The sequence below is a fragment of the Orcinus orca genome, chromosome 4, assembly GCF_937001465.1.
Source record: "Orcinus orca chromosome 4, mOrcOrc1.1, whole genome shotgun sequence".
Lineage (NCBI taxonomy): Eukaryota > Metazoa > Chordata > Mammalia > Artiodactyla > Delphinidae > Orcinus > Orcinus orca.
Genome location: NC_064562.1, coordinates 91,500,520 through 91,566,535, shown reverse-complemented (window position 1 = coordinate 91,566,535; position 66,016 = coordinate 91,500,520). Strand labels below are relative to the sequence as shown.

General features: G+C 43.3%; 2 protein-coding genes across 3 annotated transcripts; one reads left to right on the top strand and one right to left on the bottom strand.

Annotated features, from left to right (window-relative positions):
• Nucleotides 1-11,291: 11,291 nt before the first annotated feature.
• Nucleotides 11,292-12,315, bottom strand: LOC117200079 (translation initiation factor IF-2-like). The gene is made up of 2 exons (XM_033421723.1): nt 12,124-12,315; nt 11,292-11,969 (listed from the first exon to the last, which is right to left on the bottom strand). The coding sequence occupies exons 1-2, from the start codon at nt 12,313-12,315 to the stop codon at nt 11,292-11,294; spliced, it is 870 nt and encodes a 289-aa protein (XP_033277614.1).
• Nucleotides 12,249-48,752, top strand: KLF3 (KLF transcription factor 3). 2 transcript variants are annotated; one of them, XM_033421646.2, is made up of 7 exons: nt 12,249-12,388; nt 22,069-22,130; nt 27,962-28,057; nt 36,222-36,711; nt 37,399-37,549; nt 42,457-42,617; nt 44,766-48,752. In XM_033421646.2, exons 3-7 carry the CDS (start codon nt 28,001-28,003, stop codon nt 44,945-44,947), a joined length of 1,041 nt encoding a protein of 346 aa, XP_033277537.1. In that variant the 5' UTR covers nt 12,249-12,388; nt 22,069-22,130; nt 27,962-28,000; the 3' UTR covers nt 44,948-48,752. The 2 variants fall into 2 exon arrangements, with proteins under 2 accessions (XP_033277537.1, XP_004266279.1); XM_004266231.4 differs by lacking the exon at nt 22,069-22,130.
• Nucleotides 48,753-66,016: the final 17,264 nt, after the last annotated feature.

Here is a 66,016-nt window from a genome sequence, read left to right as displayed (position 1 = left end):
CTCTGTGGGCTTGGCAAACAAGCTAGAGTGTGTTTATGCAATCATAGGCAAAAGAAATACTGCATAGAATTAATTACTCTTTTTTTTTTACTATCAGTCCTTTTTCTGATTTTCCTGATATGAAACATGACCCAGTGTAAGGAAAAGTCTTTCCTCTTGATTTAATGCAAAAACTTTAGGAAAAATAAGTGTGATATTCCTCAGTTTGTTTTCTGACCATTTGATCTCATCTTCATATGACCTTTAAAAAAATCCTGTTGTTATGTTTCTTTTCATTTAATTGGATCCAAACAATAATGATAAACAAGATAACTGGAGAAAGGAGGGTCCTAACCTCACAGGTAAGTGTGGATATCACCGTCTTTGACTATTTTAATGTGCTCCTCATTGAATCCCCAGTCTAACTTTCTCTCCATTTTTATGTGATGTAAGAGGACATGTTGAATGGAATTTTTATTGATAATAGTTTGAATAAAATATTTAATTATAATATTCCCCTTGGGAAATTAGACTCTAATAACACTATTTTGAGTAAAGTTTATATTTTCAGGAGTATAACTCAGAAATACTAAAGCAAGTGATACGGAATAAGGTATAAAATATCAAAATACAAATCAATACTACATAAATCAGACTGTGGACATCCTTTTATAGATAAATAAATTCAAATGGAAAAGATCATTTACATGGTCAAGGAAATTAGTTGTTGGAATAATATAGAATTGTCCATTAAGTATAAAGAGTTGAGACAGGAACTATAAAAAGATAAAGCCCTTACCCCAATCAGCTTACAAATAACTACTGGAGTGCAAGCTAACTAGAAGTATAAACTGCACGGGGAGCTGAGGAGGGAGGTAATTCTACTGATAAAAGTAATTTTTCTTTAATTTTTGAAAGATGCCTTTTTTAGATTCAAAAAGAAAATTTGAATTATACACATTTTATTTTAAAAAAAAGATACAGGAAAGGTTTTCTTTAAAATAAGATAAACAAACTTTGCCTTCCTTCTTTAGTTTCTAAAGACTATAGAATAGAAAGATTGCTATCTAGAATTGAAATAACATAATCAACAGTGTTATTAGGGAGGGCATCAGGCATAGCAATCACTGTGTCTGAATTAGACAATACATCTTTGTCGCGTCATCTGTACCAAATGGTCTAGATTAAATTAACTCTTTTTTTTTTTAAGAATCTAAATGTACTTTTGCTTCAAGTACAGAAGAAAGTCAAAGGGAATACATTAAGAAGTATGACAAATTTTGTCATACAAATAGCACTACTCATTTGATAGCACCACCTAATCAAAACCGCAAAGTATCAAGGACTGGACTTTGGAAAGGTTCTTTCAAATGCAGCAGAATGGGGAACACCTCGAGATATTTGGTGAGGGAAAGCAAACAGATTCTACCAACAGTATCTCTCCTGAAACATGGTAAATAAATCCTCATCAAGACATTTCCTGGGAATTTCTGGTGGCACAGTGGTTAAGAATCTGCCTGCCTAGTCGGAGGACAAGGGTTCGATCCCTGGTCCAGGAAGAGCCCACATGCCGCGGAGCAACTAAGCCCGTGTGCCACAACTACTGAGCCCACACTACACAACTACTGAAGCCCGCACGCTCTAGGGCCCGCATGCCGCAACTACTGAGCCCATGTGCTGCGACTACTGAAGCCCGCATGCCTGGAGCCTGGGCAACAAGAGAAGCCACCGCAATGATAAGCCCGCACACCAAATGAAGAGTAGCCCCTGCTCACTGCAACTAGAGAAAGCCCACGCGGAGCAAGGAAGACCCAAAGCAGCCAAAATTACATATATATAAAAAAAAGACCTTTCCTGTATCCTCCTGAATCTTGGGAACTTCTCTAAAATGCCCTCATCTTCTCAGGACTAAGTGAAATACAGTGAATTTTATTTGAAAATTGTGCCAAGTAAACACACATATGGGAAAGGAGAAAAACTTGTGTGAATCTGGAGGAAATCTTCATTTTTCTGACAGCCACAAAATACTAAGAGAAATGAGTTTAGGATTCCACCATTGTTAATTTCAGCTTCTTTTGAATCTTTATATTTCTTATCTCCAGCACAGAAAAGGAAATTGGTTACATAAATTACTGTGTAGCAAAAATTGTATTCAATGAGTTTTGAAAGTGTTTCCCTCTTTTTTTTAGAAAGTGAATTTTCTATGAAGATACTGTGACTACTAGGCAGAATTGTATATTCAGTGGTACTGATGACTTCTTTTATGATGGTATTCCAAAAAATTTTTTAAATATTTCTCATAAACCTGCTAAACTTAAGAGGTGCTAGAATCCATAATGTTCATTAACTAATAGATCCATTTGCAACGATAATGAACAAAATTGAAATGTAAGTCTAAACAGCTCATGTAAAACTGCTGACTGGCTAAAATATTCTTTAAAATCTAATAAACTAAAGATTATACTGATAGCATAAACACAGTATACATTGTAGATCTTTCTTGTCCATATCATAACTGAGTAACTTTAAATAGGCAAAGATCACCCAAAAAGTACTGTACATAGTTCAAAGTTCCCCCATATTTCCTTTTTATCCCCTCCTGAAAATACAGTGTCTTCAAGAAAAGGGGTGGAGGGAGACAAACACTGGAATACACACTGAGACATAATTTAGAGGTGTTCATGATAGAAGAAAGCACAAGTCAGTGAATTAAAAATTGAATATATGCCGTGCCTTCTTTGGTATGAGAACACATAAAAATAGAAATTTAAAAGTAACTAACCAAGGGAAGAAAAACATGGCTAAAAGGGCCGGTAGTTGAGTTGGGGTGGGGATGGGCTGGGGGACAGAGTCAGGGAGACAAACAGGATGCCAGGAGGTGAGAAATAAGGGTGGGGAGTAGTGGGCAATCTGAAGAGGAACTAACAAGGTCTGTTGCTTATAGTTACCCAGAAAACTTTAAGAATAATAACAGACAAACAAATGTAGCTTAAAGAAACCTGAGAGAAGCTAGCCCCTGCTGGCTGGGACGACAAGCCCCCCTGTATTAATGGTGCTTGGGGAGGCGAAGGTAATCTCCCACATATTCACATTCAGCACAACTGCTGACACTCCTGTTTCCCGTTGAATCAACAGATCCTGGCGAAAGACCACGGGGAGAGGGTGGGTGGACCTTGTGCTCGGGGAAGTATATTTCTGTCTCTTGAGAAATAGGAACTTTGGCTCTATTCAGTCCAGTGTGCTGGGTTTTCTGGTTTTTCGGTTTTGTTTTGTTTTTTAACTTTTTCTCTTTGGAGTCGCTTTTAAAGCAAATACACGCTATTTTGAGGAAGAATCTCAGTTCCAAGAACGTGCACAGATTCAAGCAGCAGTTAAAAAGCCAAACAGTCAATAAAGGAAGATGGTCACCCTGTCCCGCGACCTCACCTCCTAGAGCCCCTCCCTTTCCACCCACAGCCCCCCATACGCCCCCCCACCTCAAAACTCACAGGCGCAGAACCACACCTCTGACTCCGGGTGCCTTCAAGGGGCCACCTTGTAAAACTGTGCTTCAGGCCCTACATTTAATTACACACAGCGTGCACATTACTTTCTTAGCTATTTAAAGAAGCACACTTCTTATAACAAAAGTAATATAGGCCCACTAAAGAAAAAAAGGCACATAAGAGCACTGAATGGCAAAAAAAAAAAAAAAATCACCTTCACTCTTATCACTTTGCTATTACATTATTATGATTTCAATATTGTCTGCTGTTAGCAAATCTTTTCCTATTACAAGGGCAATGAAGAATTCTCTACTGTTCATGTGATCCCACCATATGCTTATTATTTTTCTAGACGTATCAGCAAACTTGTAAGGCACTTGTGAGTGTGGACAGGCTTGCCAGATTGGGAAGCTAAGGAATGAAAGTTGAAGCCTTCTTCCCCAGTAAGTACCAGGGAAACTGGTGCAACTGGGCTTTTACACAGAGGGAAACGCTTCACATGTCACAGTTCAGGATTTGGAGGTAAGCATGCAACACACTTGGAATCAGCTGAAAAAGGAAGGCAGCGAGGCCACTTCCCTAGAGTATAATTCGCACAACATCCCTCTGCTGGCTTAGTTACTGAAGAGGGAAGATGTGTGAGTGTGTGAGTGTGTGTGTGTGTGTGTGTGTGTGTGTGTGTGTGTGTGTGTTTAGAGTGAAAGAGATGGTGTGCGCACACGCACATATATATGTATTTCTCCCCATGGCACATGCGCCATAGTCGCTGCCTCCTGCACTGCACTGGTGGAACTTTCCATTAGAGGTATTTATATTTAATGTCATTTTATATGCTATCATGCATCTCACTTGTTCAGAAACCTTCCACGGTTTCCCAAAGTCTGCTGGAAAAAATTGCATCTCTTTGGCATTGCATTTTCCCCCCAGCACAGCCTCAGCTGACCTTTCCTAGCTTGCCTTACACCATGTGGTTCGTCCACCCCACCCACCACCCCTCCACCACCAAATCCTGGGTCCCTGGGCGCCTCTCCAGACTCCAAAATGCAGTGTGGAGCCCCCTCTCCCTCCAGCAGTGAAGTTCTGTCACTGTTTATCACCTCCTCCATGAAGATTTTGGGGATTTTCCTGACCAACGTGATTTCTTTTGCAAACCTATAAGCTCCTTGAAGACAAGGCCCAAACTGCACAAGAATACTCGTAGTTTTTGAATGAACCAGTTTACCTTTTTATCCTTTTAACACCCATATAAGGGTTCTTTTCTAAATTTGGCTCATTATATTCTGCATTGTGTAATAATTAATTAAGCAAATATATATATTCTTTCAAATCTCTTGAACACAGGGATCATATACATATTTCTTGCACTCCTACACCCACCCCAGACCTATAGCAAATATTCAACCAGTACTTACCAAACTAATCCAAATCCAGGATCTAAATGCCAATACATTTTCCATAATATAGAGGAGAGGTTTGGAAACATAACGAGTAAGGCTCATTCCAAAACAAGCTGAAAGATGGGAAGTACTTTATCTTACTTTGTGGGTCTCCCATTCTCTTAGAAATAAGTTACAACTTAGAAATAAGTTACATTCTCCATTTTTATGTGTGTAGGTCATTGATTTGGGAATTACAATTCATTTCCCTTTGAAATAAATGTTATAAATAATGTTTAAGATCCCTGATAAGTCCCCCAAAGCCAATCTGAACACTCAGTGAAGGAGAAATAGTATATTTGCAATAAAAAGTAGAAAATAAAACTATTGATATATTTTACTAGTGCAATAACCAATAAAAACAACCAAATACAAGTGATTATTTTTAACTTGAATAATCATGATTCAAGGAAAGCAGATTTCACTATACAAAAAGGAGGATATATCTAATCATTCTCTCCTGGTTGCTATCATTCACCAGTCTCTTGGGAAATCAAGATGTGGCCTGAGGACCTAGGTCTTACTCTTGATTCCCCAATCTGGACAAAATTATGAGTAATTTCAGCATCCACATGGAACCACATTTAATACCCCATTCGTTCTGTTCCTTCGTCTCCTCATTTTCAGGGATATTCTCCACCCATCTCTTCTCCCACTCCCACAGGCACACCCTGAACCATGCTACCCCTGGGGATAGCATGCATCTCCTTTAAATGTTAAACTCATATATCCCCACTCTCTGGGAACTCACCTTCTAACCTTCCAGGTCATTCATTACATTATTCCCAACACACCCATTCTCCGAACTACTTGAAATGTCCAGGTCACTGATCCTTTGCCCAGATCTCTACAGTGTCCATCTGTTTTAGCTCTCCAGCTCAGATTCCAATATCCAACATTTCAACTATTTTTGTACTACTGTCCTTCAATTGCATTGTTCTCTCAAACATAATCCAGGACAATTTCAATTGTCCACCTGCATTAGAAATAATGAGAGCTCCTGGGTTGGGTGTGCAGGACACATACCATTTTGATCTTTATTAAAAATCATGGTCACCTAACTCAACCTCAGTATTTCCTGGCAATCCTAAATTGGATGGTTGGTTGGATGGATGGATGGATAATATTAGTGAAAACTTGTAGAGATGCTAAAGAGAATCTCTGCACCCTTTGTAATGCTTTTGAGATGGGTGACCCTTAGTCTAGCATTTCTAATTTTACTTCAAAACATGTGGCTTTGCAATTCTGAGAAAGAGTAAAGTTGGAGGCATCACAATTCCTGATTTCAAAACTATGTTACAAAGCTATAATAATCAAAACAGTATGCTACCAGCATAGAAACAGACACATAGAACAATGGAACAGAATTGAGAGCCCAGAAATAAATCCACATGTAGATAGACAGTGATATTTGATAAAGGAGTCAAGAATACTCAGTGGGAAAATGACAGTCTCTTTAATAAAAATGGTATTAGGAAAACTGGATATTCACATGCAAAAGAATAGACTGGACCCCTATCTTACAATACACACAAAAGTTAACTCTGAATGGATTAAAGACTTAAATGTAAGACATAAAAACATAAAACTACTAGAAGAAAACATAAGGAAAAATCCCCTTGACGTTGGTCTTGGCAACAATTTTTTGGCTATGACACCAAAAGCACAAAGAACAAAAGAAAAAATTAACAAGTGGGATTACATCAAACTAAAAGGCTTCCGCACAGCAAAGGAAACCATCAACAAAATGAAAAGCAACCTATGGAAGGGGAGAAAATATTTGCAAATCATCTATTTGATGAGGGATTAATATCCAAATTGAATAAGGAACTCATATAACTCGACAGTAAAAAACAAAAACAAACAAAAAATAGTTTTAAAAATGGGCAAAGTACTCAAATAAACATTTTTTCCAAAGAGGACATACAAATGGCCAACAAGTGCATGAAAAGGTGCTTGACATCACTAATCATCAGGGAACTGCAAATCAAAATCACAGTGAGATACCACCTCACACCTGTTAGAATGGCTATCCTCAAAAACACAAGAATAACAAGTGTTGGTGAGGATTAGAGAAAAGGGAACACTTGTGTACTCTTCTTGAGAATATAAATTGATACAGCCACTATGGAAATCAGTGTGGAGGTTCCTCAGAAAACTAAAGATAGAACGACCGTATTATACAGCAATCTCATTTCTGGGTACATATCCAAAGGAAATGAAATCACTATCTCAAAGAGGTATTTGTACTCCCATGTTCATTGCTGCATTATTTATAATAGGCAAGGTATGGAAACAACCCAAGTGTCCATCAACAGATGAATGGGTAAAGAAAATGTGATACACACACACTCACACACACGCACACACTGGACTATCACTCAGCCATTAAAAAAGGAAATCCTGCCTTTTGCAACAACATGGATGGACTTCAAGGGCATTATCCTAAGTGAAATGTCAGACAGAGAAAGACAAATACTGTATGGTCTCACTTACATGTGAAATCTGAAAAAGCCAAATTCATAGAAACAGTAGAATGGTGGTGGCCTAAAACTGGGAGGTGAGGGAAATGGGGAGAAGCTGGTCAAAGGATACAAACTTCCAGCTAGAAGATGAATAAGGTCTGGGAATCTAATGTACAGCATCATGTATATAATAAACAAATTGTATTCTATACTTGAAAGAAGTTGTTAAGAGTAGATCTTAAATTTTATTACCACCAGAAAAAAAAAAAGTAATTACGTGAGGGGATGGAGGTGTTAACTAACTTTATTGTGGTTATCATTTTGCAGTATATATGTGTATCTAATCATCATATTGTACACCTTAAAATTACATATGTTATAGATCAATAACATCTCAATAAAGCTGGAAGAAAAAGAAAGGAGGAAAAAAACATACATTTTCCTTTAGGGTAGATGTGTCTGTGTTGATCATAATTTCACAAGCACGTGAAAATTTTCTGCCTTCATAACTCAGTCCATCATCACACAAGGAGGAGAAACTTTCCTGGGGAAAGAATGGAAAAACTCTGAAAGAGAGTGGAGGAGGGAGAAAGAATCTCAAGAATATGTGTCTGTGTATCAGAAGGAGATTGCCTGAAACGGAATTAACTGTGATATAAGCCCTGAAAGAGAAAGTGGAGGTTTATAGTGGCTTGTATCCACTAGGCTCTGAATCAATCTCAACATAGTGTTATTGTTTAGTTGTCATCTGTTAATCAACAAATATTTTTGGAACAACTTATATTTGCCAGACACTGTTCCAGGAGTTTGGGAAACAGCATTGAAGAAGACAAGAGGGTGCAGAGAAAAGGAAACCCTCCTACACTATTGGTGGGAATGTAAATTGGTGGAGCCACTATGGAGAACAGTATGGAGGTTCCTTCGAAAACTAAAAATGGAACTATCATATGAGCCAGCAATCCCACTCCTGGGCATATACCCGGAAAAAGCCATAATTCAAAAAGGAGTGAAGAAGACAGTGTCCTTGCTCTCATGGAGCCCAGGTTATAATGGGGAGAAAAGGTTAAAAAAAAAAAAAAAAAGCAAGGAGAACTAGACATTGAATGAGGAAGGGAGGGATATTTTAGATTGTGTGGTCATTCCTAAAGATATAATATTCGATCTGAAAACTAATGTTGAAAAAAAGAACTATCTGTATGGAAATCTGAAATCTTGCTTTCCCCTCATGACTACAAGATGGCTGCCATAGCTTCAAGCATCACACCCTCACATAACTTCCAAAGCAGGTCTGGGGGTTTATCCTTACAAGAGTTTCCATTCATCAGAAGAAACATTTTCCATAAGCCCCAGCACACTTCCCTACAGGTCCCACTGGCCAGAACCAGGTCACATAGATATGGTTCTCTCCACTCACCAGCAAAAACGATTGCAATGATTGGTTGGGAGGAATGATGCTGGCTCCAGGGAGGGGTACCCTTACCTGAGCACATGCTGCCCCAAACCTAAACCAGACTAGCCTGCTATCCTCAAAGAGCAGCAGTGAAGCAGCTACTGGAAGGACCAAGCTTGAGATATTTCATTTACCCAGGAGATATGGATTTATCCAGTACCAAAGCTTGTGCCAGGCACTGTACTAGTATTAGGAATAAAAAGAAGACCTAGACACCACTTTGTACCATCTCCTTAAAAACAGTGAGGGGAACTCCTTCTTCCCTCTCCCTCACTATTTCAAAGGTACAGTTCATGGCCACTTGCCACCCTGAAGCCCCCTCTTATCTTTTTGGTCTGAATGACTTCTTCTCAATTCATAGTTCACACTTACTCATTTTACAAACATTCATTGAACATCTGAGCCATAAGGATACAATTTTGCTAAAAAGACAAGGTCCGTGCCTTCACAGAGTTTCTATTTCAGTGACATAGAGAGGTAAAGAGTCAATTACAAGAAAGAATAAAAAGAGGTGAAGCCTGGGTGCTATCAGGGTACCAAGAAGGAGCACCTCCACTCATCCAAAGGTGGGGTGAGGGATGGTAGTAAGAAAAGATAAATTTCATTGAAGATGTCATTTAAAGGATGAATAGAATTTAGGGAAATGAGAGTGGAGGTCAGGAGTTGGGGAGAAAGCCAAGGAGGCTAGTCCATCTAGAAAAATGAGCGTGTGCAAAGGGCCAGAGGTGGAGACAGAGAGTTGGAGGAAAGCAAAGGAAAGAAGCTCATTGTTGCTGGAGAAAAGAGTGGGAGGGCAGCCCAGGTAGAGATGAGTTTATGACAGGTGAAGGTCAGGTCAACATTGGGGCTAAACTCTTGGACTTTATCCAGAGAGAAGCCATTGAAGGGTTTGACACGTTTAGGTTTGCATTTTAGAAAAAGGCATTCTTAATCCTTTGCTCCAATCCCTTACCCACACTTCAGCCACGCTGCAAACAGGATGACCAACAAGACACTGTGGCAATAGGCTGGGCCAGGGTGGTGGCCAAGGAGTGGGTGTTGATTGAGGAGGTCAGGGATTCAGTGAACCACAGGACTGTGACCACCGAGGGAGGGGGGAGGAGTTAAGGATGACTTCAGGCAGTTCTGGTTGGGGCACCTGGAGGGATGGTGGTGTCCTTCACTGGATGGATTCATTTTTGGACAAGTTATGTTGAGCTGTCTCCCACAGGGCACTGAACACAGTTGTGTTCATTAATTAATCTTTTTTATGACTTCTCTCCTCCCTCCCGCATCTTTCATATCAAAGCCCCTCCCTATCAGATAGACCTACTTCAATCTTCTCTTCAGGTTTTCATTACTCTGTGTCCCCTGAGTGAAGCCTGTAGTTTTTGAGACGCCACTATGAGCGAGGCACAGAAATGCAAAACAATTTCACCAGTCATCACTAATATGTTGTTGTTTTTTCTCAGCTAAGTCGTCTAATCAGACATTTAACGGTGTCAGTGATCAATGGGTTGCAATTAGTAATTGACCCGAATCCAACTTTTCCCCTTGTATTTGTCTTTATTCACTAAAACAAACAAACAAACAAACAACCTCATCCCTTTACATTTTAAAGATTAATCTTATGGGACAGTATGATGGCACATAAACCGGTGTCCATTCTGGGTGTTTTCCACGTGGTCTTTTATGTATACGCATTTTTTTTTTACAACAAGCAATTTCACTATTTGAGGTTTCCCGGTACTAATTTTATAATACTGTGTAGTTACATGCCGGGGCTCCGAATATACTCTATCTCTACGTTTTAAGTAGTACCATGCCTGGATGAAGCATCAAAGAGAGAATAGTGAACTTAAAGGGACTTTAAAACATCTTGAAGCAATAACAAGCCATAGACTGCAGCTGGGGCATTTTAAAACAGTGCACAAGACTAAAACAATTGAACCAATTTGTCCTTTGTTCTCTTTATTGCATTCTTTATTACATTAGTACTGCTGAAAAAGAAACTCGAAAAGCATTAAACTTGGGTACCAAGCTCTCCAAAGTCCTTCCAGGGGCCTGGCTGGGACAGAAAGCGAGTTTCCGCCTCCCGGCTCCTGTGAACTCCCCCGAGGACGCTCGCGCTCGGTCCCAGGGAGGCGACACGAAAGGAAAGGTCGCCGCTCCGAGCCCTCAGCTCGCCCCGAGTTCTCCCTCTGGGCGGGAGGATCTGGACCGAACTTTGCCAAGTTTTCCGACAGGCCTGGCTGAGCAAATGCCACTGCGCCCGTCGCCGTTACGCTCCAGCGGCAGGCCCGGCCGTGGGAAGTTTGTTCGAGGGTCTCCCGGCCTTCAAAGAAAAGTCCCGGGAGGTGGGGGCACCACCCTCCCGGGCCGCACCCCCGTGGAGCGGGCGACAAGGGGGCCCCGGCGCCCCCGGGCACAAAGAAAGCGCGCCAGAGGATGGCTAACGACCTTGGAAACTCCGGACCATTTTAGGGTTTAAGTCACCCTAACTGCCCTCCCTTTCCTCGCCGCTCTTTCTCTCCCGAATCCGCCCCCGTCCACCCGCTGCTTCACCAGCGGTGCCTTTTTCTGCTTTTTCTTTAAGAGAGTTGTCTGCGCTGGGCCCAGGAGGGGCCGCGCTGGGCGCGGGGCCCAGCCCTTCCCGCCACGCCCCGGGGCCGCCCTTCCCGCCGGAGCCGGCTGATTGATGGCCCCGACCGTCCCGGGTCCCCCGCCTCGGCTCGCCCGCGAGCCCGGCTGTGTGTTTTGGAAGCGGCGCAGCGGGCTGCAGCGCTGTGACGCCCGGAGCGGCCAGCGCCGCCCTTCCTTCCCCCCGGGCTCGGGCGGCGGCGCGGCGGCGGGTCCGGGCCGGGCGGGGCCGCGGGCTCCCGGGCGGAGGGCTACAGGGAGGGGACTTCGGGGCGGGGGCTCCAGGGCGGGGGCGCGGGGCCGGGCGGAGGGCGGAGGCCGCGCACGCCCAGCCCCACGGCCGCACCGCGCCTCGCGGGACAGGTTGGGCAGGCGGGGCGGCGCCCGGCTCCGGGGAATAATGAGTGTCTGTCAGGCCGTCCCCGGGTGACTGGGCGGGGCGGGGCGGAGGCGGCGCGGGAGGCGAGGGTGGCGGGGGAAGGGCGCAGGGCGGGGTGCGTGTTTGCGCTAGTGACTCGGCCGACCCCTCCGGCGGCTGCCTCCACCCAAGTGGGTGGGGACCCGCCCAGCCCGGGCGGCCGCGGCGGCTCCCTCTCCCCTCCCTGACCCTCCCACCCCGGGTCCCAGCCTCTACTTACCCCGCCAGCCCTGGGAGGCTCGCAGAGCGAGCGGCGCCGGCGTCATGTGACTGCCCGGAGTTGGTGCCAGGAGCCAGAGGGGAGCCAGGAGCGGAGCCGCGCGGAGCCGGGGCCCGAGCTGGAGCGCAGCGCGAGCGCCCGCCGAACCGAGCCGAGCCGCGCCCGCCGCACGCGCGCCAGTCCCCGTCCCCTGCGGCCGCCACCGCCAACGCCGCCGGGACTGGAGCGCTGACACCACTGCATCCGCGGGTTTCCAGGCAGCCCGGATCCGGGCCTTTATTTCTCGCCTGCAGCGCTCAGCACCGCGCCTCGAAAAGTAAGTCCCCTCTCCCTCACCTTTCCTTCTCGCCCCGACTCCCGCTGCCCCCCTTTTCGGCTCGTCCGGTTTCCTTTTTTTTCCCCCCAAGGGGGGGCGCGCAGTGAATGGGTTGGGGGTGCAACGCGGAGGTTGGGGCGCTTCTGGGCTTGGGAAAGTGCAACAGCTCCAGGCAGCCGGGGGTTGGGGTGGAGGAGGAGGCGAGGAGGAGGGGGCCCCCGGGTTCAGCGGTGGAAAGTGTGGGATTGGGGAGAGCCACCGTGCGGATCGGCGGGTGCGGGGAGCGAGGCTGGCGGCGCCTGCCGCGGCCCCAGTTAGGGCGCGGGCGGGGGCTCACCTGTGTGGTCCCCCGACAGCCGCCCGCCCGCCCGCCCGCGATTCCCTCCAAAGCCCCAGAAATCTCAGTTCCCTCCGCGTGTGGCAACGTTGTTTGGAGAAAGGTAGCGCAGAGGCCGCGCGCTCCCGCTCCTCCCCCTCCTGTTCCCCCACCTCCCGCGTTCTCCCCCTCCCCCTCCCCGCCCTCCGCCTGCGCCCCCAGCAGCCCCCCTCCTCGGACGGGGCGTGCTGTCGCTCACCCGCCGGCGGAGCAAACTTGGAGCAGCTTCGCGGGCCTTCTGGGAAGAAACTTGGGGCGATTGGGAGTGAAGGCAAACATCCCAGTCTCGGTGCTGGAGCCCAGGAGCTGCCAGGGCGTCTGGATTCCCGAGGGCAGGAGAAAGAGCTGGCCGGGTTTGGAGAGTCCTCCTCCGGTGCAAGGAGAACCTGCCGCAGTGTCTGGAGCAAGGATTGCAGCGTGGCTGGAGGCGGAGAACGCCTTAGGCAACTGCCCGCAGTGTTAGGGACCCGAGCCGGGTGGGGACTGAGGGACGGATCCCTGGACCCGCACCCTTGGGACCTACCTTTCCGAGTGGCTTATTTGGAGATGGCAGACAATACCTGGAATTGTCATAGCTACTTCTTTGGCAGATGAAAGAGAGAACACTCTACGCTGCTTTAAATTTTACAGCAATATACAATAATACTAGATGAAGAACGTGTGAATGGGACTTTTTTTAAAGTCAGGTTAAACGGAAATTGGTAATTGCTCACCTTCTTGTATTTCACTAAAATAAACATTTTACACTGAAATTTTTTTTTACTCAGAATGTATTTTTCCATTAATGTCATCCAAGACACTTAAATGTATTTATATTCTCACAAGAATCTAGTATATGGAGAAAAGTATGAAGTAGTATTCTGAGTTCATTTAGATTTAGTATCTGTAATTATTAAGCAAAATCAAGTGGGGAATAGGGCAGTTGTTCACTATAGGTTATTCCACAGAACAATTTTGTGCTGTCCTTTGCTGAGTGCTTTATGTATGAATTTGAGGAGCATTTTTAAGAGAGAAATCCATCTGGATGATAATCTGCCTAGCCCAAGAGAAGACTTGCTTCTAGGGAAAAAACAATTTAATAACACTAACATCTTCAAAATTTTGTGAGTTAGTATCTTTAAAAGAGTTAGTAGTATCTTTAAAAGAGTGGATGAGTTTCTTCTGACTTGAAACATGGATTATGGGAGTTGCCCTTATTCTGGTAACAGAACCTGAAATGGGATGTTTGATTAATTTCATTTAGCTCCCTAGAGAAACTGATATCTCAATTTCTACAGTCAGTGGGGTTTGCTGCAGAACTGTTAGAAGAAAGCAGCCTAATGTACTGTGGGTGAGGTCAGTGAAGATAGGCTGTAAGGAGCATTCTGTTTGCATGAGGAATGCAAGTATGAAAATCCTAACGTGAGAACAACAAAAGTAACTGCTTAGACCACAGAACCTTGTCAGAGGTAAAACATGACAACATAGCTTTGGAGAGAGCTATTGTTTTTTTCACTGCAAAGTTTCTAAATTAAAACCCAATCTTCTGGTTGCTATGGACACAGTGATGCCTTTTTTTTCTTCTTTTTTTCTTTTTTTTTTTTTTTTACCTGTAGTTATGTCTGCACACAGATTCTTAAATCTCTGCTAATAGAAACCTGAGTTAAACAGTACTGGCTAACAAAATAAAGAGAAAAATCAGAAAAGGACTAGTGAGTGGATTTTGCTACCTTAAAAATACCTAAAGGAAAAATAGACATTTTAGGATATCTTATACAAATTGATACTCTATTCTGCAGATTGTATAACAATTTTGGATTAAATGAAATATCAGGAACAGAATCAGATTCTCAAAAGGTGGATTTTTGTAAATGTGTGTACATGTAGAACAGATGTGCAGCTGTGTGGAAGTATCTTTGTAACTATGCAGTTGAAAAAGACAGTGAAAATTTGGGGTGACTCTAGATGTCCCACACTCTTCATCTTAGAATTTAGTTCTGTGGCTCAGGGACACTTACAGTTGGTCCCACTTCGGTTATGTGGGATGACCCCAGTGTCAACTGAATTCTCAGCAGCTGTGCTGTCTCATTTTCCTCTTGATGCTCTGAGGCTGAACAGTGATCATTACCCTATTACCTTAACCCAGAATTTGATTGTGACTAGAGACCATCCATTAGGATGGGGGAGAAAGAGACAAAAGAAATTGGTAGGGAGGCTGGTGTTAATTAGGAAGGTTTCTGCTGCTTGAATATGATAAAATCACATGTTCACTTACGGTGTTTACTGTATGTGGAAGCTCCTATTTGTAAATAGGGCAGGTCCCCTGTATAAAGCTGGTGTTATTATTCACACCCATAGAACAAACACCTCCACCCCCCTGTTGTTGTCTTAAAAAACTCCAGCTGCTCATGAATATAGGGTCAGGGAGGGCCGGCTAAATGTTTCTCTGTGCTTTCTCTCCAGCACAGCCAGCAGAGCTGTTTCCTGTTCTTTGTTTCAAGGCTGGGGTTTGCGTCATACATTCCAAGTGGCATATGTGTACTCTTTCCTGTTTCAGGCTGTTTTCTGGTAGATCAGTAGCCCAGACCAGGCCATGGTCCCTGCCCCTAAACTCCCTATCCCCACCCAGGGAGTTATCATGTCTCTACACACTTACGATTGCCTAAGACGCCTGTGTTATGTCATAATGAGAAGTCAGTTAACCTTTTCACATACACCCTTTGCTCCCATGTGTTTGTATGGGTGAATAAATGCTTTTACCTTTTTTAGTTTATCATTGCCAGCTTGTGATTTTAAGAAATGTGTGTGCATGTTGGCTAGAAATCTAAAGGAGGTTGTTTTGTTTGTTTGTTTTTCATTCTTGTTTTGAGATAGGCATTTTGCCCTGAAGCTGTCAATTTTGGATGGGGTTACCACCTTACAGTTTAAGAAGATCTAGCATGATCTGAGGATGTGGCTCACCCTTGCATTTCACACAGGACATTCAAGGCACGGGAGGCTTCATGGGATGGAGAACTCAAGCAGCCTTGGCAGCTTGGACAGACTTGGAAGTCTTGCTTATGTTTTAAGGGAGAAATCTTCTATTGAAGCAAAACATAAGATGTATTGAGAGTACTACAGGATTATTTCTTTTTAAGGACAAAGATTTGACTGTATGCTACATCTGATTTCCAAACTGTTCTAAGAATAAAAAGCTCAAAAAAAAGGAGAACTGGAATAAGTTCATTTAATGATAGTTTGGAAATTTTTAACCTTATATTTTGAAGACAGAAGGAGAATGCTCTTGTTTTTATTGTTTTACAGTAACAACTTTCTCATAATCCACCCCCCTTTTTTTTGGTATATTCTGTCAGTTGTGAGTTAGCAAATTTCTGGGTTAACCATTTAAAACCGACTTTAACAAACTATTTTTCTGTTGGTTCTCTAGAAATGAAGTTTTAAAAACAAGGTTGGAAAAGAAAACTTTTGACAAGTTTCCCCCTTAAATATCTTATTTGGGGATTTTCTCTAAAATCTAAAGGAATTATCTGCAGTGTTCTCTAATGGAATTAATGGAATGAGTTGCTGAGGAAGCACATCAGGCCCTACCTATTCTTCCCCAAATCGGTAATAATAATAATAATAATAATAATGCTTTGGTTTTAACATCTCTTCCCATCACGTTTTTCTTTGATAGATAAAAGAGAAATGCACAATATGCTATTAAGAAAGCTACTGGAGTCAAATAGTAGGATATTGACAACCTTCCAAGAAAAAAGATGGGAGTTTGGAAAGTTTCAATAAGATTTTTCCTTTCTTCTTTGGAGGAAGCAAACTTGAAATACTAAGCTGCTTGTAGGACAAGAGGCCTTTAAACTAAATTCATAAGTAACACAAATTGAAGTAAGTTTTTTTGGTTTAGTTCCAAAGTTGTGAACAATTCAACTAGATTTGGTAGACTGAGTCTTTATTTGGCTTACCCCAAATCATTCTTTCCTCCCTATTTGTTGGGAGAGGGAGGTGGTTAATAGAGGTGATTAGGATCTAATATGTTCTGTCAGGAAAAATTCTGCAAGCTTTTAAATGTAAGCTAAACAGTTGGGAAAAATTGTACCAGTCTGATAGTTATTATAATTACCAAAAAAGTGAGGGAGGTGAACACAATAGTTTCATCTCTAAACCATGTAAATCATTTATCTCCATCCCCCCCCTTTTTAGATACTTGCTTTCTTAATTTGTCCAAATCAGCATTTCTGCTATAAAATGAACAGCTTTCTTAAGTGGTTCTTACTCTCTGTTTTCACACCCAGTTGTGTTTAAGAAAAATAAATACAGGCAGCCTCATCCTTTAAGTATCAGGAATTACATTTTTCTGGAAATTGGGTTTCTTTCTGAAGTGCCTCAGTTATCATTGGTTATAGCTTTAAAAAAAAAAATCCTAGAGACATAAAACAATTGATATCTGGTTTGCTAATATGTAGTATTCCAGCCAAAACTCATGATGGAGTGAGTTGGAAGGGAAGGATTAGGATGGCTTTTAGCATTCTCATTTTCAAGCCTGATCTGTCCCTTTCTTAGACCCCGTTTCTCATCTGAAGCAGTAATGCCAGAGCTCGAGACAGGAAACCAGACAGCAGTCTGCCCTGATAAGAGAGGGCATTGTCTAAGGAAGGTAGCCCTGCTTTCCCCTCCTCAACTCTCCTTCCTTGAAATTTAGTAGTAATAAGAGACACAATGCTATAGACACAGGTTTTGAACCAGAACTAGGACTGTTTTTTCCCACAGCAAATATATGTATGTATATACATATATACACATACATATATATATATATACACACACACACACACACGTACGTCTCTATGTATATCCTTTTAACTGGCTCTGTGTGTTTTCTAGAATATCACCATAGTTAAATGGCACATTAGAAAAAATTATCAGTATATTTTGTATCTGTTGGTCAGAGTATTTAATAGTAAGTTTCTTTCTCTAGCAAAGCAGATTCCTAGAGCTATTGGAAACTCATTCCTTTGTGTTGGCAGGCCGAATACATTATCACTTCCCCCATCTCATTATTAAGGGGAGCTGGAGACTGAATGTAGTAAGCTAAGTGGCCCTTCAGCCCGTGCATTCCGTGTAACCCTGGGTCTAGCTCTTACCCTCTTCCCGGAAGGGGGTGCCTCCTGAGACAGCCCCCTTCCAAGAGGACCCTGAAGGAGCCCAGCTTAACCTGGGACATGCTTAAGATGGTTGCCAATCTCTAGAAGGCCTGGGGCTCTCCAGAGATGGCCTGGAGCTAGTCTCAACCCAGATCAGTGGAGTTTGGTCAAATCTAGACAGAAGAGGTCCAGCAGACACTGAGGTCAGCGCCTTCTACCCTGGAGAGCGACCTGTGATCCAGTGTGGGGTTTTTCTCCTTTGTCCCATATGCTCTTCATTCTAACTACTGTTCTCCGAGTCTAATCACTGAAATCCACTCTTCCGTTTGTTCTTGCACTTTACACCCTGGTACCTTCCAAAGCTTTGCACCTCCAAACCGCTAACATTAGGAAGTTCAAGTTCCTGTTCCACTTAGTTCTCCAGACAAGGGTGTTTTGTCTCCCAAGCCTCCTGAGTAAAGTTTTCACATTTACTTTGCGTTTCGGGTTTTAGAAGATGATTTTAAGGCTAGCTGCACTGGCCCCTGGGCAGATTTTCCTTGTGTGAACCCCTTGTGTACAGTCACTCTGAGGCCCTTGCCCTTCATTTTATCCTAGCATGTAAGAAGGGTAGTTTGACATCCATTCATGTATTCATCTCACAAGTATTTACTGAGCACCTACTCATTAGAGCTAATCTAAGATTGCAGTCATTTTTCTCAGTTATGCCACAAAATGGAGTAGGTCCAGAGTGATCTAACCTGAAAAGTCACTTGGAAATCGTAATTGTCTGCTGGAACCTCCCCATGGCACTGCCTTCCATGGGCCAGTGTGGCACACACCCCCCACGCCCGTGGCCCTAGGGGAGTGCCCCAACTATAAGATGATTCTCCTTGAGAGTGAGTCCCATAGCACAGAGTGGAGCAGAACAGCAAGAGCCGCGAGTCTGCAGTGGACAGACTTGGCTTCTGGCTGCAGCTCCAGCCAGCTCTGTGAATTTGGGCGAGTCTTTTCACCTCTGTTCCTCCATTTCCTCATTTCTAAAATGGGGACGAGGACCTGACCCTTCCACCTTTGTACAGTTATTATGAGGATTTCCGTATTTACTTGGGTGAAGCTGCCAGTTTTTTCTGAACAGTTTTATGGATGCACTGGCTAATAATCGGCTAATTTGGGGCCTTCAGAGTGTGTCTTTTGATGTTGCGTCCAGGCATGCGCTGAGACAGGGGAGGCATCAGGGACCAGCGGGAAGGAGTTGCAGTCACCACTGCTGTAAATACACTGCCCCTGGTTCCAGATCCCCGAATGACAGACCTGTCTGCAGAACTCTCCATCCCACTCTTGATGTGTGTTGTCCCCTGCCAGGGAGACAGCAGGGTGGAGTGCCAGGTCCACCACCAGCCTTGAAGTCTGACTACTTGGGGTTCAAATCCCAGCTCTACCACTTTACCAGCTGTGTCATCTTGGGCAGATTAATTTACCTCTCTGTTTCGGTGTTATCAGTAAAATGGGAAGGTAGTACCTCCCCACCTCATAGGAATGAAATGACACAGTCCATGTAAAGAACAGCACCCAGAGAGTGCCAGTAGGAAACCTGTGACATCACTGAGCCCCTGGCTTTCCTTGGTCAATAGAAGAGGCTTAAAACAAAACAAACCGAGTGTTTGTTACACACACACCTTGAAGTTGCCTCTTTCTCTTCTCTCTTGCTGTCATTTTTTTTCCCCCTGTTACACACACACACACACACCTTGAAGTCGCCTCTTTCTTTTCTCTCTTGCTGTCATTTTTTTTTTCCCTTATATTAGGTGTTTTTTTTGTTTGTTTGTTCGTTTTGCGGTACGCGGGCCTCTCACTGCTGTGGCCTCTCCCGTTGCGGGGCACAGGCTCCGGACGCGCAGGCTCAGCGGCCATGGCTCACCGGCCCAGCCGCTCCGTGGCATGTGGGATCTTCCCAGACAGGGGCATGAACCCGTGTCCCCTGCATCGGCAGGCAGACTCTCAACCACTGCGCCACCAGGGAAGCCCCAACCTATCTTAGGTTTTAAAACAGAATAGAGACCTTGACACTAGACTTGTTTAGAAGATCTGTGGGTGGGTAAAAAAAAAAAAATCAGGATGATGCTGATAAGGTCTCTGGAGGACCCGGAACAGGCAAGGTTAAGGTTAGGAGCATACCTTTTTTTTGAGGAAGTTTGGTTTAATAGGTTTCCTTTAGGTTAGGTCCCCTTACTCCTATTACTTATTTAAGGGAGGTTGGTTTGTTTGTTTTTATTTAAGGGAGATTTCAAGTGCATTCGAAGGGAAAGGGAAGTGACTGTGGGACTCCTCATACCGGCTCAGTGCTTTTATATTCACTCCTTTGGGCCTGGCAAAAAACTTAGTGGACGTTCCCGATCTCCTCTGGGGAGCAGGGAGGGAGCCCCTCTAAGGGGATGTAAAGCACTCCTGTCCTCAGGTGCTGCCAGTCCGGGTGGTGGTCCTGGGCAGACCATTTGTAAAGTAGAAAGGCGCAGCCTATCTAGGTAAGAAGAGGTGGCCTCAGATTGGTCAGGGAGCGATCAGCTGGCTGCGCCAAGCGGCGAGGGCCTTGAGCTGGTCTTTGAAGAATTAGGAGGATTTAGATAAGCCGGAAGGGGACGGGCATTCCACCCTGGTTGCCCAGCGTCAGGGCCGAAAATGAACAAAGGCGGGGTAGGGAGGCGGGGGTGGGGGGACAGGGCAACCAGCGTGGAGGGTTCCTGGTGGAGCTGGGGCCGCTGGTAGGAGAGGGGACGCTGAGCGTGGTGCTTGAACTGACTCTGCAAGCCCTGGGGGTCCCGTCGGAGGAAGGTTTGGGAGCTTGGGAAAGACCAGCTGAGAAGAGGGCTTTGAGAAGTGTAGGTGGCAGGGGCGTCAGGATGGATTCTCCATCCTGGGATGGACTAGTGGAGGTGAGACCCCAGTAACACAGTCTTGAGGTACTGAGGGCCTGGCCCCCTGGTGGCAGCGGTAGGTGTGGAGAGAAAAGTTGGGGAGGAAGGCTTAAAAGATGACCTCTAGGCTTCCACGGTGATTGACGAGAAGATAAGGCAAATGGGGGAGGGGAGCAAGGAGGAGGAGCGTTTCCGTCTGGGAGGGATTGAATTCTCTTACATAGCACTGGTGCAAAATGCTTTTTTGTTTGTTTACTTTTGAAGGAAGAGGGCAGTATTAGCTCAGTTCCACATCCAGAGGTTCTGTGGCTCTGAAATAAACGTTTAATGGAGCATCCTCAGGAGCCGGGGGAAATACCACCACTTCTTTCTGGTTATTTGCAAGGTTCCAGCCATCTCCGCTCAGACTGGAATTTCCAGGAACTGTCAGCTGACCTGAGCCAATTGGTCCCTCCCAGTGTCCTCCCCCCCGGCAGGGCGGGGCCCCATGGGTGGAGGCCCCTTAGGGTGGAGTTGGGTGGGTCTCCAGTGATAGGGCACCCAGCGGAGAGGCAGACGGAGGCAGTGGCCTCACGCAGCCCTTCTGGGTCTGATTATATAACACTTCACAGAAGAAAACTGAGGGCTGAGGCAGACCTTGTAAGATGTGTACACAGCAGGAGTACACATTCGAGGTGCTTTTCAATTGAGTTGAGGTGGATCGCCCTTAAAACTAAAATACAAAATTGTCCGAGAGCGTGAAGGACGAAACTGAGTATGTATCCTCAGTAGGGAAAATGATGAGTGTTCGCTAAAATTTCTTTAAGAAAGATGTTGTAGGCCACTAACTAGGTGGCCTTGAACTTGAGAGTTTACTAAAGGGTATGGGCTTGGGTTTCCCCTCCCCCACCCCTGCTCTGCTGGGCTCCAGCTGGAAATGTGTAGGGAGGTTGCTTGGTTGTTACCTTTGCACCTGTCCTTATTTACATGCAAAGGCAATTGCTTCACTTGGTCTTTCCGAAGTACAGGGTGTGGGCAGAATCTTATCTGAAGCCATGTCCTGTTTGGACAAGTCAGACTGCCTTGGCAACTCTCCATAGGGTGGAGCAGATGGGCGGATGCAGGAAAGTAAAGTTGGGTGGCTCGTTAGCAGAGAGGGGAGAGGGCGGATTGTTTGCTCATGGGTCATTACAGTTAATCTGAAACTAAGTAATTAACTTCTTCCCCATTTACAAAACATTTTCATGTAAAATAACTAATTTATGAGGGGCAAAGATTCAGAAGTGTTCCATGGAGTTTTTCCTTTCGCACCAGCAATAGAAGACTGAGCTAGGAGACAGATCACCGAGTGACGTGAAAACGAGACGCCTTTCCAGGTAGGTGCCAGCATTTGGCTGTCCTGAAAGGAGGCTCTGACTTAGAAATGCCTGCTTACATCTGTTGTCTGGCCTCTTGTATTTCTGGCCAGAGCAGCTGCCTTTAAATATTCAACTCCTGGGAGCTCTTGGAAGAGTTTGGGTACAAAAGTAAAGAAAGAAAATTTCTTTGGAAAGGAAGTTTAGCTACAGGGATGTTGCCTGCCTGCCCTGGTCCTCCTCCTGACCAAGAATTACACACACACACACATTTTTTGTTTGTTTGTTTGAACTCTTTTCTTAATTTTTTTCCCTGAAGCTCCTTTGGGGAGGAAGGGGTGAGGGAAGGCAACATGCTTCCCTCCTTTAACATCCAAACACTTGGGAGAATTGAAAGGGGCGCTTACAGACGGTGTGTTGGTTTGACCATCCTGTTTTTCTCCTTACACCTGGCTGAGGTCGGCTAGGAAACAGATTAGCTTTGAGGGAGGCAGGTAATCTGGAGCCTTAGGGCCAGGCTGGGCTGGGGGAGAAGAATACAGGGACCCTTTGAGTGCATTAAACAGGAGATGAGAAGGGACAATGTCAGAAGCAAATCCTGATATATCACCAAGAAATTGACTTGAGATGCGCACATTCTCTCTCCAGACCCCCCTCCGTCCCCCGCCTCACACCTCTCTCTCTCTGTGTCATGCTTCTAAGGAAGGGGCAGTTATTTATAAGGTTGTTTCTGTAATAAAATGAGCTGTAGCTTCAAGACAAGCTACTTTCAAAGGAGGCTGGCAACATAACCTCCTCTTACGTTAAGGCCTGTCTGTATTTCTAAGCTCTGCGGCTTATTTGTACCCTCATAAAGCAATTGTTGAGTAGGCCTCTTGGAGGGCTGGAAAGGAGACGAAACTATATTGCTTGTGAAACTTCATGTAAGCGATTCACCAAAGCTTTTTAAGACGTAAACATGCGGTTGTGCGTTTTGGCAAAATTCTGAGCCTTCTTTTGACATCTGAGAAGTCAGAAGTATAAGTAGAGAGAGTGTGAAGGGAAATCTGTTTCTTCGTTTTGGAGGAAAATTCAGTTGTATTGGCCCTTCCCAGCAAACTAACACGGTTAGGGGAAGATGACATTTGTTCCAGTGATGGAAGATTATTTTGGCAATGGTGATGTTCCTATATTTTTGCTTTTAAGCACCTTGATAACTTAGAAGTTTTTTTTAAACCAGTTTTGCCACTTTTTTTCCTCTTGTAAATGCAGTTGTGTTATCCTGGGATTGCTAGTTTAGAATGTATGTTTCCTAAGCTAGTTAATAAACACAACTAAGATGTAAATGTGTTAATGTTTGGGAAATAGTTGTGAGAAAAAACAGAACCATTTTGGGGGGCCTTCTCGTCTCTGTGATAAGAATTCCTGAGCCTAGTTAAAACCCCACCACGTTTAAAGACCTTGGTGTTGGCAAACTCAATTTACCGCCTCTGTCCTAGTCTTTATACTTGTTTTAGTGCGCCACCTAATGGTCCTACTTGGGACTGCTGTCAGGGTTGTGTAGTAATAGTTTTACAGCATTTGTAGTTTACTCAACATTCTTTTAACATGATGATAATAGCCCCAGAGCACTGAGTCGCCCACGCGTTCACAAAAGCCACTAAGTTTAGGAACCCCAGTTCTTCCAGTGCGTGAGTTACTCCCCAGTTATATGGAAGGCCCTTTGGAGACACTGCGGTCACTCTTTTCTGATTCTAGATCAGAACCCAAAGACAAGATCAATGCTCGTGGCCAAAAGTGGTGTCTGTTCAGAGACGGAAACAGTAGGTACAGAGTCTAGACGTTTTCTGCAGTAAATTAACAAAAGCCTGATTTGTGTTAATGCGTTTGATTCCCTTCCTAAATTTGGTTTCTTTCTAGCTTAGCTTCCGTCTTATTTTTATTAAAAGTTTCAATTATAGAATTAATAAATTTAAAAACGGGCACGCAGGTGTGTATAAAGCTGCTGCCCCACCCCTCCCAAGAAGCTCTTGTTAAGGGTTAGGGTGTGTCTTTTTCTTTTCTTTTTTTTTTTTCCACCACGTGACCTCCTCCATATCCTGTGACTATCATTAAAAGTATAATCAGTCATTTTAGAAGCTACCAAATTCAGACCAAAGTGCTGTTAAGCATGTGAGTGGACAGTGAGTTTGGTCCTGTTCATAGTGATATTTGAATTTTGCACAGACTTTTTATTGTCCGGTGTTGCTAGGTTGCTAGGTTTTATTGTCCGGTATTTAGCTAGGAGTTTCAAAATGAGGTATTCTCAATTGTATCTTGCTTCTTCATGTATTCTTCATCAGTGATTGAGTTACTCTTTGAGGTACAGTTCTGAACAAATAAACATACCTTTACAATTTTTTTTTTAATAAAAATGAATCAGGTTTTGTTAGCAGGGATGCTTTATGTTAGACGATTTTTTCTCTTATAAGCCTTTCAGAGCACTCATTTCCCTCAGTTTAGATAAAACACAAAAATTAAAGAATGAAAGTAATTTAGGTAACGTCTTAAAATGACCCAAGCTATAGCAGGTTAATGTGTAATTCATTTCTAAATGGGTTCAGTTCTTATGGCTATAGGCGTTTGAAAAAGTTATTGAAGGCTTTATGAGCTAAATGATGGTGTTAAGATTTGAACCAAAATGAGCTACAGAGCCCATCATCTTAATTCCACCGTGCTGCTCCTGCTTGTAGGAAAGGATTCCAGGTAAGGCGAGGTGTGGAGATGCTAGGAAGCTATTGCGATGGTACAGCAGTCAAGTAAGTGACAAGGCCCTATGTAAGATCTCATACAGGGTGTAGGCAGCTCTTACCTTTGAAACTGAATTTAGTCTGGGTTTTTTAAGGGTGGAGGGGATTGACCTCTAAGGCTAGGTATCTTGGCAAGGAGACAAGTACCTGGCATTTCCGAAATCGGAACCAACAAATTTAGTGCTGTTTGTACAGTATATAGATCCAAAAATTGTGTGCATATTCAGTGATATAAACGACTTAGAGGGCAAAAAGAGGTTTTTTGTTTTCATCGCATTTGATTTTTCCCAAAACCTTGAAGGTAAGTGTTTTAGGAAGTAGGCAAAGGAGGTGTCCTCTGCATTTTACATGTGAAAAGGGTCTCCCTCCTCCTGTCCCTCATGTCAGGGGTCAGGTGCAGATCTCCTGCTTGAGTCTGAGATCAGGACTCTTTCCTTACACTCCTGAGAAGGTGAGTACTTTTGTTTAGAAGGATTTGCAGCAAGATACTGTCTAGTGGAGTGGATGAATCTGTAAGAGTAAATTAAATTTAAAAGGCTTGGGGGAGGATGACCAGCTGCGGGACGAGGCTGCTGAATTATCTGACCTCATTGATATAAGGAGGCTATCTCACGTCTTTTGTTTATGGTCCGCTGTAGGGCCCTGGACAGCAATTCTTAGAACCATATCCATCTGTACAGCTGCTCGCCTGGGAACTGGTTAATAATAGATCCAAAGACACAAAAGGGGTTTTCATCCTTCATTATGAAATCATCCATTTTTCACTGGCTGTGGGGTTTGTTCTTGCTGGGATACAGAAGAGGGTGGTAGCACCATTGATTTGAGCAGCCTGGTATCAAATTGTGTTCACAGATTATAATACGTCCTGTGATGTAGGAAAATATAATTTTGAAGTCAGGGCCTTATGTTGAGTTAATGATGATATTCACGTGTTGTCACAAGACCCAGGACGGTCTTTCTTCAATGAAGCAGTGAAGCGCAAGAACTACACAGTATTACTTTTATAAGTGTGTGTGATGATATCTTAGTTTAACCCATAGAGCATGGACACCACTGGCTACAGAATTGCTATCGTGGAGGTGGGGATGGGATGTTTAAATACTGAAATACAGGAAGTAATCTAAACCAGGGATTTCTATACCTTTTTCTGGTAGAACTCAATCTAGAACTTGTTTACGTTCCCACCCAAACCAAAGTAATACATAAAGACCTCACTTCTAACCAAATTTGGATAGGAGGTGCCTGAAGAAAGTTGTTGATGATCTGGGTAGTATGCGGGCGGTGGTTCTATAACGTATGAAACGCAGTTAAATGTTCAGCAGACTGAATATTTTGTCTTGTGAGGAAGTGATTGATTTGATGTATTTTAGTGCTAGAAGTGGACAGTGTAGAACACAGGAGGAAAGGGATAACGCGAGCATCACAAGAGACGAAGAGAAAGATCCAGCGAATCAAGATGGACATTTTCTTTACATTAGGCTAAAGATTGGCTTATTTCCTTATGAGGAGAAATTAGAGTAAATACAAGGTAATAGTCTTCATATTAAAAAAGTGCTTAGAGGGCTTCCCTGGTGGCGCAGTGGTTGAGAGTCCGCCTGCCGATGCAGGAGACACGGGTTCGTGCCCCGGTCTGGGAAGATCCCACATGCCGCGGAGCGGCTGGGCCCGTGAGCCATGGCCGCTGGGCCTGTGCATCCGGAGCCTGTGCCTCCGCAACGGGAGAGGCCACAGCAGTGAGAGGCCCGCGTACCGCAAAAAAAAAAAAAAAAAAAAAAAGTACTTAGCCATAAGCAGGGACCGGGAACTCAAGGCCTGAATATAGGCATTTCTCAAAAGAAGAAATGTGGGGAATTCCCTGGTGGTCCCGTGGTTAGGACTCTGCGCTTTCACCGCAGGGGGTACTGCTTCGATCCCTGGTCAGGGAACTAAGATCCTGCGTGCCGTGCAGCGCGGCCCAAAAAAAAAAAAAAAATCAACTTGTAAAAGAAGAAATGTAAATGGTAAATAAAGATGAAAAAGACTCAGCTTCAATAATTAAATCAATAGAGAATAAAAATCGTTTGTCATTTTGATATTAACAAATTAGCAAAGTTTTCATTTTTTTTAAATGGTCATGCACATTGCTGGTAGGAATTTTGGGAAACAGGTTCTATTTTACTGATGGAAATTATAGAGTATCTTTGCTGGATGATACAGCAAATGCTTTGGTAAAAGTACATGCTTCTCACTCTAGAATTCCCCTTCATAAAATTTATCCTAAAAATTAAGGATGTGCAGGAGGATGTAAGTATAAAAGTGCTCATTGCTATCTGTAATGGTGAAAATGTAGAAGCAACTTAAGTGCCCAATAAAAGGAATTTTTAAAAATCTGATTGGGGACTTCCCTGGCGGTCCAGTGGTTAAGACTCTGTGCTTCCTCTACCGGGGGCCTGGGTTTCATCCCTGGTCGGGGAACTAAGATCCCGCAAGCCGCAAATATCTGATTGGTTCACACAGTGGCACACTGAACTTGATGGTATGGAACCACACTTACCGAAAAAGAAACATTTTCCCAGTAAACTGTTAAGTGAAATTACGGGTACTATGTAGTATGCATGTTACAATCCACTTTAAAAGAGAGTTTGGAGGGACAAAGACAAATATATTCACGATGGTTGGTTCTAAGTTGTCTTTTTGCCTGCCTTGGTTTTTTCTGATTTTTCTGTAACAAACAAAAGGGGGAAAGGAAAGGCGTTTAACATTCATATATGATGTTAACTTCTAGTGAGCTGCACAGTAATCTTGAACAAGCATGGCTGCTCAGAAGAGGCTGTACCTATTGTTCCAGAAACATCAGGGTTTATGTATTTGAGTTAGAAATGCCCGTTGGCTCTCACCCGGTTATGACCATGGAGTCTGGTTTTAATTATATAAAATGGCATCTTTCATAGGTAAGGGAAACAAATTCCAGCCATTCCGGGGGCAGGGGAGGGGAAGGAGCAGAGACGGGGGAAGGGTGGGGAATATTATATATATTTTTCTTTTTACTGATTTATATTGAAAGTAACCTTGGGATTCAGAGAAACACTTTGTTTTGTTTTCTAGGCCAAACACCAGAGCACCCTAGAAAGCATAATTAAAAGAATGCTCATGTTTGACCCAGTCCCTGTCAAGCAAGAGGCCATGGATCCTGTCTCGGTGGTAAGTTTTCCAAAACCGAACACCTCTTCTTACTTATTCCAAGTGGTAATAACTCTACTGTGTGTTGTGTTATTCCTTAAAGCCACTCGTTACTGGACAGGCATTTGATAGGCAAACTTTTCTGAAAGCCCCTGGTAGTAAGTGAGGTAAATACCCTCCTAGCAACTGTGCTGGGATCCATGTTTCCTTAAGCCCTGTGCCCCAAACCCCCACCAGCCCCCAAGATGTGATCAGCGCAGAACTTGGGCCACAGGAGCATCTGCTCACAATAGAAGTAGTTTTACAAAACCCCCTCCGTTACCAGTTTTTTAGTTTGAGTTCTCAGGATTATTGGTTTTGGCAAAAATAAGTTTGGCCAGATTAATTTTTTTAAATTAACGTGTATTTAGGGATATTAAAAAAAAACTGGTATGCAATGTTTATCATGATTAGGAAGCAGTTTCCAAATGTACCTACACGAAATCTGCATCAAGAACGAGTTTACCCATAATTCAAAAGGAGTCGTGTACCGCAGTGTTCACTGCAGCTCTGTTTACAATAGCCAGGACACGGAGGCAACCTAAGTGTCCATCGACAGATGAATGGATAAAGAAGATGTGGCACATAGATACAATGGAATATTACTCAGCCATAAAAAGAAACGAAATTGAGTTATTTGTAGTGAGGTGGATGGACCCAGAGTCTGTCATACAGAATGAAGTAAGTCAGGAGAAAAACAAATACTGTATGCTAACACATATGTATGGAATCTTAAAAAAAAAAAATGGTTCTGAAGAACCTAGGGGCAGGACAGGAATAAAAACACAGACGTGGAGAACGGACTTGAGGACACGGGGAGGGGGAAGGTAAGCTGGGATGAAGTGAGAGTGGCATGGACATATACACACTACCAAATGTGAAATAGATAGCTAGTGGGAAGCAGCCGCATAGCACAGGGAGATCAGCTCGGTGCTTTGTGACCACCCAGAGGTGTGGGATAGAGAGGGTGGGAGGGAGACGCAAGAGGGAGGGGATATGGGGATATATGTATATGTATAGCTGATTCACTTTGTTATACAGCAGCAACTAACGCACCATTGTAAAGCAATTATACTCCAATAAAGATGTTTAAAAAAAAAGAAGCGTTTACTTAGAGGTGTTTTTCACTTGAAATCACCACCCAGACTATATAGAAGAGTTTCTTAAACATGTTTGTGAATGTCGTTTTTTTTAATACTGGGAGAAAAAAAAGTACTCCATTTTATCTCATGTAGTGTTTAGGCTGTCCTTCAAGGAGCTGATTAAAAAGATGAAAACTGGGGGATGGGGGAACTCCTTGGTCCTTTTGCATGTAAAAATATATTAAGAATAAAGTGATTTGCTTAAACTTCTAGCAGCCATATGGAGCTGTGACAGGGGAGAAGCTAGGGAAAGAATGAACTTGACCCTGATGATGGAATTTCGTATCACTCAGAAAAGTCTGTGACTGGGAGGGAATTACGTTCACTGTTTTTTTCAACACCTTAGTGCTAAGCTAGCCCCTCCTGTGAGCCAGGCGCCTCTACATGCTTCTCGGCCACCAGGGAACAAGTAATTAGTCCAGGTGTTTATAGAGGTGCAACACCAGTGCTATGGAGGTGGGACATGGGTGACAACAGAAAGGTGTCCATGACTGCAAAGCAGGGAGTGGCTGAGACTTGAGGAGATCTGGTTTAGTGAATATAACAAGGCCACGCTCCCAATTCTGTCCTGCTCTTTTCTTCCATGGGCTTGGAAAATACTCACAAAGGGAAAAACTTGGCCTGAGTTGTGTATCTGAAGGTTGGTAATGACACGCTTGCAAAAATTAGATCATCCTTATGCACTGGCTGTGGAGGTTCCTGCCAAAACTGTTTATACAAGACACAGGGGTCACTCCGAGGCCCTTGGAACTGAGTTGCCATGGAGATTCCTGTGCCAGTGAAGTGTTTACCACTGTGTACAGTGAAAAGTTGTCAGGAAATAACATTCACCTTCCTGCATGATAACTGGATAACTGCGTGTCTGAATATGATAATAACAGAGCAATAAGAATTATATTAATCAAAAACTAAATTGACTTCTAATGTTACTCGTTTTGTCATCAACCCCTTCCCCCAACTACTGCATGATCATATTGAAGGAATATGAAGGTATAAAATTTCCCCGTTAATTATGAATAGGTTTTTAGTACTGAAGAATATGATTAATTTGATAAATGATGCAGGACCATCAGTGATGCATTTTGTAATCAAGCATGAGAATGTGTCACGAGAGCCTAATTTAAAGCTAAAATGAAGTTGGCACAATACAGTTAAGTGCAAGGAAATACACTTTGCCGAAAAAATGGAAATAAGATTAATTTGAAGTACCGGTTATACTTGTAATGCTGGAACTTATATTAATATATGGAGTTAAAATATGTAGAAGTATTTTTGCAATTAATGGTCTTTTTCTCCTTCATGCTCTAGTTTTCAACTTCTGCAGATGCTTATAGGATTTAATTACATTGTCTCACCAAAAGGTAGTTTCAGTCCTTATAATAAAGTTTCTTTTTCTTAATTCAGCAAAACCTCAGTTAACTAAAACATTTGGGGAGTAGGGCATTGTGATTATTTTACATGACAAAATTAAAAGCTTTTGTTTCCACTCTTAAATCTTCATATTTTATCTTTCCTGCCTTCATAGGTGGAGTATATGAAACCTGATTTATTGTGCCTTTTTTCCTTTTTCCTTTTTAATTCTGCCTTTGACCTGAAGGTTGAGGTCTTTGTTTATTCAAGTCAATGTTCTAAACATTAAGCCGTAGACATGTGTAAGATTCTTTTTGTTTTAATTCCACATATGAATAAAAATGTGTTACAGTGACTTATTCCCCTCCCCCACTCCTTTTTCTTAAAAAGTGAGAAGAGCAGAAGCAGTCTGCCTATTTGGTATTTTGCTATAGTTTAGAGAAAGTGAGGAAATGTCATTTTTCTCTTGCTGAAGTATAAGCCTTCATACTTCCCACTAAACCTTGTGCCTTGAGGCACATTAGACTTTGGACTGTCAGTCCTGTTAAGATTTGCAAGAATGGGGAGCAGAGTACACCCGCCTCTGTGCCATGGATCTCTGTTACCTAATATCAGTGCGATGCTGGCAAAACCATCAGCAGCTCCCTGAGCCTCCAATTTTTTTTTTTTCTTATTTGTGAAATTGGAGATTTTTAATTTGTAAAATGTGAAATGGCAGGTGTATATAAAATATGCCCATAAAGGAGTTGTTTTTACCGATACTGCCAAAGAAGTTTGAAAATTAGAACTTAATTCAGGAAGTGAGAAAGAATTTTTAAAAGTATTCCCTCATATTCTTTTCCTACAGGAAGATTACTTTTGAAGAACGTGTATTTTTTTCTGTTTCTTTAATGAAAATTATCATCTAACGGACTCCTTAAAGATTGAGAAGTACTTAGAAATCAGTAGTCCCTCTGCTGTGTTCTGACAGAAACTTGTCATGACTTTTCTGAGCCTGGTAGAAAGAGAGCTTTCTGCCTTTGTTTGCGTAGAGGGGCATGACATTTGCTGTTTCCAGCGAGTTTGTTTATAAATGCACCACGCCTTCCTGCACTTGGAAGCCCACCCTTGGTATGAAGATTCCTTTGACCTGCCATCGCCCTGTAACGGGGGGCACATGTTTTTCATATGAATGAACAGTGAAACAGAGACTCGTCCACGTTTCATGGAGTCACTCCATCCACTTAAACCATCTTGTAGTGGAAAACCCACCAAAACTATTTCCAATAAAATGAGAAACTATTAATTCTCACTTTCATATGAAGTGATAGCACTGGAAAATTATCCAACCCCTGTGCCTTTTTCCTCACCACACTTAAAAAAATCATGTTTTTGAGAATCAAAGAATTGGTATTATCCTGAGCCTTGTCAGTAGTAAAACCTTGCAGGGAGAGCCTGTTGATTCACATCATCCATTCATCCGGTGTTCTTTGAGCACCTGGGCTGGACCCTCATCTCCCAATCCAGTGACAGGAAGCCGCCAGCAAAGAAATAACCCACAGCGCGGAGGTGTGAACACTTGAATGCGTGTTACAGCAGAGGGAGAGAACTTTTCTTAACAGCAGATCTTCTGGAAAAGTAAACCCATTGCTGCCGCTAGTGGGGGTCAGGAGTGGGGAAGCCCTGCGTGAGTCTTGTCTGCAGGCTGCTCTGTTCCCGGGAACAGGGCTCCTTGAGTAAGCAGTATGCATACGAGCCAGTGGATGCCTGGCCGTGGCCGGAGGCCCTCTTTCTGCCTCATCAGTACTTGCCTCTGATTTGGATTTCACTGGTGCAGACACACTTATCTGCATTGCTTTGTTAGAAGACAGGAATGGTCTGGAACAGAGAAGAAGCAACTATTACCAGGGTGTATCCACCCAAGGTACACACCCTAAGCAAGCCCGGTATCAGTCCTTACACTGTGGAGAACCAGACTGTTGCAGGCTGATTGCAGTGGCTTATATGCTCCACCCAAATAAACATGTCTCATAGAAGGTTCTGGTAAACATTGCTATGAAATTTGCTAGTGAGACAGTTTGAAGAACCACCTTTTTTCACCCTTTAGCAAGGCAGTCGGACTGGAAGTTGTTAATAGTGTACTCAGTCGTGTGCCCAGGTCCCAGCAGTCCCCCTGCTTTTAGCCCTAGAGTCTTACAAAAACCACATGTCCAGTATAGCTGGCAGGGGGCGTTCACGGGAGGGCAAGCTCTCTGCAGAACTGTGCACAATGTTTGTAAAACTTAGCTCTATGTGTGGATGTTTCTTTCTTTATGGCTTGAGAAACCTGAGACTGTTATTAAATTTGCAACTCTCCCAGGTTCTAAATTCCTGCTTTCCTTAAACTCACCCCACAGATAGAAAAATCCAACAATGACAGCAATAAAAGTATGTCCTCATTTTGCTTCCTATGTAGCTGCCAATAAGTTGGCATTAAAATCTAGGTCATAGGAATGTCTTTGAAGACTTGGGCTGAAAATAAGGGAGAAGCTACAATTCCATGAGTAGAAACAATGAATACTGCCTCCCATTTCCTGGAGTTTTTGTTTCTCATACCAGAACTTTTGCCCTTTAGAAAATTATATCAAGATGGTTAAACTTTAGAACCAGGAGAAATCTTTTTTTCGTCCTATAGTTAATTACTTCCTTAAACCCTCATTGTACAAAGTTTGTAATGTTTTGTTAGCAAACCTTGTGCCTCTTTTTCTTTTGCCTATTTCAATATTTAAATTTAAATCCATTTCATATTAATATTACTGTATATTTTGGGCCTCTCACCTTGTGTTGCACCTGTGTGTGTCTAGTTCTAAAGAAAGGTAGAAACAGTCTTTACCTCATTTGATCCCTAATATGTAATTCAAAGCTATTTTAAAAAAACAATTTGTATATTTTTACAAATTCATGTTTCCTGATTTTATATCCTCATGTCCTTGTTTTTAAGCAGTATTATTAGTGAAAATTCTCCCCGCCCCCGTCTTTAAATTGCATTTAAACAGTATACCATTTTAATAATAAAAATTAGTATTTTTATTCTGTATCTCTGTCATTTAGAGCCAGGCTGTTCCAAGAGTGGTCTGTGGCACCTTAGGTCACTCCCCAGTAATTCAGAACCTGCCTTTTAACAAGATTCCCAGGTGAATCTGTGTGCTCAGTAAAGTTTGAGAAGCCCTGATAGGGAGCATCAAAGCCCATTGCAGTGCACACCTCTTGTATAAGGAAGGAAGACAAGGGACTCCCAGGACTACGGTGTGTGTTAAAGTTCATCACATAGGTATCTCATTGAGTCCAGTTTTAATCATAACCTCACAACCTCCTGGAAGGTGGGTATCCAATACCACCTTGACAGATTTTGCCATATCCTCATGGCTCCTGCACTCCTAATATTTATTTAGTAATTTTTCTTGCCCTAGAGATAGAATTGCTTTTTAACATAATAAAGTTATTTTAAGAGGGAACTTTGTATCACTACTGTAAAAGTTATTTTAAAAGGGAACTTTTTGTCACTACTACTGAGAAACATAGTTTTTTCTTAATGCACTTAAATAAACACATAACTATTCTAAAGCTCTGTGTCTGTCAGAGAGATGTACACCAGACTGCAGGAGTCACTGTTCCATGTGGTTATGTAGGTTACGAATGAGGATACAGGTAAAGAAAGAAAGGACAAAAGAACAAAGTGCATCTTAACGATGAGAAACTGACATCAAAACCAGATTAAGATAAGTACTTGCCTGTCCCCTTACTTTCCAACACTCTGATGCTCAGTTGGCCCAGAGAAGGAATCGGGCATCTGGAATTTTAAAGCAGCACAGCTGATTCTGATGCATAGTCAGGTGGAGATTTACCCAGTGAGGCCCAGAGAGGAAAAGGGTGTGATCTCAGTGGCAATCCCAGTCAAAAACACTGCTATTCCACAGTTATTTATAACTCAAATTAGTGGCCATTGGAGGGGCTGGGGAGGCTCAGAAATTAATAGTGCATTTAAGCTGTTTCATTATAAGGCCCCACTGGTGGGTTTTCTCACTTGCATCATGAGCTAGTGTTGCCTCAGAATCACAAACACATCGGATTTTAGAGCTGGAAGAGAGGCACAGTATGTTACTTTTCACTTTCACTGTAAAACATTCAAATACAAGTAATGTTCTGCAGGCAGACTTGACATGTTACCACTAAAAATTTCAGTTTCCCTAAAATGCCTACAAGTAAAGAAAATGACTTATGTTGAGTTTAATTTTTTTAAAGCATTCTACAACAGAGTTTTCTATTTTTTAATTTTAGTTAAGGTACAGAAGTAATTTTAGTGAATTCCATGGCCAAGGACAGAACCCATAGTGTGCAATTATGATTGATTTATATTTAAAGCTGGTACATGAGTTAGATTACCTTGATATTATAAGAGAGAAATGAACTTGAAGATAAATTAGGTCAGTTGTGGAACAGATCTTAGATATGGGAGGAAAACCATTGGTGTCTCCTCCAGTATCTTGTTAGGTTGTCCTGCAGCCTCTTTTGATGAGGGCGGTAGCAAGGTGGAAAGGAGACAAGGCAGGACCTCGGCTCGTGCGCAGGTCCCTTCCAGCGTCACGTGTCTTTATTTGAGTCCTGTTACATTAGCTCATTCTCACAGTTCTGTGTCATCCACAAATTTGGAGATTAAGTCATCTTCCACAGTTTCATTCAAACTGTGAATAAGTCCATCGCACAAGTTGGAGCCAAGAACGTAATCACCCTCCTGTGGGTGGCCTTCTATCGTGTATAGGTGTGTAGGGTGACTGGCCATCCTGGTGTGCCTGAGATTGAGGCATTTCCTGGGATGTAGGACTTTCAGTGCTAAGGCCGGGACTCGTAGCATGGATGTGTCAGTGGCTGAAGACCATCCTAAGGTACTGCCATGCAGCTCTGCTTGTCCCTGTTACACACAGCGTATGAGAAACGTTCAGTGTCTTTCTGCTGAGCTGGAGGACACTAAAGGCAGGGAGAGTATTTCCTGCCAAGTAGGAAACCCCAGCAGAAAATCAACAAGGTTAGCTGGCTTGGCTGATCCTTGGTGAACCTCAATGCCAGCTCCTAATGATAAAGGCCCATAAGCCGTCTGTTTCATGATCTATTTTAGAATTTTTCCAGGTACCATCCTCTGCCTTAACATTGGACATGGCCATAATCGTAGAATTAAATTTGAGATTTTTCGTGTGACACAGTTACCACATTAACTTTATTGATTGATTGATTGATTGATTGATTGCGGTACACGGGCCTCTCACTGTTGTGGCCTCTCCCGTTGCGGAGCGCAGGCTCCGGATGCACAGGCTCAGCGGCCATGGCTCACGGGTGCAGCCGCTCCGCGGCATGTGGGATCTTCCCGGACCCGGGCACGAACCCGTGTCCCCTGTATCGGCAGGCGGACTTTCAACCACTGCGACACCAGGGAAGCTCACCACATTAACTTTAGTACTTACGTTTATTAGACCAGCTGTCTCTCATAGCATTGTTTTAGGGTCAAGCATGTATCTAAACCCAAACCACTTATTAAGTCCATGTGATTGAAGGTGCTTGTTGTATTTTTTCATCTTAGTTCGTGTTTCAAGCAAACACACTTACTTGGCTATTGACACGTTTCCGTCTTTCTTTTCCAATAGTCATACCCGTCTAATTACATGGAGTCGATGAAGCCCAACAAGTATGGCGTCATCTACTCCACACCGTTATCTGATAAGTTCTTCCAGACCCCAGAAGGCCTGTCGCATGGGATGCAGATGGAGCCGGTGGACCTCACCGTGAACAAGCGGAGCTCGCCGCCCTCTGCCGGGAACTCCCCCTCCTCCCTGAAATTCCAGTCCTTGCACCGGAGAGCCTCGCCAGGGCTGAGCCTGCCCTCGTCCAGCCCACCGGGGAAGAAGTACTCGCCGCCGCCGCCGCCCGGCGTGCAGCCCTTCAGCGTGCCGCTGTCCATGCCGCCTGTGATGGCTGCGGCCCTCTCCCGCCACGGCATCCGGAGCCCCGGCATCCTGCCCGTCATCCAGCCTGTTGTCGTGCAGCCCGTCCCCTTCATGTACACCAGCCACCTCCAGCAGCCGCTCATGGTCTCCCTGTCGGACGAGATGGAAAATTCCAGTAGTAGCATGCAAGGTAAATTCTGCCACTCGCCCACACTGCCGCCCCCCTGCTTAGTCCGGACTTACCGGGTCTTCACCAGATAGTCTGGGTGAGGGAGCAAAGGAGGCAAGGGGCCAAGAGCTGTTGCACTCTGAAAAGGAAATATTCGAGTTAGAGTCTGCCTAAGGCATTTGCTTTTTTTTTTTTTTTTTAAGTGTTGACACTGGAAGATCTCCCAAGAATCAGGCTGTCTGTTAAATGCCATGAAATGATTAGTTTCACTATATACTTGTCAACTTGGGGATAATAAGAATCTTGACTTTATATTTTGCTTTACTGAATACCAACATGGTTCTAGGTGCAAAAAGGCATTTAAGAAATACCTTTAGACCATGTGATAACTAATGGCTATTAAAAGCCACCTTGTTTACTGACTGGTCAGAGGCAGAAGGCTGGGGTAACAAGGAGATAACCAAACGTCATAAGGAAGAAATCCTTTGGGGGCTGATGTCTTAAACGTCCAGCTTCCTCCATACGGTGCTTGCTGACAAAGTAATCGTTAGGAGGAACAAGAAGCGCCCACCGATTCATGTCTGCTGTCATTTTGCCAAAGGCAAATAGATACACATCAGTGTGGTAGCTAGAAGCCGTGCAATAAGCTTTTAAAGGCTGAAATCGGTAAATGGTACATAGAGTAACTTTTCTATTTTTATTTTGTAGTCCCTGTAATTGAATCATATGAGAAGCCTCTATTACAGAAAAAAATTAAAATAGAACCTGGGATCGAACCACAGAGGACAGATTATTATCCTGAAGAAATGTCACCCCCTTTAATGAACTCAGTGTCCCCCCCGCAAGCACTGTTACAAGAGTAAGTATATTGAGGTCTGCCTGGCATTTACGTAGCGGCGTGCATCTCGGAACTGGAATGGAAGCTGGAGCTTCCCGCTCAGGATGTGGTGTGGATTGCCAGCCGGGACTGCCTTGTCGTTCGGGGCAGCCCCTGGGCCAGATGGGAGAATCTCTCCAAAAACTATGTGCTCTGTTACACGCGTTACGTCACGTTCTCAATGATTTGGTCACACATGATTTTGCCACTTTACCCCAGAAATCATTTTTATCTTGTTTTTTTCCATCCTTCCAGACTATGTGTATATAGTTCTCCCATCATCTTTAGCCCAACAAGGATTGAATTTGGTGTTCTAGATATTCTACTTAAGGTTGGATCCTGGAAATGCTTCATGGGATCACATATCGTCCTTCCCATTGTCAGTTCTCATAAAGTATAGTGTTTCTGGGGGGGGGGGGGAATGGCTTTTAGTCAGAATTTTCTGGGCCAACCACAAATCCAAGAAAGATACTCCAAAACCAGTCCCATGGCAACAGAAAGCGACCATGGTGCTCAGAGAAGCTTGGCGTTGAAAGAACTGTTTAGCCTCCTGTCTTTCTAACTGTGACTGCCCTAGAATGTTCGGTCTGCTTTAGAACCGCCATCCAGTAGGAAGTTTACACTACCGGTCGACATCCAGGCACCTGAACGGTGGTTTAACTTGCTGTGTGTGACGGTGTCACACACAGTCTAAATAACATCATTACTGAGATTTGCCACTAGAGATGCCCTTGGCTTCTACCAGTGATTACACTGGAGGCTGTGTCTGCAGTAGGTACAAACGTGGCCTTCGGATCCAACATCTTGGATCCCAGCTCTGCTCTCTACCATGTGTATGACCTTGGCCTAGTCACTTAATCTCGTTGCCCCTGCTTCCTCTTTATTTTCATTATTGGTTGTAATTATTTTTCTTGTGTTATGGTCTTTACAACATTGGATTTAATGGCCAGCTTCCTAGTACAAAGGAAGTTCAACAATTACTGTCTCCTCAGGGTCCCTTCTATCACCTTCCTCCCCACATACCCTTTTCTCCAGCATTTCTGCCCACCTTTCTGCTTTATCTACTGCACTCTTCTCCCTTACGTAATGAATTCTGTAACAGAATGTGAATCCTCTGGTTTTAGAACAGCTATTTTCTGGAACTTAACATGTATTCTGGTTGTATCCACATTCAACCCAAGTAGGTGCCTTCGTAATAGCTCATATATCAATTGTCATTTGCATCAAATCCGTCCGCTTTTTTGCGGGGGGTGGGGCGGCGGGGGGTCGTCATCTACTCCTTGATAGATGAAGAAGAGAATGAGTCTTCTTCCGCAGCCACATCAGTAGGCAGACTGTCTGATGGTCTTGTACATTATTGCCCTTCACAATTGCATAGTGCCTCCTTACCCCCAGAAAGGAACTTTTGCAAGTGTTTTCAAAGGAGTTATTTCATTCTCCCAAAACAAGCAGGTGGGAGTCAGAGCAAACAACTGATGAGCCAAGACATAAATAACTTGCCTGTAATCACACCATTAACAGCAGAGGGGGCCTGGGCTGATCCCGTGCTTCCAGACGAGTGGTCTTCCTGCTATTTTTAGGCCCTATCTAGCTGATTGCATCTGCTGCTGCACTAAGGGAAAGGAAAAATAGACTAACCAAAATGGACACATCTTGTAGGCTGAATTACCTTTTTTTTAGGATGTCAGATGTCTTTGGTGAGGTAACTGGCAACATAGCTTGTACCTGCACAGGTGATGAAAAAGATGCTATAAGGCCAACTGCCCACATAGCAAGGGATCCATTGACTGAAAAAGGGGTTATTCCAAAGTCTAGGTTATTATAAATTACAGTGTAACACATAACGGAAGAATAATTGAAAGCAATATTCTGTGCTCTGAATGCTGCTGGAAAGAAAACAGCTTTTCTCTTTTCTTGCTTATTTTAAGTAACGTTCTTTTGATGATCTCAAGCTCAGTGGCTTTTAATGATTAATGAGTAATGTGCTTATTCTAATGCTGACCTAAGAATGCATTTGCCTCTCAGAAAATTGAACCAATTAGCCACAACTGGGACATGTACCCTTCAAGTAATTCTCTCACAGATGTGATTAAGTAATGTCTTGGAGTGTGCCCAGTAGCAGCCCACATAGGAAACCAGCTAGCCAGGAAAGAATCACTGGAATACCAAGCACCTGGTATCATGTCCATGAGGCAGCCCCAATAATATTTGCCTTAGGAAACCCTTCCTTTACAGGGGCGGACTTTAAAATACAGCTTTGAAATCCATTTGTTTGATCATAAAGTTATAGCTTTAGGATTATTTTTAAAGGCACTCAAAAGTACATCAGATTTCTTTTGTTATTTACATGTGTGAAAATTTATTTAGAACAAAAAGTTTGAGGATCAGATTTCCCCCATTGAGTTGTGAACAGGAAACTGTAGCAAACATAAGAGGGATCAGCTTAACTCAAAACAATGACCAGGTCTCTGATATTTACCAGGCATTCTAACTTCTTGGTTATAATGATCCCAAACAACCTCCTAAAAAATGAGCAGTGAGGAGACCAAGAAGAGTGAGTGAGATCCCAAGATCCTGAACCTCAGCCTGTACCAATATCCGGCTCTTTAGAGAGAGACTGCTGACCCCTCTCAGAGTGATGCTGCCTTCCAAGGGAGATGTTGGCTAGAGTAGAGATTTCCTGAGCTGGTGTTAGGACATCCCAAAAAAACTCCTCATGAAATTCAACCACTGTAGGGGCGAAGTTTGCTCATGGGTTTCTGCACCTTGAAATAGTAACAGCTATTGTTTAGCAGATTTGCATCTGGAACAGGTGTTGTTCTTAAGCGTTTTGTGTGCATTACTCACAGCAGCTTTCTGAGATCGCATGACTATCATCCCCTTTTACAGAGAAGAAACTGAGGCACGGAGAGCATGAATACCTTGCTGAGGGTTATAGGGACTATCGGGACGGAGCTGGAGCGCACAGCCTTTTAGGGTACCTCTTTTTAGGGTAACATTTTCACAAAATGAGCAGCTGGAACAGCAGTCATAACTACTACACAGAAACCATTAGAATCCCAACTCATAAAATCGAATAACTGGGAGAGACTTCTAAAGTTATCTGGGATTCTCTCCCAGGGTCCCAGAGGCACATGAGATATATTTAACTGTTCATTTTTTTTTCCCCTCAACATTTTACTTCCTGAAGTTCCCTTAATGAAGATGAAAATTTTCAGTCAATGGCATGAAAGTTGAAAGTTTAAAATAAACTGATAAACTGTTTTCTTTTTATTAAAGGTCTTAATAATCGAGCTTTATAAAAACTCTCTCACTTCTCCATTTTCTCTGCTATTTGTTTGTACATTTATATAATTGAAGTTCTTGTTCTCCCCCCCCCCCCACTAGTTCATGTTCCCTTTTCCATGTATCTAAACTTTATTCTTTCATATCATCCCTCTAAGCATCAGGGTAGGAAGGTAAAGTGATACTCAAAACTGACAGTTTTCTTTGCTAATCATAAGTGAGAAATTAGTGAAGTCACTCAAGATAAAATGCACCTTTTTATTCTCTTCGTAGTCACTTCTTTGGGTGCTTGAAAAAGTTGTTGATAAGGGACATGTATTTACATTTTTACCAAGATAAAAAACAAGCTTCATTCAGTGACTCTTGATTTTTATGTCTAAATTTTATTATTCTTTATCTCACAAGACTGTTTACCCTCATCAAATTCCTTTCACCAATCTTTTTTCCCCCATACACTCTTGTATAAAACATTCACATGTTATTTGGAATATTTTAAGAACTTTAGATTCAAATTTAAAAGACAAGTCTTTCATTGCAGTTAGAGGCCAACCGTGGATACATAAGCTTGTAATGTATCAAGTAATTAGTTATTAGGAGAGCAAATGGATGGATTAGAACTTGTTAATTACATCAATCAGCGGGGGAAGCCTGAAAAAACTACAGATTTTTCCTAGCTCTTCCCACCTGCCATTTCTCTCCACCAACTTCCTTTCTGAAAAAGAGAAAGTTCATAGTAATGGTGTGTAACCTGATTTGATCTCAACCCCCCTCCCCCCTGGAAAGGTGTGCAGGTGCAGGAAGGGGAGTCTGGGTGAGGAGCCAGGAAGGTAGGGAGGATGGTGGGCAGCCAGTGAGGGAGCCAGGGCTGCACCTGGAGCCTGGGTCTTGAGTCCTGAGTGAGGGGCTTCCTCGCCTGACCGCTAGCACTGCCTGAAGTTCTCTCTCAAGGAGGAATAATAGTGACAGGAAAGGTTTGAGTTTGTGAAGACAGTAGTGCCAACTTTTTTTTGGGGGGGGGAGATAAAAATCAAATGTAAGTTGAGCCTCTTGAAGAGACTCAAACTAAATGCCAGTTATGTAAAGGATAAAATGTAGATACATCCGACAGCGTGGTTGCCTGAGACTTAGGAGTTTGACCGCTTACATTTTCCCCTAAAGAATAATAAATGTGAGAAAACATAGTATAGCGTTCAGCCTAGTACCACAGAATTCTACAAGAAAGCAAATTTCTATTAAGGGAAAGAGACTCTCCTAGCACTTTGCACCTCCCTCTAGTGTAGCCCCTAACCCTTCTTACTGTCATTACTTATCTACATGTCTGTCTCCCCCTAGAGTGTGAGCTCCTCCAGGGCAGGAACCCTGTTTTTATTCATCTTTGTGTCCCGGTGCCAAGCACAGTGCCTGGCTCATGGTAGGTGCTCACTCCATGTTTGTTGAATGAATATAGCAGTGCTTCTTGGGTTGATCCGCTAATTTCTTTTTGTTTATTTTGTTGGGTTTTTTTGTTTGTTTGTTTTTGCCCAGTGTTGTTAATGCTTTTGGTACCCTGAAGGAAAGGAAGAGCCTTTCACTCACCATTTTGCATTTGGCATCGGCTTTCCTAGGAATCACCCTTCAGTCATCGTGCAGCCCGGGAAGAGACCTTTACCTGTGGAATCTCCAGACACCCAGAGGAAGCGGCGGATACACAGATGTGATTATGATGGATGCAACAAAGTATACACTAAAAGCTCTCACTTGAAAGCACACAGAAGAACACATACAGGTATTAGAAATACAAGACTCGCTTCATCTTTCTTCTTAAGAAGTACTAGCATGGAATGTTAAGACAAATGTTCTAGCTTTCAGAGATTATTGTAATGAAATTTTTTCAGGCATCTTGAAAGTTACCATAGCTACAGATGTCGCTTGTCAGTTGTGAAAAATGAAGTTTTCGATAATGATTGGTTTTTATAATAGAATAGATTCAGGGTTATCTGTTCAAGGCCCCTTGCAACCACTTGCAGTTCTGTGGTCTCTGTAGTAAGAGAGAGAGAAGGGCATGAAACCTCCACTGAGAACAGAGGGGGAAATTGCCCTTAACCATGGGCCTGTTTCATCAAAGATGTGGCCTTCATGTAGGCTGTCACTTAGTAAATGTACGTTATCAAATTCACAATGGCAAAAAAAGAAGAAAAAAGTTCTTTATACAGAACAAGTAAATGCAGCAGTTTATAGAAATGGAATTCAAATGGAAGACAGTCATCGAAGGAAAGAAAAGTGAAGATATTTGGGTAATTATCGTCTTCTAAAACTGAGGGGACTTGTAGGCGATTGCCTGCCATATTTGTTGTAGGATATTTCCAGTTTGCCAGGCGTTGCATATAGAGCGTACAGACAGGTCTTATAAAAATTGTTAAATAGGTGAGGAAAACATAAAATTGTCCCCTGTGCTCAAGAACATTTTGTAGCAACACATCTTAAGGAATTCGTACAAAAATGTTTTAAACAAACCTGATGAATTGCAGTTGGTATTGGTGATGAATGTTTATGGAAAGCCTCATCTGAGCTGACCTCATACTCTTGGATGTGAAATTCTAGTGTAACAGCAATTTCCCTCTCTGTACATTTCCTTAACCTCAGAATGTAGAATATTTGGAGGTTTGTGAGTCATTCTTGTTAGGAACATTTACAAAGAGAAGAATCCGGGGTTTGGAAGAGGAGAGGAAGTAAAGTGTCTGGCAGAGTGGAAGTGAAGGTTTGCCGTGCATCCTGGGAAGGAGGCAAAGGAAGCCGAGGGGATCCAGCCGCATACAGTGTTCCTTGGCCTCCTCACAGTGTTGCCACGGAGAGAGCTGAGGGTGACAGCCTTGCAGTTAGAGGACCACCCAATGGGCAGTGCCAGATAGACTCATGAAAGCCTCCTCAGGGCACGAACGGGACCTGAGAGGTGGATGTTACCAAAGGCCAGCCTAAGAGTAAAAAGACATTGGATATCTGGGTAACGATTCAGATGTAAGAAAAAGAACTCTTAGCATGTATATTCTGTGCAACAAAGCAGAGAGTATAAATTCTGAATATGTCATTGAAATGCCAAGGAATTACAATCCTTTAAGGTTTCTAGAAAACAAGGGATAGTAAATGGGAATGAATCTGTCATGCCCATTACCCAATATTACTGATTTAAACATGTAAAATTACCGTTAACTGCCTTTTTATTTGTAAAGGCCTTCATACTGCTGTCCTCGTGACTTTCCCACAAAGGTCTTCTTTTTCTCACCTGTAAGTTATCGTCTCACAGGAGAGGGTTGTAGAGACCTGACTTCTGACAGTGGGGAGGAGTTTACTATATTTTCCGTACGTCTGAATTAAAGCATTATACTTAGGCGTTGTTGTTCTTGACTAAACAAAAAATAAAATGTTGAAATCCCTGATGAATATTTGTTGCTAGGGACTTAGGGACTTCACATTTTTAGAAAACTATTGAGAAGAATAAGCAAATCCCATAACTTTCAGTTTGGACTTCTCTTTGAATGGATAGCGCTGCATGTAGCTAAGCTCCTAAGTAAGTTTACGCCTTGGAGGTCAACAAATACGGATCACCGGGTATTAAAAACTTGCTCATTGCCTCCTTTGAGGGCAAAACCAAAATTCTTTGATAGCCCCTCAGAGTGGATTTCAGTGCCATAAATATGCTTTAGGAAGTCTTAAAATCCCCCTCCCCCCCCTTTTTGGGCAGAAAGCCAGTTTCATATTAAGACAATTAATCTGTGTTTCTCATTTGTCACCTAATGGTTCAAGGGACAAACGTATGATCCTATCTTGGAAATAATGTTTGTCAAGAGCTTTAGCTCAGAAATATTTACTGTCTTTAATGATTAATATCATTTTGCTCTTAGAAAAAATCAGCTCTTTTTTCCCCACCTTTCTGCAGGAGAAAAACCCTACAAATGTACATGGGAAGGATGCACATGGAAATTCGCTCGGTCTGATGAACTCACGAGACATTTCCGAAAACATACTGGAATCAAACCCTTCCAGTGTCCAGACTGTGACCGCAGCTTCTCCCGCTCCGACCACCTTGCCCTCCATAGGAAACGCCACATGCTCGTTTGAATGCCTCTATCTCCCGCCTCAGCGTGGCTCCCACTCTCCCAGCTCTCTCTCTGTCCTCCCTCCCATTATCTAACTCATCTTTTTACATGTACATTTTAATTTTGATTCAGCTGGTCTGAATCTCTGAATTTATATCATTCAAACTTCCATATGGTCAGTAGTAAATATTCTCTAATCTTCCCTCTCCTTGCCACGGGTCAGACCTAAAGAATGTGAACAATTTTTTTTTTCTTTTTTTTTTTTCCGGGGATGCTAAGCAAACCCTTCTTAGAGATACGTTTAATGTAATGAAAGCAAGGGAACATGTAAACTAACATAACCAATTGCTTCTCCATGTAATCCTCAAAAGAATGTCAAAGTAAATGTATTAGAAATACAGTATCCAGCCTGCTAGTCCTTGCCAGAGGCATCCAGACCTCTGTGCTCTGTGATCGAGTTTGGTGCTCCACAGCAAAAAGAAGGGTGGAACCTTTCACAGATTAGCTAGACATGCAACAGGCTTTCAGACTAGTACAGTCAACTCTTCCATTGTCCTTCACAGATCTGGCTGGTCAATTTGGATTTAGCACTTCATCTAAATGTATGTCCGTTACCCTCCTTTGTGCCTGCAGCTACTAAGGAGGTCTTTGCCACCAGGGAGGTGAGCCAGAGCTGCTGATTTAGGTGGATGATGTGTGTCCATTGAGGGGGTGGATACTGTACTTGCTAGCGTGGAGTCGGAGCAAAGGGGCATGCAGCAGGGGCAGAGCAAGGCGGGCAAAGGAGGAAGCCAGCCATTCCTGCTCGCCTAGGGCTTTTTGGAGACAATTCATCATTTGGTTCGCTGGGCAGTACATTCCCAGAGCTTCAGTCTCTATGCACATTCAGCTGTGCGGAACCCTACTGCAAAGCCAGATACTGATGGGGTTCTCCATGCACCTGTCTCTGTTTCTACAATGTCCTTAATGTCGATTACCAAGCATTGATAGGGATGCCACAAAACTATTTGCTCAGTAATGGGAAAAAATCTTTTGGCTAAGGGTATGAATGGTTTTCTTTAATGGGCTTCTTTTACCCCACCTACTTAACAGCTTTTTTTTGCAAACAGGGAAACGTTGAGTGGTAATTGTATTCCCCTATCAAATTAATCATGGAGGCTTCATATGGAGACTTTCCTGTGTGAGCTGTAAGGTGCCAAATTGGCTGTCATCTGTGTACATGACACACACCGTAAATAAGCAGCTAACGCTTTAGTAGATTCCTTCAGTTTAAGACCTGAGAGACACTATTTGTAAATATAAATAGTTGTGAAGCACACATACCTTTCCTGGGGGACAGATTTCTGAAAAATCTAGAAAACCACAGTTCAGGGATTCATAAATGTAGCTCAAATTCCCAGATGTTTACTGTTGGAGCCGGCAATCTCCTATCACTATCAAGTATCCTGTCAGAAGAACAAACTGAAAATGACTCGTGTTTATGTTGAAGATTAATAGCACCATTATTTAGGGGAAGTTTTGCAAAAGCAGGCTTTTGAGCACCATAGTGTAAATGCCAGTAAAAATAATTTGTGTGTGGAAATGCCATTGGTCCTAAATTTGAAGAAAGTGGGCGACGGTGGTGTAGTGTGGGTGCATTTAAGCAAATGCACCTTCATCCCTCGATAAAGGATGGAGGAGCAGAGAGAAGAATGGAATCCTGAAGATTCATCCCAGCCACAACTCAGGATCCAACACGACCTTAACTGGGAGGAATACACTGTTCAGTTGTTTTTTTTTAAGACAGTGCGTGAGTGATTCTGGAGGCCTGCGAATCGTGTGGGGAGCGTACTTTGACGGCGCCGTGTTAATAAAAGTTAGTTGTAGGGACTGCACACCTAAGAGATCCCGCTCGTAAGCCCTCGGATCCAACTGAAAGGAGATGTAGTTGAGAAATGCAAAGTAATTTGTCACGGGGGCACTTGGTTTTCCTTTTTTTTTTTTAAGCACTGCAAAATTTGTTTAGACTATTAAAACATCCTTATGAGGCTTTTTTTTTTTTTTGCAACTATGACATGAATCGAGGGATAAAAAAAGAATGGCTCTTGGAAAAGTAGGTATTGTCTGTATTGTAGATGCTTAGTCCCATTCATGCCAAAATGTTTATTGCTTGAAATGGTTCTTCCACAACGCACCGAAGAATTAAGTTGGAGTGCAAAGAACATTTTTGTTTTAATGGAGATAACCAGTTTGTGTGTGTTCTAACCCATCTTGAAGGTGGGAAAAGGGGCAAGAAAGGATAGAATTGATCTTGGAATAATTAGCTGTGAGTCTAAGTCCAGCTGATAGAAAGCTTCGTGGGTTCTCATGAAATTTGATGTGTGTGCTATGGCATATTGACTTTTTTTTTTTCAGAAAAGCAAGCAATACCCTGCGAAGACGTACATTACTCTTCAGCTTGCTTAGATTATACTAACAGTTCACTAACAAAGATACATTTCAACTCAAAGAAAAGCAACCCAGGAAGCTAGTCTCTGTTCCCATGCTGGTCTATATACTTTAGTTACCAATTGGCTCTTAACCAAATTTTCCTTTTTTATATATATTTGTATTTTACTATGATAGTTGAGAAATTTAGTCTCTTAGTAATTTTTAGCTGTTATTGTGGAAGACCTCCAATACAAGATAAGGTACCCTTGAACGTGTGGTTTTAATGATATGCCATGTTACTATCAATGGTGATTTTAATTGCAATATTTTAAATTGATGAGAATGATTTGTAAACATGAAGTTAGTGTTGTGTAAATTCTGTTTATTATAGAATTTCTTTGATTATTATCCAAGTGTCATCTTGGGGGAGAAGTCAGAAAAATTAAATCTGTAACCATCATATTTTAGAGTTCTAAAGTGTGAATCTATATCGCAAATGGGCATTAACATTCTAAATCGCCTGGTTTTGAGAATGTGTTAGCATAGCTATGTTCAACTAAGGAAATGGTAAATATCAGAAGTTTCAAGAGCCTTAGAACAGATTTACAGGGGAACTATATATGAATGTGTATATTTTATTAAACACCCATCTGCACTATCAGTGTTGCACTAATGTGGAATTTGAAAAACTATATTGCTGATACTGTATATCTACACATCATTCCTGATTAGATTGTTTTAAAGACAATCTCAAAGGTCTAAGGTTTTAAAATAATTTGATTGGTTTGAAAATATACAGTCATCTTGAAGGAATTGCTGTCATACATGAAGTTGCTCAGAGTGGCCTTTATTCTCTTGTTGGTCAAGGTTAACAAGTTCTAAATGATTGCAAATTCACTTAAATAATACATTTACAAAGCCATTTTACATGAATTAAACGAGGGCTACAACAATATTATGTTTTACAAATACTAGCACTTTTTTTTTTTTTTTTTTTGCTGTTATGTACTTAGTGTTAGAGGGTCAAAATAATCTTTCTGCTTAGCATCTCTTAAACCATACCTGCAAGTATAGCAGGATTATTACATTTACAGTACTTTAATACTTGTATAAACTATGCAGAAATTTTTAATAAAGTGTAATATATTTTATAAGCTAATAAGACTGAATGGGTAAAGGTTTTTAGCATGCATTAGTATACTTGCAAATACTGAAACATTTTGGTAATCTTTCTTACTAAAGATGTGAATGTTTAATGTTCTTTCTCTGTTTCTACTCGGTAGTCCAATGGGAATTCAGTAATGACATTTTGTCATGTCAAACTGTGAACATAAATTTGTACTGTACAGTCCTCATATACTATATACAGTATGCAATATATGTATTATATACTTGTTAATAAAACCATCAGAATATTACATGCGCTCATGTGATTACTATGTATGCAGTGATCACTAGGAACAAACCTTAGCAAAGTAACATGTAAGAGGCCCTTACTTAGAAATTGCAAAGTAAATCACCCTTTGATAGGCAATCATTAATGGAAGGAAAGAAAAACAGATCTAACTGGAAAATGCACTATATGAGTTAACTCAGCCCTAAAGCTATGTCCCTGGTTTTCTGATAAGAAGTTTTCTAAGTACAAACCATAAACTTGTAGACAACCCAGCATAAACCTACAAACTCACCTAGTGCATTCTTGGAATATTTTATTGTTTATGACCCTATCTGCTTCCAAAAACAATTTTCAGTTTCTTATGTGTAATACTTTAAGTTTTTAAATAAAGATCAGGATTCGTAGCTTGGGCAGTGGGGAATCAGGAATTAAGGTAAATAATTCTGGTAAATAAAAACATGATTTTTCAAGCCTTCAGGAAGCCATGTCCATGGACACTGCTGTGTCCTTAGCATCACAGGAACAAGTAGTTTCTGGTGGGCATTTAGAGTTCTTGTTTAAGACAAAATGTCTACTCTCTTGCTCCACCTAAATGTAATTGAAGCTAAGGTCTCTCAGCAGCTTCCTCCAGCCAGACTTCATCTTAGCATAACATGAAATAATGTCCGACTGGCGCTTGTCACGTGACTCAACTTCGCAGGTTGGAGAGGGGAAGGAGGACGGGCTGGAGGCTTTCACCCTTCTGCGCGCTCTCCATCAGCCTTCTCCAGGGAACTTCTCTGCTTTTATACTGTGATAGTTGACTGCAAGCTCAAAAGGTATTTATTATATGTGACTATGACATCCTAATGGAATATCACCTTGGATTAGTCCAAATAATTGGCTGTAATTCTCCCACTATATTTCATATATGGGTGGGATGATACTTGCTGATTTCAAAATGAGACCCAGCCTTCTAAGGAAATACTTTCTTACAACTGGATTCTGCCTGAGTGAGTGATCAGAATGGTGACAAATGTAGATTTTATGAGAAACTAAATTCTTTGAGGAATGGTTGAACAAATTAAGATGTTCAGCACACACACACAAAATATATAATCATTGGCCAATATTTTTTTTGTCTGTTTTACTGTACGCGGGCCTCTCACTGTTGTGGCCTCTCCCGTTGCGGAGCACAGGCTCCGGACACGCAGGCCCAGCGGCCATGGCTCACAGGCCCAGCCGCTCCGCGGCATGTGGGATCCTCCCAGACCAAGGCACGAACCCGTGTCCCCTGCATCGGCAGGCGGACTCTCAACCACTGCGCCACCAGGGAAGCCCCATTGCCCAATATTTTAAATGCTGTCAGGTCAAAGAAGGAATTGGGAGCCTTGCTGGGGGCAAGTTACCAAGTCTTTAAGGAAAGAAGTGGCTTTCAGGGTTGGGTTGAGATGGTAGTGAAAACACATATCTATAGGTGTCTAAGTTGAACTATTACAGACCAGAGTGACCTGTGTGTATGTACCAGACAACAATGAATTGCCTTTCAAGGGTACATTTATTTTAAGATGTGTAAACCGATCCTGTTACCATTTCCTATTATCTGAGCTGATCACGGTCATGGTGGCTGGAATGAGACTGTATATGTAGAGAGTGACCCCCAAGTGACCCCCCAAGTAAAAGCATGCCGTAATTAGAATTCTCCTTAAACTTACTACTTTGGTGGGGGGGCGATTCTCACCAACTTTAGACATATTTATTGCTTGTTTGTTCTGTTCCTGGGTTTGCATTCCCCGTGGGTGTCCTGAGTGGTCTGGGTTAAGGATAGAAGACAGCAACTGGATCTGCACGTTCCTAGACTGTATCTCTCTTTTACACTGAATACATTCAGTGTTTCTTCCTTCTCAAGACTCAGTGTATTAGGGTTCTCCAGAGAAACAGAACGAATAGGATATATAGATGTAGATTAGGATATATAGATATAGATGATATAAAGAGATTTTTTCTTTTATTTTTTTGCTGTACGCGGGCCTTTCACTGCTGTGGCCTCTCCCGTTGCCGAGCACAGGCTCCGGACGCGCTGGCTCAGCGGCCATGACTCACGGGCCCAGCCGCTCTGCAGCATGTGGGATCTTCCCGGACTGGGGCACGAACCCGTGTCCCCTGCATCGGCAGGCAGACTCTCAACCACTGCGCCACCAGGGAAGCCCTAAAGAGATTTTTAATGTGGAATCAGCTCACATTATTAGGGAGGCTGAGAAGTCCCATGATCTGCTATTTACAAGCTAGGAGACCCAGGAAAACCAATGATGTAATTCTAGTCCAAAAGCCTGATAACCAGGGGAGCCAATGGTATAAAGCCCAGTCCAAGGGCAGGAGAAGACCAACGTTCCAGCTCATGAAGGCAGGAAGCAAAAGAGGCAAATTCCTCCTTCCTACACCTCTTTGTTTGATGCAGGCCCTCAGTGAATTGAATGATGCCCACCCACACTGGGGAGACAACCTACTGAGTGCACAGATTCAAATGCTAATCTCATCCAGAAACACCCTCACAGACACACGCCAAAGTACTGTTTAATCTAGGCACTCTACAGCCCAGTGAAGTTGACATTCAATTAACCATCACACTCAGGAATTCCAACAGTCCAAGGAATTGGCTTCTAAAGAATTCTGTGTGGCAGAGGAGGGTTTTGAGGACCTTCAAGGCTTACGGATCTGCTCTAGATTTCATCTCCTGCTACAAAGGCCAGCTGCTTCCCTGTAAGTTGCACAACTTCACAGCTACACTCATGCAATCCCCCAATGAAACTAAAATCCCACCACACATTCAAACCAGCATCCTCAGCCCCTAATTTTTGCTCTACACACTTGACCCTGCCTCCTTGAGATCACTCATTACACTCTAATTATTTGTCCAAGAATCTCTTCCCCACCAGAATGAGGAACCCCACGGTCTGGGATGGGACTTCTTCACATCTGTGTCCTCAGCACCACACACACAGTGAATACATCATTAGATAGTGGTTGAAAGAATAGGTGGATCTGAGTTCTAGTCTTAACTTGGGCTTAGTCTTAACTTGGGCTTAGTCTTGGGCTCTAGTCTTAACTTGGGCTTAGTCTTAACTTCTGACCCTTTCATATCAAAGGGACCACCTCTGGAACTTCTCCTGAATTTGTCCTCTCCTGTCCATTGCCATCTGCTGCCCCAGCTCAGGCCTCTGGGACTATCACAGAAGTCCCCTCACTCTCTCACTTCAATCATCCTCCTCCACACCAGCCACCGAGACCATCCTTCCAAAACAAAGATCTGATCATGTTATTGTCCAGCTGTTTAAAATCCTTCCATGGCCCTCATTGCACCTGAATTGGTTCTTCTAAATTCAGCCCTATTCCCTTTAAAGCCTCATCTATTACCATAAAATTTTTTTTCTTTCTCCCTAAGAACCTTCAAACACTCTCCAGACTCTATGACTTTGATAGTTGCACAAGATATTCAGGGAGATACTCAACAAACTCCTACTCATCTTTCAAAACCCGTCTCAAAAGTAACCTTTTTGGGCTTCCCTGGTGGTGCAGTGGTTGAGAGTCCGCCTGCCGATGCAGGGCACACGGGTTCGTGCCCGGTCCAGGAAGATCCCACATGCCGCGGAGCGGCTGGATCCGTGAGCCATGGCCGCTGAGCCTGCGCGTCTGGAGCCTGTGCTGCACAGCGGGAGAGTCCACAGCAGTGAGAGGCCCGTGTACCGCAAAAAAAAAAAAAAAAAGAAAAAAGAAATCAACAGATACTAACAGACAGAAGTGTTGAATTGTCTCACAAAGATTTTAAAGGAAGTTTCATAAAAATTCTCTTAAAAGCAATTATGGGCATTCTGGAAACAAACAGAAAACTGAAAATTTCAGCAAAGAAGTAGAAGATATAAAAAAAGAATCGAGTGGAAATTTAGAACTGAAAAATAAAACACCCAAAATAAAAACACTCACTGGGTGAGCTCAATAATAGAGACCACAGAGGAAAGAGTCAGTAAACTTCAAGATAGATCAATACAAATCATCCAGTCTGAACAAAATAGAGAAAATCAATTGAAAGAAATGAACACTGCCTTGGGGACCTGTGGGAGAATAACAAAAGATCTAACATTCGTGTCATTGGAGTCCCAAAAGAGAAGAAAGTATAGGGCTGAAGAAATATTTAACGAAATAATGTAAAAACTCCCCCAATTTGTTGAAAGACAAAAAGACAACAACAAAAAAACCCTCCAGATTCAAGTAGCTGATTAAATCCCCCAAACAATAAACCCACAGAAATCCCCACCCAGACACTTCATAATCAAACTGCTGAAATGAAAGACAGAAAAAAAAACCGAAAAAATAAAACAAAAAATCTCAGAGTTAGATATAACATGGATGAAACATGATATTGAATTTTTACATTGGCAACTAAATAGATAATAAATACTAGAATTGCAAATGGTTTGTTTTAAGAGATTGTCTTGGCAAGTGAGAATGACAAAAGGCAGGGAGAAATACAACCTTATTGGAAGGGGTGGGAGGAAGAGAGGGATGGGCTGGCAGCCATATGGGAAATGAGTCTCAGGGATGCGGTATAATTTACTCAAGAGTAGGTATAGTTTTGTGGGATCTGAAGCTTCTCCATTTGAGAGGGGAGAGGCTTTTAAGAAAAGAATACAAAACTATGAACACAAATACAAAATATGAAATCAGTTATGACTGAACGTTTATTTCAAATGAGAAAAGAAATCCCAATAAACTGTAAATTTTAAACGCTGATAGATATGTTAAACAGTACAGAATCTCTAACAATATCATACTGCCTCTTCACAAACCCCCTTGACCATTGCAACAACACTTGTTTTCTACATTTTTTGGCTGCATAGCCTCTTTCTATGACAACGATTTCATAATTTTTCTATAGAGCGAGAATAGAAAGACAAATCAGTCTTTCCCCTGGTATGGCTGATTAAAATTTGTTTTATTATTATTAATCATTGGATGTATAAAACATGCGGCTTCACACACAGAGGTACTCACTTTTGTAGGAATGCTACAGGTTTGTGCCTTATAAATACAGAAATTCTGAAAAAGTCTATTTCATGTGATTCCATCAAAAAGAAAAGACACGATATGCTTCATTTTGAATGATACTCATTGCACTATTGAGTAGATTCCTGACAGGAAGGAACTTTTGTTTGGACCAGGGGTTGAGGAGGAGAACTGAGTCCCATGCTTATGATTTTACATGCCTGATGTCTGGGAGCATTTCCCCTGGGTTAGCTTCTGACCCTGTACATTTCAAACCTTGCTTCTCTTCCACTGGCACATCTGGGCCAGATGGCACAGGACCTTCTCTTATTGCTATACAGCCTCTGGCCCTGCAGCTTCACATTGCCACCAGGTTGAGCCAGCCCAGTGGGTGATAAAAATATTCCTGGATGTTATTCCCACACTGACAATAACGCAGCACAGAAGTAACATGAAACTTGAATACATCCTACTAAGCCCAAACAAAATGACATTCCCCAGTTAGTAGTCCTTTAAGAGGGTCCACAAAGTGTGCAAACTGCTCCAGTCCCACTAACCTTAGCAGAAGTCACAAAGGAAGCAGACAAGAGTCTTGACCAATTGCAGTCGAAACATCATACTTCTGCAAATATCAAAAAAACAAATGGCCGGGGAGCAGGACACCGGCTCCCTCCCAGGACTTGGAAGGGCCCGTGCAAGTGAGGCCCTGGAAGCTGCATCAGCTTCACAGCAAATCCAACTGGGACCCTACTGGGCTTCAAGCCTGGTTGACAACCCAGCTCATCTGCAGACCTGGTTAGAGAATACAGACTCTAAGGCCTCACCTCTGTAGATTCTGACCCGAGAGTGGAAAGGGAAGTGGTGTCTTTAGAAGCTAAGTGGGGTGGGTTGAAGTGGGCGTGGAGATGGGAGGAGGGAGAGGACAGAGAGTACCCACTGAGCCCTCATTATCTTATCTTAAATAAATGAAAAAATCCCTCCGGGGGACTTCCCTGGTGGCGCAGTGGTTAAGAATCCGCCCTGGTCCGGGAAGATCCCGCATGCCGCGGAGCAACTAAGCCCGTGAGCCACAACGACTGAAGCCCGCGCGCCTAGAGCCCGCGCACTGCAACGAAGAGAAGCCACCGCTCGCCGCAACTAGAGAAAGCCCGCGTGCAGCAACGAAGACCCAATGCAGCCAAAATAAATTAATTAATTAAAAAAAAAATCACTCCGGGACTGGTCCCAGCAACCTGTAAACTGCTCTTCATCTTTTAAAGTCTCCTGGTTTTCCAAGAAATGGGGACCAGGGCCAGTTTCTCCAAATTGCTGTCACTGACCTTCTGCCACAAATGCACATACCCTACTTCTCCTTTTACTCTCCCATTTAGACCCTTTTTATTTATTCATTTTTTTAAATTTATTTATTGAAGTATAGTTGATTTACAATGTTGTGTTAGTTTCTTCTGTACAGTAAAGTGATTCAGTTATACATATATACACTTTTTCATATTCTTTTTCATTATGGTTCATTACACAATATTGCATATAGTTCCCTGTGCTATACAGTAGAACCGTGTTGTTTATCCAGTCTCTATATAATAGTTGGCATCTGTTAATCCCAAACTCCCAATCCATCCCTCTCCCACCCTCCCTCCACCTTGACAACCACAAGTCTGTTTTCTATACATTTAGATACTTTTATAAGGCACAACACACACACACACACACACACACACACACACACACATACACACACACCCTTGCATCTGCTTCTAAGTTCCTGCCACCAGGGCAAACACTAAGGAGCTGAATCTATTGATTGGAATTTTGGACTGGCCACTTCAAAACTAGAAATCTCTGGTCTCCTCCCTGTTATAAAATCTCCACTCAGCTCCCATACAGATAGTTGAGGTGAGTAATCACATCAATGCAAGCCACCTAGGGTGCAGAGGAAGAAAGTTCCTTAAATCCTAAGGATGATTTTCCTTCTAAAAAAAAGAAGCCCTTATTTCCGTACTACTGGAGGGTAAGAGACTTGATGTTTATAACCATGACCTTGAACTACCATTTGAATCATCAAAAACCAACTAAGTACTATTTTTAAAACAATAGTAACCCTTGTCATTAAATCTGGCTCTTTTTTTGACACTTCTGCTGCTCCTAAATGCACAGGTTTTGGAACAGGTCGCCTTCGTTAACATTCCTGCTTTGTTCCTTACCATTCTGACCAACTGGAAAGCTTTTAAACCTCTCTGAGCTTCTGTTGCCTGGTCTGTAAAACAGAGGCAGCTCATATCTATCTGATAGTGTTTCAGAATTAAATGACGTCATGTTTGCAAAGTGTTTAGTGCAACGTAGTACTTCGCTCAATAGCTCATAATTATTATAGTTTACTATTTGCGCTTTCAGAATAAATAAGGAAGACATGCAAATGAAATGAAGAAAGAGACCTCAGAATTGCTGAGGTTATGGGACAAGGACATTCTCCACCACTGTTAATAGGAGAATGGATAATGATCCTTTAGAAAGTAACCTGAGAGTATTTATCAAAATTTAATATGTACATATCTAATTTCTAGGAACCTGTTGCAAACTGATCTAAACTAATTTGACTAGGCGACAACTGTCAGGTTCTGTTGCTAAAATTCATTTCACACCAGTGTGTAGAGGTAGATGATGCAACTTTAATACTGAGCCACATACTTCAACTGTGGGTTTCTGATTAGAAGACTTCAGATACTAACTGCCCTGGGGTGTAGACGGGAGATAAGCTATCACACAAACTACCAACACTCAAGGTGGACACGGGGAACTGGCCCTCTGCATTCCATGCCACATTTTTCTAACACACCTTTCTGTACTACAGAGCCCGGAAAACTAAAAATCACATTTCCTGTGCTCTCTTGCAACTGAGAGTTGGGATGAGAATCACGTCTCACCAGAGGCATGTCAGATGTGGTTCAAAATATTCCGTTTCTTACTGATAAAGGTTAAGCCAGAGAGCATGCTTGGTGTGCAGTCCAGATGAGCTAAGCCCAAGATTGGGCTAACTTACCTGCGCCATCAGGGTAACAGAGGACTGGAATGGCCTTCCCATGCTGGGAGAGGGGGAGAGGTGGGGATGACCTGGCAATACTTAGGGCAGAGGAGAATTCTCTTGCAGACAGTTCACTCTCAGGAGGAAGAGAGGGGAAAACCTGAGGTGAGCACGCTCAGTAGTGTTCCCAAATCCACCAACTAGGCTAAGCCACCTCCCTCTTCTAGCCACGGCAGAAAATGAGAGGAAGAGAGAGGGCAGGAGTGTCATAAGGTCACGTGGAGGAGAGACATCAGGGAGGGTAAGAAAGATTCACCCATAACAGTCACCTATTGGCACGCAGAAAGTCACGAAAAGGGGCCAAGAGAACCATCAGTTACTCCATCTACTCCCATTGTTTTAAATTAATTTTTTTATAAAGAGACGTATTTGTGTACAACTTGCATAGTTAAAAAGGACATGAACGTAAAAGTCATGTGATTTCCACTTCCATTTAGGATAGAGTAGTGTACAGCAGACCAAAGCTTCTGCCAGGAAAAACTGGAAAATCTAGATACAATTAAAAAAAAAAAAACAACCTTCGACAGCATTAGAGGGCTGGATGAAGCAATAAGTCTTCGGCAGGGCTGATTCTGGAGATGGAGAACTGCAGGGGGATGAACCGCTAATCGGCAGCCACTCTCCCCGGGGGCCCCTCATCCCACAAGCTGCAGAGGAAGAGTCAGTTGCTCAGAGGAGGAGGACCCTGTCTTAAAGCAGCTCTCCACCTTTATTCTTTGTCACAGGGGTCTCGTGGCGTGCGCTACAATTTGTAATTAAATGTGGATTTAATTGTATTTGTATCTGTCTCTACCTTTAGACTATGAACTTCTTGCAGGCAGGAGAAAGTTTTGCGTATCTTGTTCACTGCTGTATTCCTAGCTCCCAGCACAGCACCTGGTACACAGTAAATGTTTAGTTGAATATGTTGAATTCAGTTGAGTTGAGCCGAGTTGAATTGAATTGGATTAAAGCAATGAATGTTTTCTGGCTCTTTCAGATTTCCTGGATTCCAGAGGCACCTTTTCCCAAAACCTGGAGGCCATATTCTAAACAAGACTTCGTCAATAGGGTCAAATCCAAGCTACTTTCTAAGTAGAACTGCATCCTCTGGATCTTGCTCTAATACCTCGAGGGCTTGGAAATGGGAGGGGTTGGGAGGCTTGCCATCAACCTTCTAAAATCCCAGGCCACTTCCACACCAACACCCCTAGGGCCCTAGGCCCTTCTCTCCCTAACCACACACAGTCCTAAGGCTCTAACAGGAGAAGTTTAAGAACTTCTCTGGGGAGCTTCCCTGGTGGTGCAGTGGTAAAGAATCCACCTGCCAATGCAGGGGAAACGGGTTCAGAGCCCTGGCCCAGGAAGATCTCACATGCCGCAGAGCAGCTAAGCCCGTGCGCCACAACTACTGAGCTTGCACTCTAGAGCCCGCAAGCCACAACTGCTGAGCCTGTGTGCCACAACTACTGAAGCCCGCATGCCTAGAGCCCGTGCTCCACAACAAAAGAAGCCACTGCAATGAGAAGCCCACGCACCACAATGAAGAGTAGCCCCCACTGGCCACAACTAGAGAAAGCCCGCATGCAGCAATGAAGACCCAACGCAGCAAAAAATAAATAAATTTATTAAAAAAAAAAAAAAGAACTTCTCTGCGGGCCTGTCAGGCATTTTCTGTTTAACTCAACCCATTTCAATATCTCTCCAAAGTGCTGTAGGTTCCTCAAGTCCACCTTCTCTGCTCAACACTTACCTGGAGATTCTAAACAAGGCTTGTTCTCCTTTGGTCCCCTTCTCTCCCCACCTCCCCCATTCTCACTGGGACCTGGGCTTCCATCCCCTCTATGGGGGCCTCAAAGTCGCAACCCTGAGGGAACCCATGCCCCATGAGTGAGGATGTTGATAGGAAAAAAACTCCATGGTACCTATTTAAGTCCTCAATTGTGGGACACATTAAAAGGATATTTCTAAGTTGGCTTAGACATTCTCAGAACTTGATTCCTGTGCATTTTAAGTCCTTTCTTTTCCTTTCCAAGGATAAAGAACCACGACTGAAGCCAAGGCAACTGGGTTCTACCCCTGGTTCTGCTGCTGTGTGTCCTTGTATCATCTGTTTTCTGATGGGACACTGACCCATTTGCTTTTGGGTTTGGTCCTTGGTAAGGAATTTTATTTTCTTTGAGCACCTTAAGGCTGTCACGCTCAGGGCAACCAATGCATGGGGCCCATATTTACATGAGACTAGGGTATAAATCCGATGCCACATAATTAAATCACAATGAGAGGCCTTCACGTTTTGTGTGCTACCCACACAGGATCAAGTGACCAGGGAACCCAAACCACTCATGAGAAGGCTATTTTGGTGCCTACAGAAGAACTGCTAGTGCTGTGTGTAAGAGCAGGGGGCCCAGTGCTAGAAGGCCCTTCTCTGCCACCTAACAAGCTGTATGAGATAATCACCTTCAATCGGTTACTTAACCTCTCAAGGCATCAAATTTTGCAGTTGTTGGGGGGACAGTACATCTACTCCATAGGTTTACTGTGAGGATTAAGTGGACCATCAGATGTCAAGTGCTTAGAACAGCTCTGGGCACAGAGGAAGCCTCTGTAAGTATTAATGCAGCAAATTTACCCAGGTATGGAAAGTCCTAAAAAGGTCTCTCTAGCCCAGGTAGCTCACAACTCTCCTGATAGGAACCTGGGCCCTCCAGGGGGCTGGATAGACACTAAGGTAGTGGGCCTGAATGCTTCCTTTCTAGGACACCATTGCTGGCCACATACTTTTATTGTCACATCAAAGCTTTAAACACAGATTAACTCAGTTGATTAGGTTACACCTTTCTTTGTGTAAATTCATCTCCAGGTTCTGAGGCACCTGGGGGGCAGAGGTCAGGGCTTGCTTCATCTTTAAATGCCCACCATTTCTCATAGTGCCTATAGAGTATTCCATGTTTCATAAAGGCATGGATTTGATCTTGGTATTTCAAGTCTTCCTGGGCAGCACATCTTGCAGGTGGGGAACACCTGCAGATAGCCCATCTCATCAATGACTTTCTTCCTAATTTCTCAGTGGGTGACATTTTCTTCTGACCACTTTTCCAGAATCTGAAAGCCATTTCCCAAAGCCCACTACTTAGTGAAGACCCATGTCAAGAGGGGTGTGTACCCTACAGGGGTCTTTCCTTTCTTCAAGCCCTTATCAAATCTTCTAGTCTTTCAAGGATACACTGATGACTGAGGAATAGATGACCAATGTCTCTCCCAGTTTCTTTCTTTCTCTTCATTTAACAGTCCACTTTAAACCTCAACCTAGAAATAGGAATTTCAAGCAAAGTGGGAGTTGATGGTTTAGTTAAGGCCCTCAGAAGAGGTACGGGAGCTCAAGAAATTGTCCAAATGGAGTTGCGAGCAGAGTCATTAGACCTGTAAAGGTGCCAACTCAGGGTCTCTTCTTCATTTACTATTTGTCCTGTGAGCTCCTGTGGACAAGACCAGCGTTCTGCTCACGGAGATGGATCCAGGACCCAGCCCAGTCCCCAGGTGGAAGAGCTCTGTGTGCGCTTATGAATTGAGTTGTTGGAACTGTCAATGAATTTTAAAAGATCACAACATCTTGTCTTATGGTCAGGTGCTCAACCAGTGCTTCTTCACATGGAGACGGTAAATGAAAGGCAGTGAGCCCCAGTGATATTGGACCCAGAGTTTGGGATTCAGAATGAGATAATCCTGGGATCACATCCCGGCTTTGCTTGCTTCTCTCTTGCTGAGCCTCTCCTCGGTAGAGGCCCTACCTCACAAGGTGGTTATGAGAGGGCATGAAATCATACAGGTGAAATCTACCTCAGTGATTGCTAACGTTTGCTCAGCATTACCTGGGGCCAGAAGCTATTCTAGGGCTTTCCACTTCATCCTCATGCAACCTGAAAAGGAAGGTGTTTTTTTCCCCCACATACTTTATTTCCTTGATTGAAAGACTTCTATGGTCCATAAAATATTTTATGTGGTTGATCTCAGCTTTGTTCGCAATAATTTCGGTGAGTCAGGTTTTGGTTTTCTATGCTCAGGACTCTGCTCAGTGTCTGCCGTTGCCAGTTGGTTTATTTTATTTCAGGATCAGGGTTGATACTTTCAGATCAAATCTTATTTTAATTCCTTCTCTGTCAATTCTTTCCTGGATTCTTAGCCTTGCATACCCGCATGGAACCAGGATCCTAAAGACACCAAGATAAATCCCCCTCCTCCGATATCACATGATCTAATTCTGCCTTCCCCCTCTCAAGCTCTCCAGGCTCCAGCACCTTGGCCATGGGGTCAGATGGGTGCCTCCAGCCCTGCCCTCGAGGAAGGTACCTTTAACCACCCCACTTCTCACAGGTGAGGATGTTGAGGAAGAGAAAGATAAGTCTCTAGGGTCATGCAGCTAGTAGTGGTGATGTTGGGACTCACACACAGCCCGTGGTCTTAATTAAGGGAGAGCTGCGGGGTGCCTCGTGTGGCTAGTAAGCACTCAGTAAAGGGATACTGTTATTATTGCCGTAGTCGTGTCTGAGGAGCAGAGAACCCGAGTTCCCACAGCTGCTCCACAGCAGAGCGGGAACACCGAGGCCTCCGCATTCAGACCCAGGTCTCCGGGACTTGTTTCCCAGCTGCTTTCTCCAAGGCCTGTTCTGGGCAGCCACACCCGGCGTTGTCACCACACCCTGTGCTGTGCTCAGAAATTCAGGCCACACCCTGCCTGCTCCCAGAGGGTAAACAGGGCCACCTGAGAAGGGCCACATTGTTGTGCCTGCGGTGTTTTGGCTTCTAAGTGCCACAAATCAATAAGGAGTAAAAGTCAGAACCGAGGCCTTCTTGAACTTCAACTGAACTTCGCTCCCAGCCAGTTAGTCACGAGGAACCCGATTCCAGGAGAGAAAACTTCCGCGTGGCCTCTAGTTAACTACCCTGAAGGAGGGAGTGTGCAATTTGGAGGAGGTGGGGACGCCTCATGTCCCCAGAGGAAGGCAGGAAGTTTACCAGTGTCACCAGAGCAGAGAAAACTGCCCTGGTCCCAATAAGGTTTGCAGTCGTGAAAGAGTGCAAGCCGTGAAAGAGCTGCCTGCATGACTAGGTTTAATTACAACAGCTAAGATTGATGCAGGACTTCCTGTGCACCAAGCACTGTGTTTAATCTTTACCTGCCTGAACTCACTGGAGGTGCTCAACGATCCTAGGAGGTGGATTTTATTATCTTCATTTCACAAATGAGAAAACTGTGGTGCAGAGAAAAGGTAGATAAACTGCCTGGGGCCTGCTCAGCCCACATGAGGCAGATCTAGAAACTGAACCCAGGCAATCTCCCTGGAGGCTGGCCTGGGGGTATTTCTCTCTGTTTTCCCTCTCATTCAATTTTGAATCAGATTTCTAATACCAAAGTATGCGCAGAAAAAGGATGACTTGGAGGGGCTGAAAAGAGTCCCCTGAAAACTGCTAGGGCTCCTCTGGGCAGCTGGGGAATGTGTAAGATGTTGGAGAAACTTGCATCCCCAGGGCAACCAACTCTGTCGCTGCCTCTAGACTGAGAAGCCCCCATTTAAGGTGAGGCCCCTCACCCGATCTTTATTGCAGACTATCGCAAAGGTGGAGGGAGCGTCTGGGTGGGGGACATACCCCTCAAAGTTATTCGCAGAGTTACTCTCTCAGCACTGTGAAACGTACAAGTCCTGCCGAATCCGGTCTGGCATTTCTGTCTACGGTGCAGGTTGAAGTTTGGCCTTCTGGGGTTGCTCCTCTGAGCTCATTTCCTGCAAAGGCTATGACAAAGGTCACTAGAGAAAAAACATCTGGGCACAAGTGCCAAAGGGGTAATGCAGCAAGCACAGCGCGGCCCCTGACCTTACAGCCCGCGGGGAGGACTGATGTGGTCCAGGCCACCCTGAGAGCTGGGGCTAGTTTTCTGCGTGTGATAAGAGAAATCTGTGCCTCTAATGTCTTTCTGGATTATCTGCTTGGGGCTTCTGCAGGTTTATTGGGTTTGTGGTTATCCATGCCCATTGCAGGTCCTCCAAGAAATGTACTGGATCATTCCCTTGGTTATTTCCATGTATTGGATCATTGCTCTAAGGATGATAGACAAAATTTAAAATCAGGGCTTCTACTGATAAAGTGTCTTGAGTCGTGGTTCTCAATAACTGAGGCATCAGTCTTTTAGCGGGAACCCAGAAAATGTGGACTATGGGCGCCCCCTGCTGGAAAGGGGAAGCCAGAAATCTGGGGCCTCGAGTTCAGAGCCAGGGCTCTTCTGGGGCTTTTGGGGTCTCAGCTAGATGGCTCTTCTTCTTGTCCTTCCGAGACTAAATTGTATAAGAGTAGTGAAAGCCTTAGTGGTAAAGAGGATGGATTCTAGAGCTAGACAGCCTGAGTTCAAACCCTGTTTCTGCCAGTGCTGTGTGACTTTGGGCAGGTCATTAAACCTCTCTGTGCCTTATCTTCCTCATCTGTAAAATCGGGATGACATTACTAGAACTTACCTCAAAGAGCAGTTGCAAGAAATAAATGAAGTAGTAGCTCAAACACTGAGACATAAATGAAGTAATAGGTGTAAATTAGTATTATAATTGTTAATTATAATATATGTTGATTATTGCTCTTATAAATGCTATCACTGTTGTTCTCATTGTTATTGTTAATAAAATCTAAGAAAATGCTCCCACCCTCTCTCTCAGCTCTAGGGGTCACTGTCATGGCCATCAGTAATTCTAACAATTTAGGAGTCATTAACAGGGAGATACCACAGAGAGTATGGTGCAGATAATGATATATAAAAAATACATCTCTCATGCCACCCCTCAGTAAATACTCAATTACCATCAGCTGTTAGTCATTCGAACTTTGGCATGTATCACGGGACACATTATTCTAGACACCAAAGGAAGGGAAGAAATCGTTAACACACTTCCAATAATAAAGCTTTTCTCAAAGGAAACGGTTGAGTAACTTTTGCACCAGCCAGGCGCTTCCGAAGTTTGTTGGGTCTGCTGGCTTTCTCTAGAGAGCAAAACAAGCTGTAGGCTGCCTTTTATTTCCGCTTTTGGTGAAATTTAATAAAGTTTAGTGTCTGAGGTAGCAACAGGCAGCCCCAAGTGAAAAATTAGTTTTCTTAGAAATTTGGGGATTATATATTTGTATATCCACATACACACATATGCATTGTGTATGTGTATATATGCAAACATGTATACCTATATATTACATTTTAAGGCATTTGCATATATACACATGTATTGTGAATTTTTTTTTTTTTTTCCGATACGCGGGCCTCTCACTGTTGTGGTCTCTCCCGTTGTGGAGCACAGGCTCCGGACGCGCAGGCTCAGCGGCCATGGCTCACGGGCCCAGCCGCGCCACGGCATGTGGGATCTTCCCGGACCCGGGGCACGATCCCGTGTCCCCTGCATCGGCAGGCGGACTCTGCGCCACCAGAGAAGCCCGAAAGAATTTTTGATAGTTATAGGGCTACACAGGGCACTGTATTCTTAAGGAGTTTGGAAGTTGGGAGGCGGTGGTGGTAGTGGTGACAGGGTATCTAAATGATGAGGCTAGCAAGTGGAAGACCCCAGTAGCTTGATTTCACTGGTAGCTGGTAGTTGTGGTAGAAAGAGCTTTGCCATCCCTTTGCCTGGAAGAACTTGTGCTTGGCATCACTGCTTGTGGAACGCCCTTCCTGACCTCAGCGCCTGGATCGAGCACCTTCTGTGAGCCTCTGCAGCACCCAGTACTGGTCGTAGCACTTTATCTCTCTCATGAGAGTAAAGCCATGCCTTTCCTTCTCACTTCTGTATCTCCAGCACAGTTGGCATGCAATAAATACTTGTGTGGATGAATGGATAAGCAAACCGATGGACACACGTATGAATGGGCAAACGAATGAATGAGAAAATAAATTAGAGAAGCAGAGGTCTGTGAGTCTGGAACTGAGAATGATTCCTACGTGAGAAGTCCAGAGAGGCAGAGCCAGAGCCTGGGATTTAATATCTGCTGGGATTTGCCTCCCGGTAGAAAGAAGGCTCAATGGCAGCCGCATTTTAGCCCAAGTCCATAACTTTGTGTTCTGAGTCAGGAAGGCTTTCTTCTGAGGCTGAGGAATTTCCTAGCTGACAAGATAGTCTTCAGTGCAACCAGAGCTAGGCAGGAAGTCATTTTGGATGAAGTCACCCTGCGGCAGTTTAAATAAAACACAATACTATCAACACCTAGAATCAGCATTTAAGTATTTTCATATACCCTCTATAGTTCAAACTTTTCGTCAGCCTTGTGAAGTAGTGTATGGGCAGGCCACTCAAGATGGCTGCACTCTTGCTGTCTGTACATCCCCAGCCGGACCAGTGCCTGCTTCACCTACACACACACCTTACTCACATGACTATCCAATCCTCTTAATCATAGGGCTGAATCAGTAACTGCCTATATGCTTGCCCCCTGCCCCAGCTGCTGGTTTCCCTGGTAACTGATGAGCCAACCTGATGTCAATCCCCCAGATAAATGGTAAACTCTCACTTCCCCCAGTAATGAAGACTGTTGCCATGTCCTGCCGTCTGCCATACACGGTGGGGTATCACTCCAGGACTTTTGCCTCGGACAGGTAAGTTTCCCTATCCAATAAACTGTTGATGTCTCTGGCTCTTTGGCCTTGAGGCTGGGTAATTACAAGGCTTGCAGGGCTGCAAGGTGTAGGATAAACACGATTATCCTACAGGTCAGAAAACTGCACCTCAAAGAAGATGGATGACCTCCTTGAAGTCACCCTGCTGCTAAGTAGCAAAGTCAGGAGTCACCCAGCTCTGTTCGTCCTGGATCCACTGCAGCTATTTGGGAAAATAGAGGTGATGATGGCAAAGGTGAAGAAAGGGAAGGAAATCTACCTGTTGGTTAGGACAACACTCGCTGCTATAACAAACTCTGAAACTTGTAATCTCTCTAACAATAGAAGTTTGTTTCTTCCGCACATAAAGTCCAAAGTAGCATAAAAGTCGGCTGAGCAGATGTCTTTCCTCCAAGCAGGGATTCGGGAACCTATGCTCCTTCCATATTGTGGTTCCACCAACTTCAGTATGTGACCCAAGCTGCTGTGCCCATCTGCATCAGGCTGGCAGGAAGGGAAAGAATGTGGAGGGTAGGCAGTCGCGTGGGTCAGACTTGGAAGTGGCGCGTATCACGTCCAAGCACATTCC

What these genes read in the sequence shown, in the direction of transcription:
- LOC117200079 (XM_033421723.1), bottom strand. Translation starts at nt 12,315, where the DNA reads ATGCAGTGGTGTCAGCGCTCCAGTCCCGGCGGCGTTGGCGGTGGCGGC. An exon ending in CCTGGCACCAACTCCGGGCA is followed by an intron (nt 11,970 to 12,123) that starts GTCACATGACGC and finishes GGGTGGAGGCAG; the next exon opens with CCGCCGGAGGGGTCGGCCGA.
- KLF3 (XM_004266231.4), top strand. Translation starts at nt 28,001, where the DNA reads ATGCTCATGTTTGACCCAGTCCCTGTCAAGCAAGAGGCCATGGATCCT. An exon ending in CCATGGATCCTGTCTCGGTG is followed by an intron (nt 28,058 to 36,221) that starts GTAAGTTTTCCA and finishes CTTTTCCAATAG; the next exon opens with TCATACCCGTCTAATTACAT. An exon ending in ACACAGAAGAACACATACAG is followed by an intron (nt 42,618 to 44,765) that starts GTATTAGAAATA and finishes ACCTTTCTGCAG; the next exon opens with GAGAAAAACCCTACAAATGT.